Consider the following 71,343-nt stretch of genomic DNA (forward strand, 5'->3'; position numbering starts at 1 on the left):
CAGATGGAACGCACTACCCTGATGAGGGGTAGCCGGCTTGGACAGCTCAATTCAAGTCAATGCCTTTAGAAATGTTCATCTGAGTTAAGAGAACAGAGCTTGCCTAGGAAAGCCGGACCAGAAACCTTGGAAACTTAAGAGGGAGTGGGAGCATGTGAACCCTGACCTCTGGAGGGGAGTACTCACCCGTGCCCATGTAGACAGCCAGGGCTATGACCATGGCAGCTGTCACCACTCCGCCCCAGGTCTTTACTTCAGGCCGTCGCATGCTGTTGAAGACGGGTACACTGCTCACATGGCACTGTTCAGGTGAAGGGTATGGTTATAGTGGGGAAGTGGCCTCATCCCCGGGTCTCAAAGGAGGTACCCTGGGGGCAAAGGTGCCAGGGATAAGGGGCAAGCCAGGGGTCCTTGGTTCATCCATTTCCCCAGGAATTCCCTTCCCAGTGCCGTGTGTGTGTGTGTGTGTGTGTGTGTGTGTGTGTGTGTGTGTGTCTGAGCTAATGGGACAGAAGAGACCCTGGCGCTGGCACCTGGAATCCAAAGCAGATGGTGGGCATGGCGTTGAACACAGCCATCCAGGAAGCTGGTCTGTGGGCAAACATAATGTGAATCCGTTAATCCCACAGAGCTATCAACCGTCCCCACTGCCCTCACTTCATTCACCCACCAACCTCCAACAACCAGCCTTTACACACTGAACACACATGGCCAGAGGACATGTTAGTTTTAAAACTCAGGAGACAGGCTCTGAGAGGCCATCCTAGGACCAGATTCCAGACTTCCTGGCTCCTGAACTGGGACTTTGCTTTTCTCAGTTGTTATAGATAAGTAGATAGATGGATAGGTAGGTAGGTAGATAGACAGACAGACAGACAGACAGACAGACAGACAGATGATAGATAGATAGGTAGGTAGGTTGATAGGTAGGTAGATAGGTAGATAGATGGGTAGGTAGGTAGGTAGGAAGGTAGGTAGGTAGGTAGGTAGGTAGATAGATAGATAGATAGATAGATAGATAGATAGATAGATAGATAGATGGGTAGGTAGGTAGGAAGGTAGGTAGGTAGGTAGGTAGGTAGATAGATAGATGGATAGATAGATAGATAGATAGATGGATGGATGGATGGATGGATGGATGGATGGATGGATAGGTAGGTAGGAAGGTAGGTAGGTAGATAGGTAGGTAGATAGATAGATAGATGGGTAGGTAGGTAGGAAGGTAGGTAGGTAGGAAGGTAGGTAGGTAAGTAGATAGATAAATAGATGGGTAGGTAGGTAGGAAGGTAGGTAGGTAGGTAGGTAGATAAATAGATAGATAGATAAATAGATAGATAGATAAATAGATGGGTAGGTAGGTAGGTAGGTAGGTAGGTAGATAGATAGATAGATGGATAGATAGATAGATGGATGGATGGATGGATGGATGGATGGATGGATGGATGGATAGGTAGGTAGGAAGGTAGGTAGGTAGATAGATAGGTAGGTAGATAGATAGATAGATGGGTAGGTAGGTAGGAAGGTAGGTAGGTAGGAAGGTAGGTAGGTAAGTAGATAGATAAATAGATGGGTAGGTAGGTAGGAAGGTAGGTAGGTAGGTAGGTAGATAAATAGATAGATAGATAAATAGATAGATAGATAAATAGATGGGTAGGTAGGTAGGTAGGTAGGTAGGTAGATAGATAGATAGATGGATAGATAGATAGATAGATGGATGGATGGATGGATGGATGGATGGATGGATGGATAGGTAGGTAGGAAGGTAGGTAGGTAGGTAGACAGATAGATAGACAGACAGACAGACAAATGGACTGGAAAGCTAGGTATGGTGGTGTGTATCTGCTCTTGAGAAGTGGAGTCAGGATGTGGATCAGGAGCTCAAGGCCAGACTAGTGAGTTTAAGCCTAGCCAGGGGTACATAGTACCCAGTCTGATAAACCTGGAAAGAGTAACAGAAGAATGTGCAAAGTTTCCTTGTAGTCTCCCCAAGGGACTTTGCATAGCACCTTGGCATCTGCTAAGTGTTGGTGGGAGAGACTCCTCCTGCCCCAGACTGCCATTCTTCCATCCATGTAAAAACAAACATCCTCCCCTCCCAAAAAAACAAAACAAAACAAAAAAACCCAGAAGGGGCCCTCTCATTTCCTTCCTGGAGAGTTAGTATAAATGAGCAGTGAGTCTCAAGAAGGGCACTTTAGAAGCCAGACCTTTAGCAGTGTCTACCTCATGTATTTCCCAGGGACCCTCACTTACCTGGTCAAGATGTCCCCTGGGCGCATCTCTTTATGTGGCCAGATGTATTTGATGATTATAATGGCGGTGACGTACCAGGTGCCCACGACACTCAGGAAGCTGCCAAGAAGTAGACACACTGAGTCCCCAGTGCCAGCGCAGCTCCGTCCCCAGAAGTGTTCACCCTCGCTCTAGGCACCAAACCACATCAAATAATGATTCAGGAGAAACAAGCTCCAGGGAGATCTGCCACGGGAAGGAGGGAGCTTGTCAGCATTTCTGGCCACAGGCGCATGCGCTGACTCAAAAGGCCACATCCAGGTTCGGGGCTCCAAAGCATAGCTACAAGCTCAGCCTGAGCAGCCAGGTATGGCAGGGGCTCACAGCCAGGTGTGGCAGGGGCTCACAGCCAGGTGTGGCAGGGGCTCACAGCCAGGTGTGGCAGGGGCTCACAGCCAGGTGTGGCAGGGGCTCACAGCCAGGTGTGGCAGGGGCTCACAGCCAGGTGTGGCAGGGGCTCACAGCTGGCCAACCGTGGGCCTGGCCTCTGAGAGCTTAGACTCTAGAGCAAAGAGTGCAGACACTGGGGTATTAACATGAAGAAAACCCTGCAGATGGTCAAGTGTGAAACAGCCCAACCTCCAGAGATGTTCGGCTATGGGGCTAAGAAGCCAGTCTCTTTCCTCCCTCACTCCCCCGCGCCCTCTCTGAGCTCTAGCCTGATATCGTGATAAGCTCACAATATCAAGATCACCAGCTCCCAGCTTCCAGGAAAACCAATGCCCAGGCCAGCATCTGCTGTTACACTGCCAGCCATCACCAGTGCCTTCTGACAAGGACATTAAGGTCACAACCATTCAATGGTGCAAAGGGCCACAATCTTCCTTGATATAAATGGAAAAGGAAAATCCTGGGCCTAGGTTCCTGCCAGCTCTGGTCATCCCTGGCTCACCAATTCTTGCTCCCTAAGCAATATGCCATGGAGGAGAGGGCGGGGGTTCCCCACCAGACATGACTCTCCAGTTGCCTTTGCTCAGAGCCTCTGTCTGGCCCAGGCTGGGTTTGGACCTCCGAACCTGGCATATTTCTGGAAGCCGATCTCCTTGGGGATGGATAAGGGCAGGATGAAGAGGAAGGCAGTGAGGCTGATGGTGAACTTGCGGTCTGTGTACCAGGGGCTGCCGCTGGCCCCCTCAGGATCCTTCGCCATCACAGCTATAACTGCACGGGGAGGAAGGAAGGTCAAGCCAGGCCAGTCAGGGTGTGGCCTCCCAAGTCAAGGGGTCCTAAGACTCCTCTCTAGGAAGCAGGACTTGCAGAGAGGGCAAATCTCATTTGAACCACCCCCTCCCCTCTACCCCAGGACCCTCAGGACAAGGGAAAAAAGAGGAGGTGGGCACTGGGGGTTGGGGAGCGGCTCACTCTTGTCTTGTTGGTCCCCGATGATGATGAGGAAGGCGATGCAGGTTCCGAAGGTGTAGACTGCAATGGCTGTCTCACACAGCACACCAGTCAGCTTGCCACACACAGCCCACACCACCTCCTGGTAGGTCCTCTCGTTGCTGGCTTGGGAGCAATAGGCCAGAATGACCAGCCCACTAATGATGAAAACCAGCATGCCCTGCAGGCAGAACAGAGGAGAGGGTGTGGGAAAGGCACGGTGAGCTCCTTGCTGGCATTTCTTATACCAGCGTCCAAAGCATGTTTGCAATCAGGTCATCTCGCAAGACAATTTTAACAGATTACCAGATGTTGTCAAGTTGAAATTTAAAAAAAAAATAAATTTCAGGTGCTAGAGAATCGGCTCAATGGTTAAGAGCAGTGGCTGCTCTTTCAGAGGACCTGGGGTCAATTTCCAGCATCCACTTGGGGGCTGAACAAACATCTTAATAACAGTTTCTCAGGGGGATCTGACGCCCTCTTCTGGCCTCCACTGGTACTGCATGCATGTGGTGCACAAACGCTTACAGGCAAAACATTCACACATAAAATCATTCTTAAAAAACAACAAAAACAAAGCAAAAAAAAAAAAAAAACGTGTTTCATTAAAATTTTAAACATGCAAACAAGGGGCTGGAGAGATGGTTCAGCGGTTAAGAGCACTGGCTGCTCTTCCAGAGGTCCTGAGTTCAACTCCCAGCAACCACATGGTGGCGTGGCTCACAATCATCTCTAATGGGATCTGATGCCCTCTTCTGCGTATCTGAAGACAGCCACAGTGTACTCATATAAAATAAGTAAATCAATCTTTTTGTTTTGTTTTATTGTTGTTGTCTATTGAGATAAAAGTCTCACTTAGTAGTCCAGGCCAAATAATAATAATAATATATGGTACATGCTAGCCTTGAACTCGTGACGGTCCTTTTGCTTCAACCTCTTTAGTTCTGAGATTCCCCTCCTCCCTCATTTTATTATCTTTCCATTGTATTTTGAAGCCATACAAACATTCTTTTCATTACATCGATAAACATTTCAATAATTCTAAAAGCGGTTATTTAAACATAACTACAGAAATCAATGTAACACCTAAAAACTTAAATATGGGCTGGGGATGTAGCTTAGTTGGTAGAGGGGCTTGCCCGGTGTGCATGAAGTCTTGGGTTTGACTCTGGGATCTGGAGGCTGGAAGATGTAAAAGTTAAAGGTCATCCTTGGCTATACAGAAAGTTCTGAAATAGATTGGTAATGTCTACCACTTATAAGGGAGGGAAGAATGACAACACATGTCCCCCAAGGCTCATCTCTGATTCAAAGCCTCCCGTGCAGATCAAAGGAGGCCCTGTGCACTGCCTACCTCCTCTGCCAGCGCACTCACCATCTGCAGGGCGACGCCAGCCGCCACGCCCCCAGCAGTGCTGAAGGCTGCTGGGAAGTTGAGCAGACCTGCACCAAGGCAGGCATTGACGACGATGAAGACGGCTCCGAGCGTCGAAGTGGAGCCGCTGTCAGGAGCTCCAGGAGACGCCTCCCCCTCACTCTTGGGCAGCACGTCCACACAGGGACTTTGTAGCAAACGGGCGCGCTCCCCGGCATCAGTGCTTGAGCCCCACTCGTTGTAGTCACTGTTGATGCTGACCTGGGCCATGGCCCAAGACTACTTTTCTTCTGAAAGTTGTGGGCTCTGCCTCACGACCTCATTCCTGGGGTAGCTGGGAGGATGCCTGCCCCTTCAGGGCTTCTAATCTCCCGGAACTCCTGTCAACCTAGATAGGACAAAGGCGGATATTATGTTTATCCTGAAACAACTTTTCCAAGGTCACATGGCTAGAGGTACCAGCCCTCATCAAGTGCACCGCAGGAGGGCCACATGGCTAAGATGCAGGGCTGTTCTGTGCAGGCTTCTGCACTGAGGTCACGGTGTGGGTGGCAGACACAGAAACATGTCCGCTGCACATCCAACTTGTTTCACTCTTATAGGCCAGAGAGGCTAATAAGACCCAAACATAAGAGTTTGAAATGCTGAGGGTATGACTCAACGATAGGGCACTTGTCTACTGACGCCAGCACTGCAAAGAGAATAAAGGACACAGAAGAGGGGAACACTAAAATCCCAGCACCTGGAGAGGCCCCAGGGGACAGGTGTGTCACAGACATGTCTTAGATCGGCTGAAGCGGCAGTACTGTGATCAGAAGGTTCAGCGAAATCAAAGCACCAAGCCAGCAAGCCTCAACACAGTCTGGACCTAGATCCGCCAGGCTTCCCAGGTTGTCTGAACACACAGTCCCCACTGCTACCAAGACCTGCGGATGTTTCAATGCATTTCAGGCCAGCATGCCTCCCAGCAACCCAGACGTCAAACTGTGGGGCTTTCAAAGCCTTTCAAAATCCAGGTTAACTTTCTTTTTCCTGTTCCATCAGTCCTCAGGAAGATTTGTTTTAATTTCTATTGTTTTTGTTTTTTTAAAGACAGGGTATCTCTCTCTATGTAGTCCTGGCTGTCTTTGAACTCACAGTGACCCTTTGCCTTTGCCTGAATTCTGAGATTAAAGAAATGTGCCATCAAACCCAGCAGGAAAATAATTTTTAAAAAAGGACTTATTTATTTTATGTATGTGAGTACACTGTCGCTGTCTTCAGACACACTAGAAGAGGGCATCAGATCCCATTACAGATGGTTGTGATCCACCATGTGGTTGCTGGGAATTGAACTCAGGACCTCTGGAAGAGCAGACAGTGCTCTTAACTGCTGAGTCATCTCTCCAGACACAGGAAAATAATTTTTAAAATTATATTTATTTGTTTTATGTCTGCGTGTACGCTTGTGTGCAAGTCAGAAGAAAACTTCTGGTAATCAGCTTGGCAGCATACACCTATACCCACTGAACTATCACACTGGACCAGGAAGTTAATTCTTAATTGTGAGTTTGGAACATTCCCAGCCCCAAGTCCCTTGGCCACTCACGGAGTCCTTTCTGGAGCCATTACAGGACTTGGCACTACTCAGACTCATTTCCTCCCATCATTCGTTTGGGGGCTAGCTCTGTGCTGGTTCTACGCTTGCTTTCCCAAGCTAGACTAGAAGGCTCTGAGGCCAGACATGTGGTGTTTGTTACTATGAGCACAACTGAGTAGGCAGGACCACTACAACCAAAGATACAGATGCCTAGGTACTGTGCACGCCATCCTTGGCCATGCAGCAGTTAACTGGTGGCTGGGACTCAAAACCAGGCTGGCTGAGATGGCTTAGCAGGTAAAGGTGCCTGTCACCAAGCCTGATGACAAGGTTTGACTCTTGGGACCCACATAGTGGAAGGAGAGAAACAATTCTCTCAAGTTTTCTCTGAACCCCACACAGATATACACACACGGACACATACACACACTGAATGAATGAATGAATGAACAGAGACCAAATAACAACATTCCTAGAACATTCGTCTGCTTGCCTTTGTCTCCTACCATGGCCAGCTATACTCGGAGAGAGACCCAACCATTCTCACTCTTAGGGTACATGCAACCTAACTTCAGGCTTTCTGTTAGCTTTGAAAACCAGGAGATTCACCCTTCTCTAAGTCTCCAAGTATTTTCAGGAGCCCAGCTCTGAAAACCGGCCCTCAGTGTTCTCACTGCAGTGCAGAGGAATAATGTTTCTTAAAGAAACCTTAAGCCCATGCCCTAAGGAGGCTCATGCCTATAATCTCAGCACTTGGGAGGCTGAGACAGGAGGACTTCTATGAGTTCAAAGTCAGCTTGGACCACATAGCTATATAGTATAATTCTATCTTAAAAAAAAAAAAACAAACTAAAACACACACAAGCACAGGTACATGCACATACGCACACACACCTGATTTGGGAGGGGTTATTCTTAGACTCAGAGGGCCAAAAGCTAACCTGTTCATATCCTACCTGCATGACCTTGGGTAAGTCACTTTAGCCCCCCTCTAAGCCTTTTCATGGTATAAATTCTCATGAAGAGTATACTGATATTAGTAAGCATTACCAGGTTGGGCATGGTACAGCCTGTATTTACCATAAATGAGGCTTGGGATATGATCCCTAACAACCTCCACTTTGGGGCTGGTAAGATGGCTGAATGGGTAAAAGTGCTTGCAAGATTGATGGATGACTTGCATTCGATCCCTGGGACTCATACAGTAGAGAGAAAGAACGGTCAGGTTGTTCTCTGACCTCTATGTAGGAACCATGGCAACATTCTCATTCTCTGTAGTTAAAAAAAAAAAAATTCACAGGATGGAGATATACTCTTCCAGAGGTCCCGAGTTCAAGTCCCAGTAATGACATGGTGGCTCACAACCATCTGTAATGGGATCTGATGCCCTCTTCTGGTGTGTCTGAAGACGGTGACAGTGTACTCACATACCTAAAACAAATAAATCTTTTTTTTTTTTTTAAGTCTCATTTTCTCCCCCACAAAGGCAATCATTCAGCCACAACCACTCACTGTCCGTCCCTCTTGATAAGGTCAGCCCACTGCAAAGGGCGAGGTCTAGAATAGTTACCGAGCCTAGAATAGTTACCGAGGCCGCTGAGGATGTTTCCAAGATGTGCCTTCTGATGGACAAAGCTGGGGACATCAACCCTGGAAGGAAGGGAAAAGTGCAGGCGCTCTGGGACATCTGCCATCCAGAAATCAAGGGACATAGTCCCAGTGCTGTGGCCAGAATCAGAAACACCAGTCTAGCCATAGACTTCTTCCTCTTATGATGCAATCTCCCTTCCCAGCCAGCAACTCAGCAAAATCTCAGTGGTAAGTAGTGAAGGCAGTCTGAAGGCTCCTCTGGTCCAGGCATAGCTCCAGAGAGGTCTAAGGCCAACCATTCCACATTGCTCACACCACAGAAACAGACATTAAAGTCACATGACCCTAAGTCTGTCTAGGAAGCAGGCTTCCCTCTGGCACCCTTACCCAGTCCTCGGCCATTTGCCCAGCCTTTCCTGCAACCACACAAAAACTCAGGTTGAGTAACCCCATTCCCCGGACCACTCACACAGGTTTAAGAACTTTTACCCTTACCCCAATTATTCAGCCTCGCGGCTCCCGACTTTCCTGCTAGTCTAGAAGAGACCCGTTTCCTCTGCCCAAAGGTATGGGATCAGAGTCTCCTCACTTCCCTTTTTGGCCTCAAGTGTTTTTTCAAGGCTTCACCTATAATCTGTAGTCAGTAGGGAGGAGAGTTAGGCCTTTTGCGGCTGGCTATCACGGTTGGGGGTGGGGGTGGGAGATTACACTAAGTAGTTCCGAATAACCAAGGCTAAGGAGTGGAGTGCCAGACAGATCAGACAGGAAAAAAGATCCCTGAAGGAAAGGGATTACAGTAAGGTCACAGTGAGCAGTTGGCGGGGCCAGAGCTATAAGCACGGTGCACATAATTAGGTCGGAGATGGAACAGACCTCACACGCTTCCCAGTCCAGCCTGGGATGAGCACTGAAACACGAGGTTTGGGTTGCATTAGAAGATGGGAGAGCGAGCACCCGACCAGGTGTGTTGGGGTGAACCCCAAGCCTTGCGTAAAATCAGTGGGTTGCGTGTGTGTAACTCCGGAGCGAACTCAATCCTGGCCTAGGACTGAGTGGAGAGCTGCCCAGGCTAAGGCGTGGCTGGACCGGCGCAACAGTGAGCAACAGGGAAAGGCGGCTATGGAGCCCTGCCGGAATCTGGCCTCAGCAGTGATAGGGGACTCCGAAGGAACCCTACAACCCCACCTTGCACCTCCCGTACCTCCTTTCACAAACCTTGAAGGCGTCGTTCCGGAGCTGACTCTAGAAACACGTGAGCTTGAATCACATGACCGTCCAGCAAGCACAAGCCGCAGGACACTCTGGGAATTGTAGTTTTTAAGCCAGTGTCACCCTCGGACCACACTTCTCAATCCAACACTTCTGAGCCAGCTTGACTCTCTGCCAGCCCGTTTATCCAGTTATTTTTAGAATTGGCCCCTTGGCCAAACTAAACACTGTTCCTTCCTCCTGGAAAGAGCGTTAAGAGGTTTGGCATCTTTGTCCTCAGGAGCCATGGGCCAAAGCTATTTGGCCTCATTATGTTGTTCCTGCATACATTGCCACAGCAAGTGGACCCAGTGTTTCTTTGACTGAGGAGTGTGAGGCACCATTGAACAAGAGACAGAGCCTGTTTGAGCATTCATTAATCCCTGGCTACAACCTCAAGGCTAGATTTCAGAAGTGTTTGAGGTGGCTCAGACTCTCAATTTATTGAATGAAGGTGTGAATGTCTAGAGCGTTGGCTTCTGTACTTGGCTGTAAGCCGTTTATAAACGAAGCCCTTTTCTGATTCTTTATTTGTGGTTCTAGAGCTTGAATCTGGATCTACTATGTGCTGAAATAAACTGGGCAGAGCTGGAGAGATGGCTCTGACTGCTCTTCCAGAGGTTCTGAGTTCAAGTCCCAGCAACCACATGGTGGCTCTCGACCATCTGTGATGGGATCTGGTGCCCTCTTCTGGTGTGTCTGAAGACAGCTAGTGTACTCATATGCATAAAATCCCTATATAAAAATGATACCTTCTCCATTCAGATTGCTATAACTGAATGCTGTGAGCTGGGTGCATTAAACAGCAGAAGTGTTGCTAAGTTGATGTCTTTGTTCTGGAAAAGTGTATGTCATATCTGGGGTCTGGTTCTGGAGAGATAGTTTACAGGCTAAGAGTGCTTACTGCTCTAGGAGCTTGGAAATCTGGGACTGGGTGCCGTTACAGAAGCTTCTGGTGTGGGCTCCTGTCTGCTTCATTCCGGGTCCTGTGTAGGAGGAAGCAAGCTGACTCCCATCTCTTCCAACGAGGGCCCTGACCTCATAACAGGATTCTCCACTTCCTGCAGGACCCCATCCCCACAATGATCACAACATGGATTGATGTTTTCAGAAAGTTCTTGCCCATACCGCTGTCATGAATATTTGCCTATTCTTTCCTCAGGCAGTTTCAGAATTAAAGGTTTTAAAATAATGTTTTGTTTTGTTTTTTTAATGAATTGAGGGTGTATATGTGTGTGAGATGGGGGTCTCACTATCTAGCTCTGGCTGGCCTACACCTTCCTGTGTAGACTATGCTGACCTTGAATTCACAGATATCTCTGACTCTTGAGTTCTGGGATTGAGGCTGTGCCATCATGCCAAGCTTATGAATGGACTTTTGTGCAGTGGAATAGATGTGATTTTTTTCATATTTGTTTTATGTGCATGTGCTGTATGTAGGTTAACTAGGTGTGTGCCTGGTGCCCTTGGAGGTCAGAAGAGTATGCTGGATCCCCTGGAACTGGAGTTACAGACGATTGTGAGCTTGTGGGCTGCCATGTGGCACTGGGAACCAAACCTGGGTTCCTGGTAATAGCAACCAGGTGCTCTGAACCCTGTGCCTTCTCTCCAGCCCCCAATTTCATTCTTCTACAGGTGGATATCTAGTTTTTGTCAGCACTATTTACTGATTACTGATGTCTTTTCCCAGTGTGTGTGCAATACACACACACACACACACACACACACACACACACAATGGAAGATAACTTACAGGAGTCAGTTCTTTGCTTCTATCATGTGGGTCCTGGGGATTGGATTCAAGTTATCAAGCTTAGTAAGGTAGCAGTCACCTTTACCTACTAAGCCATCTTGCCAGACCCAGTGCGTATTTTTGATCTTTGTTAATAAAAACCCTAGGTGGCCCCCAGAAACAACTCACGGACTGTATGAAGTCCAAGAAATAAATAAAACAAAAAATATACATATATTCACAAAACAAGAAGACTTTGACTATTTCCATGTTGCGTTTTGTTTTGCATGTACTTTACGCTTATTGCAACTAGTAGGTTTTCAATGCATACTGTCAAGCCCTTGAAAAAAATCAAGTACTGACTAAAAAACATATTCACATGGTTTTATGTAAAATTTATTTTAATGTCTGAAAAAACATTACTGACAAAAATGTATAATTTTAAGCAAAAAATGTTTAAAATCTGTACATTTATCTTTGTTTTGCAAAATAAAGTCGTTAAAAAAAAAAAAAAAAAAAAAACCCTAGGTGGTAGTGGCTCACAGCTTTAGGATCTCTGGGTTCAAGACCAGCCTGATCTACAGAGTGAGTTCCAGGATAGCCAGGGCTACAGAGAGACCCTGTCTCAAACTGCCCCGGAAGCCCTAAAACACCACTCTCCCCAATCCAGAACATTATAGCTGTGTAGGTTTGTTGGAGCCTATTTGTTCCACTAGCTGTTGTGTTAAAACGGTGCTGCCTTTGTTACTATGACTTTGTAGCATAGTTTGAGATCAGGTATTGTGATACAGCTGGTAGGGTCTTCTCCCCCACCTTTAGGATTCCTTGGACCGTGTTGTCTTTAGTGTTCCCTATGAACTTTCCTGTTTTATCTGTTTTGTATTGTGATGCCCCCTCTCCACCTGTCCCTCAGAACTAAACTGTAGCAGGTGAATAGAAAACACAGAATCGTCTCCCAAGCAGGAGAACCTGAGTTCAGATACCCGGAACTGATGTAAAAAGCTGGGTATAGCAGAGTGCTCCAGGTTAGCCTAGATGGTTAAATTCCAGGCCGATGAGACACCTTGTCTCAAAGGTGTGGAAGGCCTTTCAGGACATTCAACATTGTCCTCAGGCCTTCACAAAGGTGCCATGTATACCACACAGGCACCCCGAATGAATGAACACACACACACACACACACACACACACACACACACACAGGTCACCCAGCAGTGTGCTGGGAATCTCAGAGCAATAACAATTTAAAAGATAGGATGGGTGGGCAAAGGTATCCTCATGTGTTTGGATAAAGCCCTGAAATCATTGCTTACTTCTTCCAAATTAGCATATTAAGACTTTTGGTTACAGCCTAGGGTACTGATGTCACAGAGCCAGCCTCTCCCCTACTAATCATCTTTCACACTGAGGATGGGGTCTGGTAACCCAGGATTGTCCTAGATCTACTTCATGTCACTTATTTAACCATGATCTCAACTTGTTTAGGCAGCTGGAGTCACCTCTACCCCTCTCCAATCCTTCTGCAAGATCCCTTGGGAGACATCTCCTGACTTTGGAGGAATTACACTTTTGGACCAGACTAGCTGAAAGGGAGGATAAAGAACAAGATGCACTTGCCGGTTGGGACTAGAAAGTTGATACATCATTTGGTTTACAGTCAGCTGAACATGACTTCAGATTTTTGGTATATATATCCATTCTTACTCCTTCCTCCCCTTGAGAAGAAAAGCAGACAGCAGCTGGGTCTATAGTAGGTTTATTGTAACAGAGAAACCAGGCGGCAGTTCATCTACATAATGAGAGCAGATGGTGGTTATCTTTCCCAAGGGCCGGCAGCTCACAAACCCCAGGACATCTCCTGATCCTACCCTGCACGTCTGCCTCATGTGAAGACACAGGCTGCGCAGCCAGGATGAAGGAAGAGGTCTAGCTGGGCAGAGACCCCATCCCAGTAGAAGCCAATCAATTACTGAAGAGGACACTGACGTCAAGGGCAGGGTCCCACTCTCCACAGCTCTTTGCTGCGAGAGGAGGCTCTGGCCTGAGCAGGAAACTATGCTCTCCGTTGTTGGATAACTCCCGATAGGGTGAGGTTGACGGCCAGCCAAGCGGTAGATTGGGATGAAACTAGACTATAGAACAGCAATGACAATGACAGGTGGACACGACACTACATCGTCTACTGTCCCTGCTGATGTCTACTGTCCCTGCTGACGCGGCAGCAGACCTATTGGTTTTTGTAAAGCATGATCTCTGTGACGTGGTCTGCTGACACATTTGCTCACACCAGGAGGACAAACTCGAGGACGACTGTTAAAAACAGAACTAGTTATTTTTCTCTTACAGCCTCTGATATGAGACGCTCTACCGGGGTCCACAGGGGAACCCCCTGTTACCATCTGAGGCTTCAGGTAAAGCTTCTGACCTATTCCAATGCCATGGCTGACAGGATTTTGGTGCTGTGATTTTCTTTCGTGTGTGTAAACTTTCAGAAAAGCTGGAGACAAAAGGATGAGGGAGAGTTTGGTTTAGAGCCGACGGAAGTTCCAGATACCAGCCGTGGAATCCTCTGCCCTACCTTTTTTTGTCCCGAGGAACACATTCAATTGCCGAGTGTTATGCACCGTGGTTGAAAACAGGATCTACTCACCACCACCCACCCTCCCTCACCCCGTACGTGACTCTCACAAGAGCAAAGGCTGAAAGTGGCCTCTGTTCCTTTGCACCTGGTAATTACTTGGTGACCTGGTGAATGGCATGGGCAAGGTAACCCACATTGCCGGAGGTGACCCCGGCCACGGAGATTCGGCCATCCTTTGTCATGTAGACCGAGAACTCCTTGGTCAGCCGCTCCACCTGCAGAAGGAAAACAGCTAGACAACCACTTCCAGCAGGGACAGAGCCTTGACAGGGTGGGTACCCAATAGCCAACTTATCAAAAGAATAAAATGCTATTTTAAAATAGGACGCTGGGGCTGTGCGATGGCTCAGCAGGCAAAGGTGCTTGCTACTACACCCAATGACCCGAGTTTATTCCCAGAACTTATATGGTAGAAGGAGAAAACCGACTCCTGAAACTGATCCTCTGACCTACACGTGTGCCACGCACACAGATTAAAAAAAAAAAAAAAAAAAAAACTATGTTAAAAAAGTAGGAGCCAGGCATAGTGGCACATGCCTTTAATTCCGGAAGGCGGTCCCAGGTCTAGGATGAGGTATAGATGCTGGAGCCCGAGTCACCTTACAACATAGCACCGCCCCCCCAACAAAACCAACCAACACCACCCAGGAAATACCTCAGGCCCCCTTTACCTAAAAGGGCTCTAAATTGAGGACACTTGAATTAGTAGGTGACCTGGACCAATTCTGCTTTGCAAAGGGTAGGGGTTGGCTGTAGAGAGCCCGAGCCCACTCACCTGCTCAGGCTTCAGGCCGGTGAAACAGAACATGCCAATCTGGTCGGTGATGTGCTGCCAGTTGTGGGACGAGCCCTCCTTCTTCAGGTTGGACACCAACTGGGTCCTCATGCTGATGATGCGGTCGGCCATGCCTTTCACTTCTTGCAACCTGTTAGGAAAGCAGAGGGGGGAATGTCGTGCCCGGGCCAAGCCCCAACTAAGTGAAAGGCCTGCATACTCTTTCACTCGAGCTCTCCTGAATGCCTCAGTCCTTGAGCCTTAACAGAGTCAGTGCTAGTCGAGAAAGAATTTTTTTTTAAGCTTTTTGTTTTTTATTGTAAGTGTTTTGACTGGCGTAGGTCAGAGCTTGGTGTTCTTGGAGGCCAGAGGAGATTGTTGGGTTTCCTGGTGCTAGAGCTACAGATGGTTGTGAGTCACCATGGAGCTGCTGGGAACTGAGCCCAGGTCCTCTGGCAGAGCAGACAATGCCCGAAACACCTAAGCCACCTCTCCAGCCTCAGACAATTTAACTATCATGGTTAATGTACTCGAGCACGGAGAAAAAGAAACACTCATTTGTTGGTTAAACTGAAAAACATGTCATGACTTTAAACTTGGTGGAATAAACATTCCTGCCTTCATAATGGTGACAATGGTCTATGCCACGTACCAGGTGCTGAGGACTGAGACGTGGTCATAACCCTAAAATGGTTACAACAGAGGACAAAAGCCAGACATGTAGGAGCCATGGTGGCACAAGGCACCAAAAGAGAACAGTGCCGGGCTGCAGGACGGTCAGAGAAGAGAGGGGACCGGAGAGGACAGCTCAACTCGCTTGATTCTCAACAGTCTTCCCTGTTCCCAGAACTGCCAGCTATATATTCCTGTGCCCCTGTGGGGGATGTCTTCTGTTGGCTTTTTTACCAACTGGAGCACTCTGATGACAAGGACAGTTTATCTCCCTGGGGGCTGTGTTCACTTCCATCTATGATCTCTCTATGACAACACCAGGCACGGCCACACTGGAGGCGACAGCTGCCAACTAGAGACGGAATCGTGTTTTTACTTGAGCCAGTGAGCTGGGAATAGTGGTCAGTAAATGCCTGTAATCCCTGTGTAGTGAAAATTCCGAAATGTTGGTTTCTTTAAAGAACACAGAAACATTAGAATGTTTTCATTTTAATCCAAATGTGGGGATGTGGGGCTGCTTCGGACTGAGCACAGCAGCTGACTCTGACTTATTTGCCTCGTGCTCTAACAGAGGCATGGTTTTGCCAGCTGCAGATAGTTTCTCCAGTTGTGTGACATTTGGAATTCTGGGAACTTTTCAGAGGGTATATAAATCCTAGAGCCCCAAAAGGCAGGATGGGCGGTTATTGGTCACTCGGGGAAGGGGGGTTGGTTGCAGGGGGGTTGCTCGTAGTCATGCTCAAAGAAAAAACAAAACCTCTTCTATCTCTCCCCTCTGTCCTTCTTTCTCTCCTATCTAGTGATAGGGGGTGGAATGGGGGAGGGAACTGGGAGGGTAGAGGGTGGGAAAAAGAACCCCCAAAATAGCAAAGGTCAGCTACATCCCAGCACTTAGGAAGCAAAGGCAGGTGAATTTCTGTGTTTGAGAGCAGCTTGCGTTACAGTGTGAAATGTTATTTCAAAAGAAGGAAAACAAACAAACAAGCATAAAGAAGCAGCGGCTGGCAGCAGCTTAGCCACATCATTCGTCCTGGCCAGGGCGGGGTTGCTCCTGTCCTCTGAGTGAGATCAGAATTTTGACGTTTGGTGATGAGAGCCGCCCAAGTTTATTCTTGATGAAGACGTGGGTCCTAAAGGGACTAAGCACGTGACCTGTGTATCTCACATGACTTCTCACAAAAATCAACCAAGTGCTTCCTGACAGGCATCTTCTTTAACTCCCTAAATGCTACTTTGTGTTGTTTTTGAGTCAGGGAAGTCCAGGATAGTCTCAAATTCACTTTGTAGCCAAGGTCAGTCTTCTCTGGGACTGGAGTTATGAATGGTTTTGAACCACTACATGGGTGCTGGGAATCGAACCTAGGTCCCCTGCAAGAGCAGAAAATGCTCTTTCTACTGAGCCATCTTCCTAGTCCAAAATAAATAAAGCTTTAAAAAATTATTAAGAGACAAACAAATATGACAAAATAGGTACTGAGATTGAGTGTAGATAATAAATACCCTAAGTATGCAGAAACATTGATTCAGTGCTAGCCAGTGAGAAAAGATACAGGGGTTGAGGGTATAGCACAACGTGTGCTCGTCTACAAACGAGACCTGGTTCTCATCTCCAGCATCACAATACAAAAACATCTTTTGGAGGAAGTTTCCTGTGCTAGGTACTTCACCTGAACTTGAATTCAAAGGAAGGTGGGTTTTATTTACTAAACGCGGAGATGGCAGAATAAAAGAGTCTGCAGTTTCTGAAGTTATGGGGAAATACCGAACTTATCTGTGCCAACAAAATGTACACCCCCTTCTCTCCCATCTGCTTTTCCACACATGAACTGTAGGCGGCGCAGAACAGCTAGTAATCATTACCACTGCTTTCGTAAGTCTGGAGAAGTCAGGATGGTTGCGGCGATCCGGGCCCCGTTGAGAGGTGGGTTGGAATACAAGGGACGGATGAGGATCTTCAGCTGTGACTCCACCCTTTTGGCTTCTTCAGCATCTTTGCAGACCACGGTGAAGGCTCCCACACGCTCACCTGAAAAGACAGAGGACACTGGCTTCCAGAGGGCTGAAACAAATAGTGATGACATCTGCTACTCGGTATAAGTTTCTGTCAGAAGATGCACAACAGTAGTCTATGTTCAGAGACAGAGTTCATCACTCTGTAGCCCAGACTGACATGGGGACAGGTGATTCTCCTGTCTCAGCTTCCAGAGAGACGGGTTACAGGCATGAGCTACCACACCTGATGTAATAGTTCCTTATTAGAAATAAATAGTGTATTACCAGTCAAAATGGTGGATTTTGAGTTGAGGCACAACACAAAGCACTCAGGGTCTTTTAAAGATAATTTTTCCCCCTAAAGAGGGTTTCTCTGTGTAGCCCTGGCTGTCCAGGATCTCACTCTGTAGACCAGGCTGGCCTCAAACTCATAGAGATCCTCCTGCTTCTGCCTCCTGAGCGCTGGGATCAAAGGCGCACACTGCCATGACTCTGACCATGTGGGCTGAATTTCAGTCATCAGACTTGGTGGCAAGCACTTTCCCTATTAAGCCTTACTGCTGACCCAGGAAGTCGTTGTCTTCTTCTTAAAAAGGTTTATTTATTATATATAAGTATCCTGCAGCTGTCTTCAGACATACCAGAAGAAGGCACTGCACCACCATGTGGTTGCTGGGAATTGAACTCAGAACCTCTGGAAGAGCTGTCAGTGCTTTTTAACAACTGAGCCATCTCTCTATCCACCAGGAAAGTCTTAATGTATTTATCTCCTTGGCTCCTTTATCAATTACTTTGCATGCAGAAATAACCAATTGTCCTTTCTTTTCTTTTCTTTCATTACAGGAATTTAAGGACACTGAAGATATGTCTGAGAAAATCTACAGTAGCCCCTCCCCCCATCTTAGGAATACTGAATATTAGCAACATGCAAATGTGCGCACACATGCATGTAAATTGTCCCTGTAGATTCTCTGCTTCGTGGCATTCTCCCCAAGCTCTCGTTTGAGGACACGACTTACTTTGGGCCCTCTGGCTTACCGTACAGGCCCATGTTCTTGGCATACGATTGGCAGAGGCAGACATTGATGCCCTGCTCGATGAAGTGCCGCACGGCCCACGCATCCTTATCACCGTCACCACTGGCAAAGCCTTGGTAGGCCATGTCAAAGAATGCGAAGAGATTCTTTTTCTGGGAAGGAACAAGAAGACCAGCATTTGAGGCAGGCCCTGCAGATGCCCGGCTATTGTATGTGCTTTCAGCACCGAGCTTGCTCACCTCACGGGAACAGTCAACAGCATCTCCAGCATTAGTAGGGAAGATGTCTGAATTCCAGAGTTAATTTATCAACATACTTTAAACTTTTTAAATAAAAACACTTTTATGGCTATGGCTCCTCGAAAAGACTCTTAATCTCTGGTGCAGGAGGCATCCCTAAGGCCTGCCATGGTCTGGGGTATTACTTCTGGGTAGGACTAGCATCCGTCTTTCTGATGTGACACTGTCATATAACCGGGGCTCACAAGATGACGTCATGGAGCTTTCTCTGCTGGCTGCTTCTGGGCCTCTGTTTGAAGGCCACAGACCAGAACTCACAGGGGAGCCACCAGCAGGCCTCTTGGGCCACTACAGCTGCTGTGTCAAAGACAAATTTTTTTGAGTTTTATCAGAATTCACTACTTCTGGGCCAAAGGAGGAAATATACTTTCAAACTACCCCCATATCATCAATTATGGAACCCGTTCCTGGCAGCTTATCCACATGGGGGCAGGCTCAGGGTTAAGCAACTTCATCCTCCTCACCTTCACCACAGACGCTATTTCCTTCCACTGCTCTGGACGAGGGTCCACACCCGTGGGGTTGTGAGCGCAGGCATGCAGAAGGAGAACACTCTGCTCTGGGATTTTCTAGGGAGAGACAATCGAGATTTTTGCTGTGCAGTTTTAAAAGAAGACAGCCGACACACTACAGATCACCATTAGATGTGAGAACAAGAACTTAGGAACTAGCTGGGAGACACCAAATGTCTGGCCTGCAAAGCCACACTTACTGATATGTCTTCTAGGGCTCCAGAGAAATCAAAGCCGCAGGTCTTGGGATCATAGTATCGGTAACCTTGGAGCTGCATGCCGGCATCCCGGAAGATAGGCGTGTGATTTCCCCAGGACGGTTTGGGCAGAAAGACATCTCGGCTGAACTTAAAAAATCTTTGCTACAAGACAGGATGAAAGGGAATGAGAAAATGAAGAAAGAGAATAAAATGCTCACAATTTCCTGAGAGGAAGTTTTTTTTTTCCCCTACTGGCTGTAGGAAGATGGCCTGGGTTGGGAGCCAGGCTCTGAGTTACTCTGGCTATGAGGTAAGACACCTGTGCAGGCCCCACCGACCGAAAGTCCCTTACAGGGGAATGTGCTGGCTAGTCTTATTTACACTTAAAAGGTGTTTGTTGATTTATTTACTATGTTTTAATATGGGATCTTGTGGGTTGTGAGGGTTTGTATATGCTCTGCTCAGGGAGTGGCACTATTAGAAGGCGTGGCTCTGTTGGAGTGTGTGTGTCACTGTGGGTGTGGGCTTTAAATAAGAACCTCATCCTAGCTGCCTGGAAGCCAGTATTCTGCTAGCAGCCTTCAGACGGAGATGTAGAACTCTCAGCTCCTCCTGTACCACGCCTGCCTGGAGGCCACTTTGCTCCTGCCTTGATGATAATGGACTGAACCTCTGAACCCGTAAGCCAGCCACCAACTAAATGTTTTCATGAGTTGCCTTGGTCATGGTGTCTGTAAAACCCTAACTAAGACAGGTTATTGGTGAAAGTGCAGCCCAACTGAAACAGAAGACCCCAGCAGTTTTGGAGACCAGTACCACGAGACGGCCAAGAACAGCAGCAGTGGAGTGGAGCCAGGCAGAGTCTAGAAGACAAGCTGTGTGTGCTGTAGAGGATGGAGCTGGAGAAGGGACCCAAGCCTTTGGAGGAGCACAGATCATGAGTAAATCCCAGATAATTGGACTTAAAGTTCTTTATACTGTTGGAATTTGGTTTTTCTTGGTTCAGATCATGACTGTGCCCTGGTTCTTCCCCCTTGAAGGCCTTTAATTCTGATTTTTACAGGAGCCCACAGTTGAAAAATGTTGAAGTTTTAAAAGAGATTTGCATTATAGAGGGGATTGAATATTTTTAAAGAGTCTGAAAATTTAATGTGTTTGAATTTGTACAGCCTGTGGAGTTTTTAAAGTAACTTATGTTTTCCTCATAAGATCTAGGGGTTGAATATGGAAAAAAAGTGTGGCTTAAAGGTGACTTGTGTATGAAAGTGTCAGTTGTGGTGGCTACTCTGATGTGAACCTGACACACTAGAGTCATCCGAAAGAGAATCTCTACTGAGAAGATGCCTCCGTAAGATCCCGTTGGAAGGCATTTTCTTGATTAGTGACTGATGGGGGAGGGCCCAGCCCATTGTGGGTGGTGCCATCCCTGGGCTGGTGGCTCTGGGCTCTATAAGAAAGCAGGCTGAGCAAGCTAGGGAAACAAGGACCCCTCCATGACCTCTGCATCAGTCCTGACTCCAGGATTTTGCCATGTTCGAGTTCCTGTACTGATTTCCTTCAACGATGAACAGCAATAAGTGTAAGCCAAATCCTTTTCTCGTCAACTTAGGTTTTCTTTTCTTTTTTAAGATTTATTTGTTTTATGTATGTAAGTACACTGTAGCTGTCTTCAGACGCACCAGAAGAGGGCATGTGATTGCTGGGAATTGAATTCAGGGCCTCTGAGAGAGCAGCCACTGAGCCATCTCTCCAGCCTCCCAACTTAGTTTTTGATGCAGCAACAGAAACCCTAAGACATGAATTGAATAAGTTAAATCACATGCTCCCGACTAATACTGCATGCTGTGCTGAACACAGTGGCCCATACCTTTAATCCCAGCACTTGGGAGGCAGAGGCAGCCGGGTCTCTGAGATTGAGGCCAGCTTGGTCTACAGAATTGACAGGACAGGCAGATACACATATTAAGACTCTGTAAAAACCAAACTTCAAAGCCAAAAACCAACCACCACTACCACCACCAACAAAAAACCCCAAAACCTCACTATATGCTCAACACACTGACTTTACTATTACTTTATTCCTTATAATTTCGCCATAGTGCTTTCTTTCACCAGAAAACAGGAAACTTGCTAGTTCCGTAGAAAGAGGAAGCCTGGTGCTGGGTGAATAGCCACCCACAGGCTAGGAAGTCCTTTAAACCTTCCACTGATATCTTGAAGGAGTTCCACTCACCAGAAAGCTGGCTCCGACCCTTAGGGCTCCAGTCCCAGAAATGGTCTGCACAGTGACAAACTGCAAGGGAAACAGAGTCAGCCTCTCTACCCTTCACACTTCAGAACTTCACTCTCTTAGCTGTTTATTTGATTATTTGTATAGGGATATTTGCTTATGAATACCTTGTCTGCATGTTTGTATGTAAACCATGCTCATGCCTGTTGGCCTAGAGAGTCAGGAGGCATCAGATCCTTTGGAACTTGGAATCTGGAGTCACAGATGGTTATGAGCTGCCTCGTGGGTGCTGGGAATCAAACCCAGGGTCTGCAGAAGAGCGACAAGTGCTCTAAACCACTGAGCCATCTCTCCAGCCCATTAGGTTCTTTATTCTGTGTGTATGCCATGTGTATTTGAGCATGAGGTATACGTGTGTGTGTGTGTGTGTGTGTGTGTGTGTGTGTGTGTGTTTTAGGATATAAAAATTCTTTCTCAGTAGGATAAAGGAGTGATTTCTGCACACCCCAAAATATATAAAGACACTAAAATAGTTACTATATTCAAATGTTATTTTAAAAATACCATGTTTCTTTAAACAGCTAGTCAACAAGTATATTAGAACAATGTTAGTATACTTGGCTTTTATTCTTTGTGCTGCCAATTGAACCTAGGGCTTTTCCACATTCGAGGCTAGTATCCCACCAGTGAGCTGTTAATACACCCCAGCCTTTATTTCTTTAGATCTTGGACAGAAAAAAACCATTTGAAAGGATCTCCATGAAGCCACATTTTTCCTTCTTTTCACAAAGAAAGCCAGTGCGCATGTCTTTATTTTAGGATCCCAGCCTCTCTGCCCGTGCCCTGTGGCAGGGCAGCAGAGGACAGGCATACTAGCCCTGCCCCCATGCTCTCATGGCCGCTTCTCCCGTCCAAGCTGGAAGCTTAACACATGATTGTGGGGACTAATTATAGGCCTCGAACGAGCCCAGAGAGGCATTTCTAACGCATATGCAACATAAAAAGGATGAGACTCATCAACAAACAAAAATGAGCTGGGCAAAAGTTATGAGCAAACTCAGCCCAATGTTCAAGATAACTGATATGGTAAAACTCCCCATCTAGAAAGTAATTGGTAAGCGTGGCCACCTCAGCCATCACACACATGTAAACCGAGTTAACATTTCCCGTTTTTAAAAATCACCGCCTATGCAGACAGAGCCTGCATCCAGCTAAAGCTGCCTGGCTTACCCGGCCACTTTTCAACACTTCGTTGTTCTCGCCCAGGGCCAGTTCTGCAGAAGCCTTGCAAAATTCAGCCAGTCCCCCAATGGGCAGGTATTCTTTGTCCAAATTTTTTGCAGCAATCTGGGCCTCTGCCTAGACAAGAAAACATAAGTCTTGGTTTTTCCTTCTGCCTTCGTCCTATTGAGGCGACAATTAACGGTTTATGAAGTCAAGGTCAGAAGCAACACTGCTATTTGGGCTGGCCATGGACTCCTGGACCTTTATGGTCTTCCTGATCAGTTAGGACTGGCTACTTGGCGAGCCTTATGTTCTATATGAAGTTACTGTTTAAGAAGAAGGATGAGTGGAATATTTGACATTTTGTATCATAGAACAGAAATGCTTTTTAATGTGGTCAACTGTTGAGATAACGGACAATAATGCATAGTTGTGGTCCAGCCTCCAACAATAGCTTATCAATCACTGAATGTATTTTTAGAATTCTTCTTGTGATGGTGGACGGCACATAGGAACGGAAACAGGAGAACCTGCACCCATGCACCCACAGCTGGCTACTCCTTTCCTTAAGAGACAATGTTAAAATTGTTGACCTCTTTGTGCTCCTTCGGGACTAGGCACCATGCCTGACTTACAACTTGCAGGCCTCCGTGGCTCTGATCCACTTCCCCAGCTAAGGAAGATAGATCATGGTCTAGAAAACCCAGGTGATTCACAAAACCTGTGCCAGGACTTGGGGGGGTCTCCAAGTTCAGTCCAACACTCCTTTTGGCTCCTCACATCCTACACTAGTAGGAGAAAAGGGCCAAGCTCACCTTCCGGACACTGGGGAGCACATAAGGTTTTCCGTTATCATCCCGGTAGGCACCAACTCCCAGGTTCATCTTCTTGCTGTTGGTATCTCTCTTGAAGGCTTCAGTAACTCCCAAGATGGGATCTGGAGGTCCCATTTCAACATGGGTCCACCAGGAGCTGAAATGAGAAATATTTTACCTCAGCCACACGAACTAGATTCCTATAGCCAAGTATGTCTCTGCTCTGCCAAAGATCCATTTTGGTACATGTGCGTTACAGAACACGCACCAGTTATCCAACAAAAGCCTTCAGGAGACTGGAGATCAGCATCTTCAACACAGACATGACAAGATGCAGAAAGACAGAACCCAGGTTATTTTGAGTAGGATAGGGTGCAACCACAGGTTTAAAACATTTTTTAAGACTTAATTTATGTATGTGAGTACACTGTAGCTGTCTTCAGATACATCAGAAGAGGGCATCGGACCCCATTACAGATGATTGTGAACCACCATGTGGTTACTGGGAACTAAACTTGGGACCTCTGGAAGAGCAGCGAGTGCTCTTCACCTCTGAGCCATCTCTCCAGCTCCTTAAAACATCTTTTTTTCCTTCAACTTATTAATGAATAATGAAAGCATGGCTCATATACATGGTGACATTTATTTAGCTGTAAAGAAAAGTGAAAATTAAACTTTCAGGTAAGTGAGTAAAACCTATAAGTATTATGAGTGGGGTAACTAGGACCCAGAGACAGAAGCTGCACGTGCTCTCCCTAGCTCAGAATCATTAGATGTAAGAAATCAGGCAGATAAAAGGGACCGAGGAGACAGGTGCTATAAAGGGGGAAGTGGGAAAAACAAGGGTGGGGATTTAACTGGGAAGCAGAAAGGGAAAGGGAGGCCAATAAAGGGGGAGGGGATAAAGAATTCTAAAAAGTTTGAAAAGCGGTACACACACTGCCTGAAGCTATGCCACTTGGATGACAATGCTCCCCAAGGGTATTAGACAAAAGTGCCAGGCCTGGAAAACCTTTCCTTGGGAGTCTAAGAGACTCCCAAACCAATATGGCTGTTGCCTTTGTTCTCCCAGAAACTGACGGTAAGGTAAGTCCCCACTGTTGAAAATAGCACGGGCCAGCCAAAAGACTTGGAGAAACTGATCTGGGAGCCGCCTCCTGAGCACTAGCTTTCATAATCTCCTAAAATGCTCTGCAAGCTGCCAAGGGGGAGGAACAATCAGTAGTTTCTACTTGGCCCTAAAACCTACAAACCACAATGACCAGCAATGGCAAGACAGCTCCCAGCATGCAAGACTGATGGATACTGTGTATCTTGCAGCAACCCACAGCTGAAGTTTTACTAAATAAGAGGAATTCATGCCTTGTAGCTGATGATTGTTACTTTGTGTAGGGTTTTCTTTCTTCTACCTTTCTCCACCCTTTTTCCTTCTACTCTACAACCCCCTCAAGTAGATAAGAGAAAAAAAGGATAGAGGGGGGAGGAAAGAGATCCCTGAATAAAGTCAAGGGTTGAAAAGGGCAACATTATCTGTTTAGATTACTTGCTGATTTGGGGTGACAAGTTCCTTAGGGGCAAGTTTGATCTTTGCTGTCTGGATATCTAATTCCTTGTTTCTTCTTTTTATACAACTACTTAACAAACCTTGACCAACAGCAACCAATAACCCACCTCTTGGGGCCCTAGCATTTATTTATATACCTTCTGAAAAGTCTCCAGAATTCCAAATATCACACAAAGTATCTGCAGCTGGCAAAATCATGCCCTGCCAGAGCCGGAGGTAAATCATAGCTGCTGTGGACAATCTGAAGCAGCCCCATGTCCCACACCTGGGATTAAAATGAAAATACTCTTATATATTTTCTGTTTTTAAGAAACCAAAAATTTAAAATTGTCACGATAATGCTTGCTATCATAAATCTAGTCAACTGCCCGTAACAAGCACCCTAGAGAGCCTGTTACTGTCACCTTCCTATGTTTTTGTTTGTGAGACGCGCCTTTAACAGCTGAGCCATCTCTCCAGCCCAATTGTCACTGTCCTAAATCAGCATATTTGACTGCATTCTAATTATTTATCCTTAACCCACAAATAAAGTGGCCTCTGTTTTCTTCATTAGGCTTCAAGTTAGCAAACTCTAACAGGTCTCCAGCCTCCTGAGAACTATGGTTATAGGTGTATGCAAGATGGCCAGTTGTTAGGCCTTGGGATCAGAACTAGCAATGATTTTAACCCTGGGCTGTCTCTTCAGTCCAGTTTCACCTCATTTTGGAGTCAGGGTTTCTCACTGTGGCTAGAGCTTGTCATTTTGGCTAGACTGGCTGACCAGTGAACCCCAGGTTCCACGTTTCTGCACTCGCCCCTGTAAAAGTAACTTTTCTTTGCCCGATGTAATTGTCACCTCAGAGGCTTACCGCCTCCATCTGCTAACTTAGGCCTAGTCTTGGAAGCTTCTAGCCTCTGAGGCTTACTCCTGAACAAATTCACCTTTGTAGCTCTTTCTGAACTCTGGCAGGCTGGTCAACTCAGCTGTTTCGGCTCTAAATTCCTTTCCAAGCTGATTCAATCTGGCCTCTCTTGGCCTCAGACTCTTTGCTCTGCTTAGCCTCAGACTAAGTTTGGCAATCTGTTCTAATCTTCTGGCTCCTTCTCTGGCTCATTCTGTCTTCCCCTGTCTAGTTTGTTCTCTTTTTAACCTGTCTCCGTAAAACTCTCCCTTTTCTCTCTGCACTGCTCTGTCAAGTCTTCCTCCGAGTCGTCAGTGGTCTGCCCCTCAATTAGACAGCACTTTCAAACATGGCTGCTTTCTTCTACAAACTAATTTTATCTTCCCTGTTTGGAATTAAAGGTGTGTACTAAGGCTGAACAACACAACCAGAAACAGGTTTTCACAGCAAACAACAGAATCTCGGGATTCATGATATGGTCAAATATCCTGCAACACCCCAAAGTTAAAGACATGAACCACTGTCCATGGGTGCTAGTGATCTGAACTCAGGTCCTTGTGCCCGAATAGCAAGGACTTCACCCCCGGGACTATTGCCACTAAAGTCACCTGGGCCAGGTGGTATACTGCCAGAGTGGTGTCCCTCATCTTGCCCTGGCTCTTGGTAAATCCCAAGATGCAACAGGGCATTCAATAGCCATTCTTAGCTTTCTTTGATATTCCCTTCTGCTTTTGTTTTTAGTTCATGCGTGGCCAATAAGCTAGTAGCAGCAACCAACAACAGTTTACTTTTACAGGCTGAATATTCTAGAGGACGGCAGAAGCTCACTATCTATTACACAAGGGTTGCCAACTTCCCCCTCCCCCCATGCACACACACCAAGCTAGAGAAAACAAAGGAACATGCATCACTGCGTCTAGCTTGTGTAGTTGCTGGGGTTCAAACCCAGGGCTTGGTGCCTGTCGGACGAACATGACTAACAGGCGAGCCACATGCCCAGTTCCTGGATTTTAAATCTAGTTCCGGTGCTCTGTCTGCTGGAGCTTGTGCTAGGATTTCTGCAGCTGGAATAACAAATCTACTATGTGCCAATGATGTGGAAAGACTGAGTGCTCAACTGACATGTTTTCCACCTCTGTACAGAGCTGACGGACTAGATTACAAAGTCCTCAGACAGGCTTTTGCTATAGTTCTCAGCACTTTCAGCAATCAATTCGTAAGCTTCCTGGCAAATATAAGTTTAAGAAATCAGGTACTAGATGAATAATTAACCCAGGTGAAAGACATAGCTGTTCTGAGTAAAAACTAAATTGCTTTTACTTACTTTAGTGACATGAACTCAAATTCCTAAAATGTTTCTAAGTTCATTTAAGGAAAACTGTGGTAGGGACATGAGAAGAAGTGGTAGTGAGGGGGGAAAGGCCGGAAGTGGTGTAATTTCAGGGTATCCATGTATGCAACTGTCAAGAATTTCAAAGAGAAACAATATTTAAAATTGGCACAAGTCAAATTTATAATAGGATGAGTTATTTGGAAAAGCCTTAATTTTAATAGCAATTATTTATTCCTACTCTCGTTAATATATATATTATTTAAATTATTTGCTAATAAAGGGTTCTACTGCTGAGCCATACCTCAGTCTAGATTTTTTTTTTTTTTTGCAAAGAGTTATTTTATGTGAGTACAGTCACTCTCTTCAGACACACCAGAAGAGGGCATCAGATCCCATGACAGATGCTCGTGAGCCACCATGTGGTTGCTGGAAATTGAACTCAGGACTTTTGGAAGAGCAGTCAGTGCTCTTAACCTTTGAGCCACCTCTCCGGCTGCCCTTTTACTCTTAAAACTTTGAGGAATCTAAAGAACTTCTGTTATTTTCCTCCCTTACCTGAGATTCAATTCTACAAATGTCTGCAGTGGGGCCTGGGCACCTGGAATCATAGGGGCAGATGTGGCTTCAGCCTCTGGCTGGAGAAGCCCACTTGACGCTGTGGGCTACATGCTCTTTCTTCCTCTCACTATGTAGCCCAAGGTGGCTGGGAACTGTTAAGCCACTTGCCCACAGATCCGGACTGCTGGGATTACTGTCTATTAACACAGTTCCTGAGCTCACAGTGGGTGGTGTAGGCCCAGCTGCAGCTCCTCACAAAGCTTCCACTTGCGTGGGGTTTATTCATATCTACCGTGTTGGGAACTAAACTTGAGAAATCTGTTAGCCATCAATCATCTGAGAACAGGAATCGTGGAAAACCACGTGCATTACCATAAATAACACCTTGTATTGCTATGGAAATAGTTCTGATCTGCCAGGTGTGTGTGGCACGTGCCTGAAACCTCAGCATATGATACTATCAGATATATGCAAGGGGGTGTGAGGACTGATTCAGATGGTGAATCCCGTTCCAATCTCTTTCTCCTTCCTTTGTGGTTTCAAGGTTTCCATCTCCCTGACTATCTTCATGTGTTTGAGAGTAGTAATGGGGGGCCTAGGCAACTAGAGGGGTGAGCCCTTATTGCATCTTCAGAACAGGCACAGAGCTATGTACGGGACCCTCATATGCCCTGGCAGACAGCTTTGCTGAACTCAGCATCTACTTGCATATTGGAGTTCCTGTCTCCTTCATGGCAAATGTCTAGGTCTCCTTGCTGTCATCAGAGCAGCCTTCCTACGACACGCTTGGGCAGGAAGCACCCGGCAGGGCCCAGGATGGAAAGCAAGTATCTGAGAGAATGTGGGAGAAGGTGAGCAATGGTTCCTGGTTTATAACTGATGCATCAACCTGTTGAGGGTTTGTTCAATCTGGGTGGCCTAGTTTCCCTGGTGTATCGAAACCTTTACTTGCTACCATGTAAAACACCATTTTTTTTAGCCTTTTCTAATCAGCTCAGACGGAAGAATGTATGCTTTCCTAGATGATCTCCTTAAACGCTAACTCCATTATGGCCCTGATTAAATGGAAACCTCTCGCCTGGATTTTCTGGCTAAGAATTGTTTTTAGACTTATTTTTGTGTGAGTGTTTTGCCTGCACGTATCTATGTGTACCACGTGCATGCCTGGTGCTAGCAGAGGTCAGAGTATCAGATGGAACCAGGGTTATAGATGGGTGTGAGACTCCATGTGGGTGCTGGGAACCAAACCCAAGTTCTTTGCAAGAGCATCAAGTGTTAACTCCTGAACCATTTCCCAAAGCTAAGATTCTTCACATTTAATTTTAACGTTTTATTGTCTTTTTGGATAAACAGGTAACCGATGTTTCCCAGGGACTCATGATCTTATTTCAATCACATGACCAAATTTCATCTGCTGGCTCTTTATGCTGTGGCCTTCCTAAAACTGGATATGAAATATAGGTAAGTAGAATTCTCTGGCTTTCATTTAAGACCATTTTGGAATTTCCTGAAAGTATTGGCTTTTCTTAATAATAAATGCACCCTCTTGGCAGAATGGGTATACGGACACATCAAACTGAAGGCTTTCACTTCATGCTAGACTACTCCTTGGAGGAAAAGATCATTTTGTAGTTTTTCTCAGGCGAAATATGCAAGAAGCTTTTTACAGTTTCATATTCTATAATCAAAGCTGTTTTGTGTGCGTGTGTGGGTGCTGACTACAGGTTGACCTCAGTCTCAGAGATCTGGTTGCCTCTGAGTGCTGGGCTTTAAGGTGTGGTCCATCCATCCATCATACCTGGCTACATACAAAGTCTTTAAGGCAGTGTTTTTCAACATTTCAACTATATTAAAGGCTGAGAACCTTTACCTTCATGTTGTGGTGACCCCCAACCATAAAATCATTTCACTGCTACTTCAGAACTGTAATTTTGCTACTGCTATGTATCTTGCCCCTTGTAGGCTGAGGCAGTAGGTGAACTAGCCAGGGGCAGTGCTGGAAAGCCAGTCCTTGTGATGCCCACATAGGAGAGCTGGTGGGCTGACCACCAGCTACCACCCAGGCCTAAATCCAGGGCTTTGAGTTGGCCCGCTCACTGCTGGAGAGTGAAAGGCCCATTCCTGCAGACTCCAAGCTGCAGGTTCTCTAGGATAGAAGGCAACACCCAGATATACAAGAGAAGTTCCAGTAAAGACCCAGTATTGATACTGTAGCAGAAGCCAGAACAGACCAATGACTCATTGCGACAAACATTTGCAAATAAAGGTGCGTGGGCAAAAGGGTATACTGTGGGACACACACACTGTGGGATATACTATAGCTTCCATTTATTTTATATCTTTTTTGTGGTGGTGGGGGGCTTGCAGGGGCAGAGGATAAATATGAAGGAAACAGGGTGATGAGTGGGATTGGGGTGCATTATGTGAAATTCATCAAGAATCAACAAAAAGTTAAAGGTAAACAAAAAACAGCTACTTTAAGGTGTCCTAAGGATGATAATAAAAAATTTGCCATGTACTAATGCACTTGGAGTTGGGACTATAAAGAGTAGAATATTAACCACGTCCTATAAGATTAGATGTGGGGTGACCAGCAGGGAGACATTTAACAGTATAGTCTGGCCGTGAGTCACAGTGATAACTCTGGGATAGGGAACTGAGTATGTTTTGGGCAAAGCTCCCAAAAAGACAACCGAAGTACTTGAAGGAGAGAAAGTTATGGGGGGCTTCAGGGAAAAGAGCCCCTATGAGCTGAATGCTAAAGATGAGAGGGGTGGGTGGGAAAATGCGTGTGACACGGGGTTAAGAGTAAAGGTGGAGGGTGCGGAAGCTGCTTGCCGCTGCAGTAGAAACCGGAAGGTATGGAAATCCGGGCTCCAGGCGACTTAGGTTCATCTAGTCTCTGCCAAATGCTTCAGCAGGGCACAGTGAATTATTCACTAGGATCTCCCAGCCAGCCACGAAAGTGCAGTCAGTTAGTACTCCCCAGCCAGCCTTATTCTCCCGCCCAACCTGGTGGGGCTCCCAACAGAACCTGTGCTTGGTAGGCTGTTAATTCTGTTACTTATTTTTTCCCCCAGCCCAGGGGTGACTTGGGATTTCCCAGGATTTTACTTCTTTCAATGGTGTGTTTTAATAGCCTGCCCTGGGCAAAGTGCAGGGATTCAAGCAGCTTACCCCACTTAGGAGCTGTGTGAGTAGAGGCAAGAGAAGTGAGTGGCTCCCAATCTCAGGGTTCCTCATCTGTCAAATGTGGTGTAACAGTATCTATCTCAGAGGGTCAGTATTAAGAACGAAAACACTGGAGGAGCCAGGTCCAGTTTCTGATGTTAACTTGCATTAGTTCCTAAGTCATTAATGACTACAGTTTCTTTTGTTACCATTCAGCCACTAGTTTAGAGCCCTGCAAGACCAGTATGTGCTGCCTTCAAACAGCATATGGCCGTAGGAACTTATGGCCAAATGCATATCTTTCTGGCTTTAAAATTATTGCTATTATTTTACATTCCCAGGTGACATCATCTTTTCCCATTCTTAGTCCTAGGCAAGGAACAAAACATTATTCTTTAGGTAGTGGTGGAGCACACTTAATCCCAGTTACACAGGAGGCAGAGGCAGGCAGATCTCTGTGCGGCCAGTCTAGTCTACAAAGCGAGTTCCAGTTTCTGTTACACAGAGAAACCCTGGCTTGAAAACCAAAGCCATAACCAAACCAAAGAAAGAAAGAAAGAAAGAAAGTCTGACAGTCTTCCCTTTCTTCCTTTTAGTGGTTGCTGTAAGCTGTGAGGGAAGAAATACATACTTTGAAACAACTCACAGGTTTTGGTTGTTTCTCATCCCCAGTTCAGACCCAAGTCATGCAACCACCTGCCCATCACATCACTGTCACGAAGGGTGGAGTGAAATGAATACTTTGTCAAGGACATTAGAGCGTCCAGAAGGCAGCTTTCATTTTTAGAAAAGGTCCTTAAACAATGACAGAAATTCTCTAGAAGCCTCAGCCGTAAATATCCTTGCACACCTCGCAGGCCCCAAACAATCTCAAAACACTGACTTTCACGAATGTTAAGCATAGGAGCAGTAATCCCTCCATCAGCTGTGACATCAAAATTTCAGGCTCTTTCTGTCCCTCATTATCCCACGCCTTAAAACTTCGAAGGTTACAGACACGGGAGAGCTTTGCTATTTGTAAAGAAATGGCATTAGATGAAAACCAGAATGCTCCGGGGGTAAACTGATAACCTGTGGCCTCCACAATGATTCCTATCAATGCCCTTTGGACAGAAAGCTTAGGGCCACAAACATTGAGCAACACTGACCACTCAACCAAAAGATGCTAGGTACAAAATATTCTGATAAGCATTTCAAATGCTTTGTATTTCACAGAGGCTTAAGCAGCTTTTGAAACACTTTCTTACACTCTAGCACAGGTTGGCCTGGGACTTTTTCCCCCCTTTTTGGTAGCTCAGGAGAATGGTCTTAGAACTCAAGGCAATTCCCCTGTCTCACCTCCCCTAACACTTTGCTTTTGATACCTATTTTGCAGCACTATGTGTAGATTTTGATCTTAAAATGAAAAAAAAAAAAAAAACCCACTAAGTGCTGTGTTTCTTTAAAAAAAAAAAAAAAGAGGGCTTAAAATAAAAATATAAAAAGTGAAAGGCATTCCACCGGCCAGGCAGAGATCCCCGGGCACAGTGCTTGTCTGGTGTGCACTGATCCCCAGTGGGGGATGGGAGAAGGAAGCTGGCTGTAACACCAAGGGAGGTACAGGTGCGGTGACTGGCTGGAGGTCCCAGGCAGCCGGGGTGTACAGAGTAAGTTTCAGGCTAGCCAGGGCTACATAGTAACCCCGGCACTGAAGCAAGGGTTTAGATACAACTCAGGACAAAGTTGCCAAGGTCTCTGCCCCCCCCCCCACCTTAAATTCTAACTGGGAAAGGACAGGAAAGGGACAGTAGTCAGGCCCTCAGACTGAAATCGCTAAGCAGTCACTCCCAAGGGGAACCTCGCCAGGCAGTTTAAGTAAAGGTCAGGTCTTTCAGGTACATACATTCAAAACCAGGAGCATTTCAGGGTTAAAATAACGGGAAAACTGATCTTTCTCCGGTCCATAGAAGTACCCCTTTTTGTTTTCCAAATTGCAGCATAAATAAGTTTTCCCTGATTCCCCCCTTCAGGTGGATTAGGCTTAAAAGGGCACCCATTGGCATGGAGCCAAAAACGGACTCTCGGAAGGACAGACTGTTCTACTAGCTTGAAGACGGTTTGAACACATTCAAGGGAAAGAAAGCAAGCATAACAAGTTAAGTAGGCTTTGCTCCCGGCTAGTGTGTGTCCCGGGGAGGTGTCTGCAGTACTCCAGGAGACTGTCTCGAATCTGCTCTCCTGAGGCTCAAGGAAGAATTAGGAGTTACCAGTTCCCGTTTAGGCCTGGAACTTTTTCCCAGTACACCTCAGTTTAAGATGACTCATTTGCCGTTTTTTTTTTTTTTTTTTTTTTTTCTCAAACAAAGTCTGTCCTCTTGTCTTGCTCACAGCTGCATCACCAGCAACTGGTCCAGTGCCTGGCTCCCTGGCTCGGAGAAAATGGGTTACGAAATATTTAAGGGAAGAAAGAGCCGACTGAGATGCAGAGAAAGATTGATGGCACCCAGTCCGCTGACTCTCCCAAGGGTTTAAAACAAAGACAGTGCATTACACTTCAACCCTTTCTCATCAGGCACTAGTGTAGTAACACTGAGGGAAGGATGCACCACCCCCAAGGTCACGGATGTACGCCGGATCTGGGCGTCCCAAGAAACTCCCTCGATATGGTCACATTTCCCTCGGCCACTCACTCTGCCATGGCCTGCTTCTACAGCACCGCCAGATTTAGCTCTTTGGACCCCCACAGGTGGACCCGCCGCCCCACAGGGCAGCTGGTCAAGGGCACGCGCGCCCCCCAGCACTACAGCCAATCAGAGACAGGCATCTCCGGCACCATAGCCAATCGGTGAGAGGATGGCCCAGCGCCACCGCCCACGTGCTCACCCCTCGCCCCGCACCCCACTGCGCTGAGTTTGCATCTTGGACCCCCATCACCCGCTAGAATGAGGGTCTGGATGCAGCCGAGAGCCACAGTTCCCATCCCCGGGGACTGCGCTGGCTCTCTAGCCAGCGATGCAGGGGAGGGATGCGGGGTCCTGGGGTCACCGCGGGGCGCAGACACTGGACTCTTAGACCCGGGACAGGCAGCCTTTGGGGGACAAGGGAGGGTGAGGGTGCGCATGTGTGTCCGATCGCGGGGTGGGGTGCAGGATCCCAGGGTCTACAATTCGGCTAGGCAGGGACAGGCCTGAGGTCCCGTTGCATCTCCGTATCCCTTGGCTCACCTGGCTCTGGCAGAGGCTGCAGCAGCAAAGCCTGGGTGAAAGGCAGTAGCCATCCCGGAGAGGACGCGGCCGGAGTGCAGGAGGGCCATGGTGGACGGTAAGACGGCAGTGGATGGTGGTAGAGCCGAGATCAGGGGAAGCGTCCGCTGGAACCGAGGCGCGGGCTCCTAAAAGGTGAGGACAGTGACTTCCCTGGGCGTTGGCTAGAGCGGCCCCACGCCGGGAACGAATCATGTCGCAGCGGCCCCTTGCGGTCGGGGGTAGAAAGACGTCTCCAAGGAGGTTATGGAAACTCACAAGGACACTGGTGATCATCGCCTGTGAAACCCTGAAGCTTGTGTGTGAGGTGCTCAGCGCTCGGCGTCCAGTTAATCATCCGGTATGCCAGCTGCAGCTGCTCGTGTGCCAGTTTGAAAGAAGGGAAGACGTAGGCCGAGCCCCAGGAAGTATTTTTTCCCAACGCTCCACAGCCTTTAAAACTCAATTGTGGCTTTTCTTTCAACCCACCAGCTGGAGTTTCCCTAAATGCTGGTCTCTCAAGGTCCATATTGCTTCCATGTCCCTATTAGAGGACAGCAGGCATATTTTGCGGGGCAGTTGTGAGGATTAACTGAGATTAGCAGATTATGCCTGAAAAAGCAGGGTCTGATTAGTAAATACAATATAACCCATGACCAATGACAAACCTTTGCACATCAAATCTTCATAATTATGTTTGGAAGAAATGAATACAACTTGAAAGGGTGCGGGGAATGAATTTGAGACAAGCCTGCGAGTTGACCAAGTCCACTCTGAGTATGAGCTATTTCCCAGCCACACTTCTCAGAAATCTGTATAGGACGGAACCATTTGCCAATCTTAATTTATGCTTGGTCACTCTAGTATGTCTGTATGATTGTTATCGAATCTGGGGGCCACAGCATGTGCTCCGAACTAGTCCCAGCCACTGAACCTCAAAGTAAGGTTATTAGTGGAAAGCAGAAAAAGATTTACTCAATGTGGCCACATTGGGAAGTTGGACAGAAAGATCCGGTTTTCCTTCGGGGTTCTGATGAGAGATGCCAATGTAAACAGATTCCCAGTCAACATGTGGTCCTGCCTGTCACTGACCGCCACTGTCTAGGTCCTGCCCGCCATTGACGAATTATGAAAGGTTGCTAGATCTGTATACAGTCTCTTTCTGGGAGAAAAGTTGCCTCTCTGGCTGGGGCCTTTTTCTTCTTTCAGCATGAAATTGAGAGACACAGGGTCTCTTTAGGGTGTCTTCATTTCTGACAAGGCTGTTGCACAGAATCCAGATTCCTACACGGATGCATTCTGGACTCCCCTAACTTACTGTCTCAGTCAAATGGTGTCTCACTGACCTTGGGCTATATTCCTACAGTCAGTGATTTTGGATTCCTGCACTGTTGTAGTGTGTTTTTGTGTTTTGAATATGCTTGGCCCAGGGAGAGGTACTATTAGGAGATTCAGCTTTGTTGGAGGAAGTGTGTCACTGTGGGGGTGGGTTTTAGGACCCTCCTAGCTGCCTGGACAACAGTCTTTTCCTGTCTGCCTTCGGAACACGATGTAGAACTCTCAGTTCCTCCAGCACCATGCCTACACTGACCCTGCCATGTTCCTACCATGCTGATAATGGACTGAACCTCAGAACTTGTAAACCAGCTACCAGGATTACTTCTTGCAGCTGATTTGCCTTTCCAGTCGCTGTTGCATAGCCTAAGGATTCCTGGGCATCACTCCTCCCTATTGAGCAGGTTTCCTGCAGATCAACGTAAAGATGAACTTTCATGAGTTAATGCTGTTTAGATGACTTAATGATTTCATAGAATTCTTGACTAAAGTAAATAGAGGAAGAAAGTTATAAGATGGTTTTAGTCATTTTGCTAGAAAGATGTAATGTTAGAATCAAGAATAGAATGTGCTCACTCAAGGAGCTGGAGGGGTTTGCAATCCTACAAGAAGAACAATATCAACCAGCCACCCCCCCCCAGAGATCCCAGAGACTAAACCACCAACCAAAGAGTACACATGGAGGGACCCATGGCTCCAGCAACATATGTAGCAGAGGATGGTCTTATCAGGTATCAACGAGAGGAGAGGTCCTTGGCCCTCTGAAGGCTCAATACCCCAGTGTAGGGGAATGTCAGGGCAGGGAAATGGGAGGGAGGGAGGGATGGAAGGGGTGGGTGGGGAAACATTCTCGTGGAGGCAGGGGGTGGGGGAGAATGGGATAGGGGGATTCCAGAGGGGAAACCGGGAAAGGGGATAACATTTGAAATGTAAGTAAAGAAAATATCAAATAGAAAAGTCTGGATGTAAAAAAAAAAAAGTGCCCACTCATAAATACTAAGTAAAGTCTTCATAATAAAAAATACAATGAGCTTTCATACACTAAAAAGAGATATAGGCTTGGAACAAATCTATATTCAAGGAAAATCATTCTGCTCCAAGGATGAAGTCACAGGTCTGCGCTATAAGGCAAGGCCCTGTAAAAACTGTTGCTTTGAATTTTAATCCTTTTTTTCTTTTATTGAACACAGATTCTATTCTCATATAATATATGCTGGTTATAGTTTTTTCTCCCTCTGCTCCTCCCATTTCTCCCTACCTCCCTGCCACTCAGAAACCACTTGCTTTTAGTTTCATTATAAAAGAACAGGTTTCTAAGAGATAACATGACAAAATGGAATCTAATAAGAGGAAGCAGAAACTATATCAAAGTTGGACAAAGCAACCCCAGGAGCAGGCACAAGAGCCAGGACCCACTGATTCTCAGGAGTTCCATGAAGATGCAGAGGATCTGGTACAGGACCATGTAGGCCTTCAGTCTCTGGGTTCGTATGAATGTCCTGAGTTGCTTCAGAAGGCCTTGTTCTTTTGTCATCCTCCATCCACTCTGACTTTTATAATCTCCCCACCTCTTTCACAGGATTCTCTGACCCTCTGAGAGGGGGAATTTGATGGGGACCTCCAATGTAGACTCTCCACATAATGTCTGGCTGTAAGGTCTCCACATAAGGTCTCTGCAAATGTTCCCACCTGATGCCAGAGGAAGCCTCTTGGATAATGACTCAGACACTGGTCATGAGCGGTGGTGAATTGTTAATCTGCTCAGAGCTCTCAGCTCTGCACCTGCCCAAGAGTTCTGTGACTATTTAAAGCCACAAGGAATCTGGATCGTCTTTCTCTTCCTCCATCTTCCTTCCTTCCCTCTTACTTTGATTTTTATAATGAAACTGCTTTGAACTTGTTATGGATACCTTTCTGTAGCTCTCCTTTTATATAACATTTTATTTGGGAGGTATTTATTTCTTACATATAGAATTTTTTTTGTCTAAAAAGCTATAAAAAGAATGCTAGTAATAAAGGTAGTGAAACTTTTCTGCTTCACCCTGTGTGTGTGTGTGTGTGTGTGTGTGTGAGAGAGAGAGAGAGAGAGAGAGAGAGAGAGAGAGAGAGAGAGAAAGAGAGAGAGAGAGAGAGACTTCTTTCCTTTCCTCTTTTTTCCTCTGGTTCAAAAAGAGTTAATCTCAGAGCCTCTCACTTGGCCAGAGAGGAACTCCTGGCTGACTACCCAGAGAAAGGAGCTCTAACAAATTCTTTTACCTGATTCCCCCCCAAATGGCCAGAAATTTGCACTTATCTAAGCATGAATAATAGAGTTAAAGAGTTAAGTTCTCAGTGTTTAATATTAAAGCACAGAACAGTAACAAAGAGGTAAGTTTCCCCAGCACTTACTCAAACACAGAGCTGAAGAGAAAAGAAGCCAGTGGTTTTCAGCCACAGAATAAGCAAGAGAGTGTTACATTTCCAGAAACCATTAGCTTCTAGCTCCCAGTACAGTGGTGTTACAAGGCCTGAGCTCACCAGTCTTTTGGCTTTAGTCCAACTCTGTGTTCCACCTCAGAGTCTCTCTTCCTGCTGCCTGCTGATTCAATTATAGAAATCTCAGCTACCTCTCCAGCACTGTCTGTGTGCTCCCATGCTTCCGGCCATGATGTAAGCGACCCCAGTGAAACATTTTCCTTTATAAGGGTTGCCACGCTCCTGGTGTCTCTTCACAGTGATAGGAACCCTAGCAAAGACAGCTTACCAATCACTTGTAGGGGTCAGGCAGTGCCCAGGGAGAGGAAACTACGTTCCAAACTCCACACTTCACCCTTGTGCCTGAAGACAAAAAGGGAAATGCTGCTTAAGGACACGGGGCAGGCTGTGGTTTGAGGCAGAGACAATAAGCACAGATGGAAAAGCCCGTGTGGCGGCTCATGCCTGTAATCAGAAGGCTGAAGCAAGAGGATTGGTAGGAGTCCAGGTCAGTCTGGACTACAGAGACCCTGTCAGAACAAAACGAAACAGCAAAATAACAACCTAAAAACACTGCAACCTAAAAGCAACAAAAGGGGTTAGGGGTGTAGTTCAGTGGTAGAGGCCTAGCCTGTCATGCATGAGAACTGGGGATCAGTTCCCAGCACCAAAAATAAAGGAATTCAATTGTTCACAACAACAAAGAGGTCTAGCGAGATGGCTCAATGGATAAAGATGCTTGCTTTGAGAGCCTGGCACGTGAAATGCACACATTTGTGCACATACACACAATGATAGTAAAGTTAAAAATGAAACAAAGGAAAGGTAGATTAACCAATTTAGTATCGTTAAGGCCTAGGTAGAATGTTAAGGCCTCGGTAATTGTCTAGCCTGCCATTTTGTGCTGTTACTAATATTATAAGGAAACTTTCTCATGCCCAAGTTGATTACATATTCTGTTAGGTTCTATGTTTCCAAAAACCAATCACGGTAGAAGTCAGTAAATTGCTTTGTATAGTTCTCCACAATAAGCTTGGACCCGAACCAAGCACCCAGCAACACTTTCTGTACCTGTATATAAGCTTTTATGGTATTTGCTTTTATAAGCTGCCCCTAGGATGAACCTACACCAATATAAGAAACTATTTGAAATAAGACTTCCATTTTGAGCAGGAAGTTGAGTAGAGTTTAAATTCCCAAGACTTTCCCAGGAACTGGCATCCTACCTGGCAGAAAGAAACATGTACTGGGACAGCTGACATCCTGGTTGGTAAGTTAAGACATGAATGTTATGACACAAGTCCCATGCTGGTTAACAAGTTAAGACATGAATGTTAGACAAAGCAAGTGCCCTGCCACAGTTGAAGATGGCAACCAGTGGGAACAAGATAAATGAACAACAAAGGCATGTTCCTAAGGAAATCCCCGTCTCTAAATCTTGATTGGTGAAATAACATGGCACAGATGTTTATGGATTTCAGGCTTAAAAACCCTGTAGGATCTTAATATCACAGTTCAGCTTCTGAGTCAGAACCATGGCCCTGATGGGTCAGCCCCGGGGTTTATGCTCAATGAACTATCTCTGTCTGACTGAGACCAGTAGTTTGTGAAGTGACTGCAGGACCCCAACAAGTATTATACACAGACATCCACAAGAAGCTTCTGCTCTGTGCCCAGTCCCAAGCTTGGGTGCTTTAGCTGGGAACTGGCTGGGGAATTTTACTCCAGCGCAGGAAACAGGATCAGTTCTTTAGGTCAGCTAGCCCTCAGGTTGCAGGGAGAGAGACCAGTCAAGGGGAACTGAGTGGATGTGTTCTGCAGACTCACACTGTTGAGTGCTCTTGAGAGTCACATCTGTAGGGAGGAAAGCAGTGTGTCCTGCCCCATCTTTCTGGATGACCACCAGGGCAACCCGGCATTTCAGTGGAAAGAAGTGGGTGGAACAATCTTAATGGCCTGAATCTGGACTGTCTCCCAAAAGCTCATTTGTGCTGGGGGATGTTTTTGTGCGCTGTGCATTCACATGCTGATCTCTATACCCAGCGATCTGTTGGCAGTCTGGACCTTGGTGTGACTCAGTATTATATACAGCACTGTTCTCCATCACCTCCTGATTGGTTAAAGAGATGACTAGTCTACAGCTGCGCAGGAAAGGAGAAGGCGGGACTTCTGTGCCCTGAGGATGGGAGGGGTCTCAGGACAGGAAAGAATGAAGTGTCAGGGCAAGATCAACATGGCAGGTAAAGGGCCAGGCCAGCATTGTCAGGTTAGAATAGTTCAGAACCTGCTCAGCTTATTTACTTGAAGCTTTTAATGAATATACCAGCTCTCTGAGTCATTATTTTAGAGCAAGGGCAGACATAGAGAACCACATACTTTTACACATATGTTGAAGGCTTGGTCTACATGCAGCAATAGCAATGATCAGGGATGAGGCATGTGGAAAATCTTTGGATTGCAAGAGTTCTGATGTCATGCTTGGATGAACCCACTGATGAACTCATAATTTGATAGTGTTATATGGGAGGGTATATCCATGAGTCTCTGGGCTCAGTCCCCAGTGGTAACAAAAGCAATGCAGACATTCTTGGTCTGATTTTATCTCCTGCTATAGCTTACCAGAGACAGATGTCCATGGCCCAACTTGGGCTGTACCCAAGTCAACTGCCTTTCATTTAAGTTAGTTCAAGGGAAACTAAATGTTGTTCTTCAGCTGGCTGAGAACACAGCGATTGCCTAGCTCAGTTGCTTTACTTTCTAAGTGGAAAAATACAGAGTTGGATTTGGATGGTGACTTGCTTTATGCATTGGTACATCAGAATTGGAATCTATTCTTCCTTCTTCCAGATTTCAGAGCATCTCTTTTTAAAAACTTAGCCAACTGAAAGCAGTAAAGCAACAACAGCAATAACAACCTGTTTAAGATGGTTAAGAGCATCTGTTGCTTCTGAAGAGAACCTGGGTTTGGTCCCCAGCATGATAGCCCATAAACATGTCTCTCCAGTTCTAGGACATCTGATGCCCTCTTCTGACCTCTGAGAGTCCTAGGTATGTGTGCAGTGCACATACACAAATGTGGGTTAAAAACTCATCTACATAAAATAAATATTAAAGAAAACACCTCAACAAGCTGGGTGGTGGTGGCACAGGCCTTTAACCCCAGCTCTTGGGAGGCAGAGGCAGGCAGGTCTCTTAGTTCAAGGTCAGCCTGATCTACAGAATGAGAGTTCCATGACAGCCAGGGCTGCACAGAGAAACTTTGTCTCAAAAAACTAAACCAACCAACCAACCAACCAACCAACCAACCAACCAATCAAAAAAAAAAAAAAAAAAAAAAAAAAAAAAAAAAAAAAAAAAAAAAAACCATAAAAAAACCATAAACACAAAACAAAACCCAAAAGCCTCTCAAATCAAACCAAACCAAACAACAACAAAACCAACACTCTAACCCCCCAAAATTCCAAGAAAACAACAAAAAAATTGTGTTTTAAGTTTGGCTTTCTGCGTAGATGAATAGAATAGAATAGGATTACCAAAGGAAAAGCTTCTAAAACAAAGGAGGCTGGTGGCAACAGAAATAAATATTATGAGAACTGTTTAAGAGCCTTTCTATCATTGTCCTCTTTAGCCACTCAATAACAAGTGCATATTTTACTAGAATTACTTAAGTTTAATCGGTTCTTAACCTGTGGGTTGCAACCATCAAAATCCACATTATTTCCGATGGTCTTAGGAGCTGGGACACTGCTCGGTAGCAAAATTCCAGTTAGGAAGTAGCAGTGAAAATACATTTGTGGTTAAAGGAGTCCTAAAGCCATTAGAAGTTTGTGTTCTCTGATGCTCGAGACCCACAGGTTGAGAACCACTGGCCTAGTTGCCCACACCTTGTGATTTACAAGCGTAAGGCATAATTCATGTCCATAAAAAGACTATCCCGATTCATTCCTGAACCTCACACTCTAGAAGGAAATTAATGTGTGTGGCTACTGATAGGGAAAAAGGTGCTAGATAACATAGTCCAGCATTTTTTACAGGATAGCTCATGAGATAATAATTTGCTGTCTTGAAGTAAAAAGGATCCCACAGGCAAAGGGGCTTTGGAAACTTAAGATTCAATTTAAGAGCTGAAGAGATGGCTCAGCAGTTAAGACCACTGATTGATCTTCCACAGGTCCTGAGTTCAAATCCCAGCAACCACATGGTGACTCACAGCCAACAGTAATGAGATCCGATGCCCTCTTCTGGTGTGTCTGACAGCTACAGTGTACTCATATAGATAAAATAAATAAATAAATAAATAAATAAACTCAATTCAAGTGAAACAGCTGTCTTTTCCACTGTCAGAGTCTTTACTAAATTCCTTACTTAGTATGTGGGTGTGTTTGAGCACATGTATAAACACTCATGTAGAAGCTTCCAGTACCATTCCTTGGGAGCTTCCTGTGGTCTGCAGTCTGTCCACTTCCTTCTGGGGCACCAGGTGTCTCCAGATGCCAGACCAAGGAGCGTGAAACAGAGCTTGGGATGAATAGGTCCCATAGGACTCCAGTCCAGCTGGGATTGCTGGGAGTGTTACAGCTCTTAAAAAGGAATAAAGAGGTTTGGGCGGCTTGCACAGGGAGGTAGCCAGGGTTCTGGGTCCCTTGACAGCTGAGGTGGGGACAGCAGCAGTGGAAGCAGCAGAGACAGTGTTGGTGTGAGCAGCCATGGTTGTTGTAAGCCTCTTCAGGCAGTCAGAGTCTGGCCAGCCAGGGGGTTCAAGATCCAATGATTGCTTCAGGAGATAGAACTCTTCCCCAAGTGTTGCAGCTCAGTAAAGACTGAGCTCTCAGACAGTCCTTGGTGAAATAACTTGTGCGTTTTACTTCATGTGGGCAGGGACTGGATGGACCTTGGGGAATGGAATGGGAACTGGAGAGTAGATGTTTTCTATTGGCTGAGTTGGGGATATTGGCGATGCTGTCTTTGCATGCTACATTATGTGACTGCCCCCGGTCCTTTCAGTTGTGTGTCACTGCTCTGTGTTTCAGAGCAGGTACATAGACAGGTAGGGAGCACCTCTGCTCTTGCTCGTCTCAAATCTCGGAGATTCCCTGGGTTTGAGCTCACTCAACCTTACCAGTTCTTATGCCCATCTGGTGGCACAGCCCACTTGCTCTACAGCTGCTCACCTTGTTTATTGAGACAGGATCTCTCGCTGGCCAGGAGTTCACCTTTAGGCTAGGTTAACTGGCCAGTGATCCCCCAGGGATCTGCTCCTGCACCGCGATTACATGTCGGACAACCAAGCCTGTGCTTTCTCCCCTTATTTATTCTTTTCTCATATATCACACCAGGAGTGCAGTTTCTCCACCCCCCCCCCGCCCCCAGATCTCCCACTCTACCTCTCCTCAGAATAGATCAGGCCTCCCAGGGCCACCAACCAAATGTGGCATAATAAGCTACAATAAGACTGGGGCCTTATTCTCACATCAAGGCTGGATAAGGCAACCTAGTAGGAGGAAAGGGGCCTAAAGGCAGACAAACGAGTCAGAGACAGTCCCTATTCCCATAGGGATAGGAATCCTGCAAGAATACCAAGCTACAGAACCACAACGTATATGCAAAGTACCTATACCAAACCCATACAGGCTCCCTGACTTGTGAGCCCACTTGAGTCCTGGTCAGTTGATTCTGTGGGCTTTGTTCTCAAATTGTCCCTGACCCCCTGGTTCCTCCAATCCTTCTCCTCCTCCACAGAATTCTGAGCTTTGCCTATTATTTGGTTGTGAGATTCTGAATCTGGCCTCATTACTTGCTGGATGAAGTATCTTTGGTCTCTCTGATGACGCTAGGCTCCAGTTCCAGCCCATTCTGCAGGCACGACAAACTGTAGGCTGGATGTTTTGTGCCTGAGCTGGTGCTCCAGTCCTCCTCTGGAGGCTTTGCCTGGTTACAGAGGACAGCCAGTTCAGGCTCCATTTCCCCATTACTAAGAGTCTTCGCTAGTGTTGCCCTCAGAGATTCCACGGAGTTTTTGTTTTACTGAGTTTCTACTTCGATCTGGAAATGCTTCCCAATTTCAGTAGTCTCTACCAGCATTCTCTCCCTACACCCACAACCCAGTTCCTCCTGATTCCACCTACCCCAGTCTTTTGTCCTATTAATGGTGTCCTTTGCCTTACAGAAGCTTTCCAGTTTCATGAGGTCCCATTTAGTGCCCCCCATTTGTTTCTGAGTTTTGTTAATTTATATATTCTCTTCCAGGGAACCATGAAGTTGGCTTGGCCCAGCTGCCGTGAGAGTCCTCCTGCATCATAAGTTTTTCAGTTTAGAGTCCATGGCCCCTGGGGGAACAATGTACCTTCCAGTTCCTGAGAGATTGGTGCACTCCCTCGGGCAGTAATGTGTTCAAGACACTGTGTTTTCTCTGAATGTCCCCATGGAAGTCAAGGAAGCATGGAAGCTTTACAGGACAGTTGGTCTTAGACATTAATCTTATGTGCCCTGTAAAACTTGCAAATGCCATTCTGTCCTGGAAATTGCCATTATATTGTTATACCTTACAAAGGTATAAGAAGCCTGATTGCTCTTGGCCAGGTAGTGGCACATGCCTTTAATCCTGTGAGACCCGGAGGCTATGAAAGTCATGGCCTAGAGCAAGAGTGGGGTTGAGGTATGTCCAAAACCCAGAAATCTGACCCTGAGATAGGTAGGAATAGGGTCGCTCCTCCCCACCCTGCCCCAGGCCTGCACATCCTGGCCCTATATAGTCTTGTATCCCTCACCTTTTCCTCCTCAGAGGAGGTCACACAGCCTGGTAACCAGATGGGCTCCTTCTCCTTATTAGGTTATGCCCAGAAATATCTCAAGTTTCTCCCTATGCATATGAGGCATTCTTAGCATCTTGGCCATGGCCTATGATGTATTCTCTTCCCCACGACTCCTACCTACTCCCCAAAGGTTTATACAATTTCTGTTCTCTCAATTAGACGAACTGCCCTGCTGGAGCTTGCTTTATCATGCTCACTTGCTGCCTCAGGACTCCATCCCTAAGACCACCTCCCTCCCTCCTTCCTCTTCTCAGGATCTACCAGCTGTGACAGTGGGCGGTTCTGCCACGAAGGGTTGGGAAACAGGGACAGGAATGATGTAACCCCAGCACTTGGAAGGCAGAGGCAGGCAGATCTCTGTGAATTCAAAAAAGTCTGATTGCTCTTTATAAAATTGTCACAGTCTCAATTGTGCTGTGGCTCCTCAGTCAGCTTGCTTTAATTCCTCGTGGTCATATCAGGTGGCCTTGGCCCAGTAAGTAAGTATGGACACTTTTATTCCCTCTCTGTATTTTAGTTTGAATAAGAGTTTATCTACCTTATTGATTTTCTCAAAGAACCAACTATTTAGTTGATTCTTTGTACTGTTCTGTTTCTATTTTATTGATTTCAGCCCTCAGCTGGATTATTTCCTGATGTCTATTCCTATCAGGTGTGTTGGTGTGTTTGCATCTTTTGGCCCTAGAGCTTCCAGGTGTGCTGTTAATTTGCTAGTATGAGATTTTTCCAATTTATTTATGAAGGCACTTAGTGCTATGAACTTTCCTCCTAGCACTGCTTTCATTGTGTCTTATAAGTTTGGGTATGCTATACATTTATCTTCCCTAAATTCTAGGAAGTCCTTAATTTCCTTCTTTATTTGTATCTTGTCCTGGTTATTATTCAATATGGATTTGTTCAGTTTTCATGAGTTTGTAGGCTTTCTATTGCTTTTGTTGTTGTTGAAATCCAGCTTTGATTTGTGGAGGTCTGATTGGATGCAGGGGCTTTGTTTTAGGTAGGGTTTCTGTTGCTGTGAACAGGCACCATGACCAAGGCAACTCTTATAAAGCACAACATTTAACTGGGGCTGGCTTACAGTTCAGAGGCTCAGTCCATTATTATTATGTGGGAATCATGGCAGTGTCCAAGAAGGCATGTCACTGGAGAAAGAGCTGAGAGTTCTACATCTTGTTCCAAAAGGCAAACAGAAGACTGTTTATCAGGCAGCTAGGAGGAGGGTCTCAAAGCGTACCCTCACAGTGACACACTTCCTCCAACAAGGCCACACTTCCTCCAATAAGGCCACACTTACCAATAGTGTCATTCCCTGGGTTAAACATATTCAAACCACCACAATGGCAATTGAAAGTTTTGCTGGGTATAATAGTCTGGGCCGGCATCTGTAGTCTCACAGGGTCTGCAGCATATCTGACTAGTCCCTTCTGGTTTTTAGAGTCTCCACTGAGAAGTCCAGTGTAATTCTAATAGGTTGCCTTTCTATGTTACTTACTCTTTTTCCCTTGTAGATTTTAATATTCTTTCTTTGTTCTGTGTTTTTTAGTGTTTTGATTACTATGTGGCAAGGGGAATTACTTTTCTGGCCCAATCTATTTGGTGTTCAGTAAGCTTCTTGTACCTTTATAGGCATGTCCTTCTGTAGGTTAGGGAAAATTTCTTCTATGATTGTTAAAATTACTTTCTGGGCCTTTGAGTTGTGAATCTTCTATTCCTATTATTCTTAGATTTTGTCTTCATAAAGTCCCAGATTTCCTAGATGTTTTATGTCAGAAATTTTTTAGACTTAACATTTTTTAAATGTTTTTGACTGATGTATCTATTTCTTCTAGTTTGTCTTCAATGCCTGAGATTCTCTCTTTCATCTCTTCTATTCTGTTGGTGATGCTAGCCTCTGTAGTTTCTGTTCTCTTACCTACATTTTTCATTTCCAGAATTCTCTTAGTTTGTGTTTTCTGTATTGTTTCTATTTATATTTTCAGATCTTAAACATTTTTATTTATTTCCTTCAACTTCTTGTCCCCCCCCCCTTGGGTTTCTTATTCTTTAGGGGATTTATTGATTTCCTCCAAAAATTTTTTTGATAGTCTTTTCCTTGATTTCTTTAAGGAATTTCCTCTTTAAGGACCTCCATTATCTTCATAAAGTTGGTTTTAGGGTTTGTTTTTTGTGCTGGAATACTCAGGGGTTGCTGTAGTAGGATGGCTGGGATGTTTCCCTGGCTGTTGTTGATTGTGTTTATTCTCTGGGATCTAGGCATGACTATAGGATTATAGGTCTTGGTGCCAATTTCAGGGCTTGTCTTTGTTGAGTGGGTGTTTTCTTCCATGGTTTCTGTTTCCTCTCTGGTCTTCTGACTGAAGTGGCCTGTGGGTGAGTAGGCAGTTTCCACCTGAGTTGGGGACTGAACTTCTAATGACCTCTGCTCAAGTTCTCTCCTAAGCTGGGAGCTGGAGTTCTGGTGATGTGTGTGGCCTCTGATCTGCTGTGGGTCATCTGGGGTTCAGAATGATGGCCTGGCCTCTGGTGGGGTAGAAGGCTGAATGTGGGCCAGGGTATGGGGAAAGGAGAGGAGGGACAATTGGGGTATGCTGGGCATACACAGGAGGTACCAGGCAGGGATGGTGGTGGTGGCTTACCTGGTTTTAGGAAGTTGGCATAGCTCCAGAGGTGTAGACCCAAATATGGTCCTATGCCAGTCTTTTTAATGTCAGATCTGGGAACTGAAATTGGGTCCTCATGCTTGTGTAGGAAGCATTTTACCAACTGATTCATCTCCCCGTCCCTGCATTATCTTTTTCTGCGGTGAACTCTGAGGTGTAAATGTCTTGGAACTTAGACTCTGGTGTCCAAGAAATGCATTTGCTCCAAGAATAATCTCATGGGTCTCATGTTGGAATGGACACTGCCCCCACCCCGCTGTCTGTGTGTCTTCCTTCCTTTTATTGTTGTCGTTGTTTTTTTGTTTTTTTGTTTTTTTTTTTTTTTTTTTCCCAAATCAACTTGCCGCTGTCTTCTGAGTACTGGTATTAGGGGCATAAACTTCTTTTCTCTTAATAAATCTCACCCAATATTCTAATATTACAGATAAGATAACAGAGGTTCTGGATGAGATTTCATGTGCTTTAGGTCACATGTCTGATTTAAGCTCAGATTCTTGATAGAAACCCAAGTGCTAAATCCCCTTCTTGCTCTAATAGACTCCTGCTGTGTCTCCAGTAGATTTCTCAGCTGCCAGGGCACAGTGAGGGAGTTTTGGTGAGGACGCTAAGGAGTCAGCTCTTATTATACACTTCATAAAACAGAAAACCAGAGGTTGTCAATGGGCTAAGATGCAATTGCTCAGAAACTTACCAGTAATCATATTTCAACTTTATATCCACATAGTTTGGGAAGACACAGGATCCCTGGGGCAACAACGGAGATGGATGACTCATAGGTAGACAGCAGCCAGGACAGTGTATGGGTTGGCTGATGGTACCTGGATATGCCATGGGATGCCCATGCATGACTTTCTCTGAATGACTTTGGTCTCGCTTCAGCCCAATATTTCCTTGCTCTGTTGCCATTCATCCCCATCTGAACAGCAAACAGCCTTGGCAGTCGAATGGCTGTCTCTAGTATTGCTATTGTGTGCCGGAAATATGTAATTTGTATTTGCTTGTCCGGGGACTCACTTGAGAAGTTGTCCAAGTCTCAGAAGAGACCCTATACTTTGGAACAGTGTGGGAACTATTAGGACTTTTGAAGTTGGGCTGAGCACATTTTGCACTATGAGGTAGCCATGAACCTATGGAGGTAGGAATCGAAGATTATGGCTTAAAAGAGGTTACATTTTGTGTCAAGTTGAAATTGTGAAAGTGCTGATCTGTATGTTTCCTCTCATACCCTGGAGAGATTAATCATTACCCCAAAATATTAACCAATATCCTCCAAGGGGGTGGAGAGGAGAAAGTTTATTTTTACACTGCTGAGACAACTCTGGAGAAGGATATCTCCAACTCTCTCAGGCAAAACTCACCACCTTTGGTTAGCAAGGGAGTTTGCTATTCAGGCATGTCCATGTCTTCTGTTGAGAAGGCACAAACTGTGCAGTGATATAAGACTTATCTCCAAATAATAGTACAGAAACAGAAGCTTAACATATGAGTGACTTGATCTTAGGCACATGGACATACGGAAGAAGGAAATCAACCATAGACTGGGTGGTGGGAGCAAAGGCACTTTCTACTATGGATGTAATATGTCTGTTAGAAAAGTGAGAGATGAATTTGCATTGCAGCAAAGCTGACCTCAGACGTGTAGGAGTCAACTGGTTTCTTTGCTTTTTAAAATGTGTGTGTGTGTTTGTGTGTGTGTATATGTGTGTGTGTATGCATGAGTGGTCTGTGTGGAGGCCAGAAGACAAATTTAGGTGTCATCTTCATCATCATGGGCTAGCTACCTTCCTTGAGCTCCCATTGGACCGGATCTTACCAATTTGGCCATACTAGCTTGCCATTGAGCCCCAGGGATTCTCCTGTCTTTTCCTCCCCAGTACTAGGATTACAGGAATGTGCCATTATTGCAATTGGTCCACCAGAGATGACTACTCAGACACAGTTTATAGCCACTGTTCCAGCCATCTAGGACCATACTAGCTAGGGACCAAGCTGTGGTCCCAAGTGTCTAGAACATGGGGCTATTAATGGCAGAAACCACATCCTGGCAGCTCATCGGCAGCTGCAGGGAGCTTCACAGAAGTAAGCAGTTCGAAGCAAGCAGGTTGTATGGTTTTGAGAAGGGCTTCTCTGTGTAGCCCGGGTTGTCCGGGAACTTGCTCTATAAACCAGGCTGGCTCAGAACTCAGAGATCCACTTGCCTCTTGCTGGGATTAAAAACATGCAGCACTACCACCAGCTTTAACAGAGGCTATGATAACCAATTATCTGAAGGGAGTTTCTAACAATAGGTAGTTTTAACAAAGGCTAAGATAAGTTAGCTAGGGCATCCTGACCTTTGGGTTCCTAGAATAGAGTTGGGTAATTTTCCATTGGAGTTTTCATCAAGGAGATCAAACTCTAGTTAAACCTGAAGTGACCTCAGCAAGAATACATGACGGAGGAGCCTCTGTACGGTCTTGCCCTGTCAGGCTAACACCTGGCATTTCCCCCTCTATTTCTTTGATCCAGTTGAATCTTGTGACCGATTTTGACTAGTATAATGTGAGGCAGGCATGATGTGTTAGTGTTAGGCCTGGGCCCTGGGTGACTGGCAATGCCCTCCTTCCCTTTCTTTCACTTCCCTGAACCAAGCCCACTGTGGTAGGAATGGACTCTGCCTGGCTTTCCAGACACTGTGGTAACAGGAGGATAACTGGTGTGTCCCAGAGACACAGAACCAACTGTCAGACCTGCAAGGCCATTTGGCTCAGCCCACCTCAGGGGTCCCTCCTTCCTCCCCTTCCCCCCCTGGTGTTTATGAATGTCATGTATCTGAAGGTGGTCCTGGGATGCTTGCTTGGGAAGGAACACCGGTCCCTGGGGATATTATTCGCTTTCTCCTGTTTTGTTTATTTAATTAAATAAAACCCAGTTTGCCACTGAGGTTTCACATTGGGAACCCTTTTCCAGGAATCCTCTGACTACCTAGAGATGAGTTCTTCAAGGGCTCCTTCACTAACCCTTAGACAGGATGAGCCCCACAGAGGCTTATGAAGACAGGTTTGGCCATTAATCCTGTGTTCAGAGGCCAAGGAAAGTGGTGCGTATGGCTCTTATTGATAATGAGTGCGCTGACCACCGTGGGTTCGTAGCCTGATAGCATTACTTGGAGGTGGTGGGAAAAAGGATGTGCTTCTAATTGAAGATCACTGGGGATATGACTTCAAAGGATGCATCTTGTTCTACCTTCTCCCTCTCTGTCTCTGCCTGTTAACGGACACCTGACTCCATTTATTTTTAATTTTAGTTAAACAATGTTAGACTTTGTGTCTTTAGCTAGAAGTCAACTTGGTTTGTTTTGTTCTTCCTCAGTCATCTTGTAAACCATCCTTTCTTCCAGTTCTGGGTGATCGGATGCTCTCCTCTAACCTCTGTGGGCTCCAGGCATGAATGTGGCGCATAAACATACATGCAGGCAAAACACTCATACACATAAAATGCATTAAAAACATTTCCAGCACAACTTGAAGTGGAAACTTAAGGGTTCTTTGGAAAGTTGGTTGGATGGTGTTTTGTTGTAGTAAACATGTGAAGGAACATTTCGCTGAAGCAGACACAGGTGAAAGCATGTTTTGCTAAAGCAAGCACATGAAAATACATGTGATGAAGGATTCTTCACTAAGGACACACATGTATCGGCCCAACTTACATTGTGTAGTTGAGCTGCATTCGTCGGGACTCCAGAGAGAGAAACACATCAAAAAAAACTTCTGGTGATGTGCTGTGCTTTCTCACTGTTTCTTTGGATACATGCTAATTGGCAGAGTGATGTCAGTGAGACAGATGATGCATGAGGCAAGACCCGCGGAGGACACGTGATGTCTGGAGGGTATAAATAGGATTCCGTGGACAGTGATGGAGGCAGAGCTTAGCTTGCTGGTGTAGCTAGTTGTGCAATGGTTGTGGGTCTCAGGTCTTTGATCTTTGCTTCACCTGAGAGAGACATGGCTGTCACCTGGTGTCCCTCTGGGTCCCTCCTGCTGACTTGTGTTGAGGCTGAGTCTTGGCTGTCTTTGCAGGATTCCACCACCACTGCTGATTCATGTTTACTATCCCAACTCTAGGGAACTGGACTGTTGGTGTATCCGTGAAGTGTTTGCAAGTGGATGGAGCTGCCGCTGCTGACCTGTGAACTGGACTGTGAATAGACAACACAGATGGGAGTTGCTCCAAAGAATTTCTAAACAGGTCCACTTTCCCAGCATCCTTTCTTTTCCAGTATCTCTGGTGGGCTAAAAGGGAGGTTAAAGCGTCTAAGAACCATCATTAAAGATGGGTTTTGAAAAGAAAATAAAATTACAACAACTAATGTTTGCTGTGCAAGCTGCTATTTAGACACAGCATTTCTTTTATTTGCGAATATCTAATGTTAAAATAGCAGAAACCCATGCCTATGATCTTCAGTTGTGGCCCTGCTCCTTTCCCAGGTTTTCATGAGAACCAGCTTTAGACAGGCTGGGCAGTTTAGAGGCAGAGACCTCAGGTTCTTGTCCTTTACCAGAAGTTGGTCGTGTTCTAGTCAGAGGCCAGAAATCCCAAAAGTATTCAGGGCTCCTGTTTCAGTTCCAGTTTCTTGTTATCTTTCTTTCTGCGTCTTTCACAGCTGCCTGGAAGCTATTCCGGAGAAAGCAACAGAAACTGCTACCCACATACTTGGGCTGGAGAGGCCTATGGACATCTGTGGGTGAGCCAGACTGACCAGCTTGGCTCCCACACCTCAACCTGATTCCAGCTTTTGGACCTATAAAAGCCCCCAGACCAGCAGTTTGATGGTGCCCACTTTCTGAGACTTGCTTCTACTGTATGGGGCAGCTCTACTTCCTTTCTCTTGAGCTCTGATCTGTGAGCCTGGAATAAACTCCTTTCTGAAAACTCATTCTTCCTGTAGTCAGTGAAATTTGTTCCTACAGTTCACAACGTAAGAGCCCTAAGACCCTGATTCAATGATTTTTTTTTTTTTTTTTTTTTTGTGTGCTGTGAACTTCTGGAACCCCGACTCCTGAGTTAGACCCCATCTCTTCTTCATCCTCCTCCCTTTCTTTTCCTCTTCTCTCCCTCTTTCCTCTCTCCTCCCCCTCCCTTCTTCCTCCTCCCCCTCCCTTCTTCCTCCTCCCCCTCCCTTCTCCCTCCTCCCCCTTCTATCTTCTCTTTGTAGTATGTGTATTCATGCACATGTGTGGGAGGCCAGAGGAAAATGTTTGCTAGCCTTTTCTATTTATCTCCACCTGATATTTTGAGACAGGATTTCTCACTGAATCTGAAGCTAGACTGGCTGCCAAGGACGTCCAGAGGATCGATCTGTCTCTGCCCTTCCAGCACTAGGTTATAGGTGAGCCACTGTACTTATACAAGGGTTCACACTTCCACATGTGTGTTGGGGATCTGAACTCATGGCCTCAAGCTTGACAGCAGGTACGTTACCTACTAAGATATTTCCCCAGTTCTCCCTGAAAACCTTTCTTTTTCCTTTTAGTAAACTCCAAATATGCTTTGCCCTGGCTATCCTGAAGTCCTTTTCTGTGATGCAGCCAAAGATGTAGTTTTATCTGAGTTGAAGTCTCTGAAATACTAAGTGAATTTCTAAGACCACTGAATGCAGTGGCACGGAAACTACCCTCCTCGCTACTGCTGCTGCAAGGGAGTCAGTCAAGTGACCATGCCCTGAAACCCATAAACCATGAGCCACAATAAATGCTGCTGCTGAGAGTTGTTTTAAGTGCACCTTTTTAATGCTAGTGCATTTTATACTGTATTATGTAACTTTCCATATTTCTGGTCTGTTTTCTCTATGAAGGCTTATGGAGGTAGAGACTGAGCCCATGCCAACAGTTTCACAATACATTCAGAATCTGGTATCATGCACCATATCTATGCAAATATTTTCCTTCTTATGCATCTCATTGGGCCATTAAAAATCTCAGCCATATTGCTAGATGGTGATGGGCTACGCCTTTAAGTTTCAGCACTCAGGAGGCAGAGGCAGATAGATCTCTGAGCTCGAGGTCAGCCTGGTCTACAGAGTGAGTTCCAGGACAGCCAGGGTTATATAGAAAAATCCTGTCTCAAAAACTTAAAAAAAAAATCTTAACTATGTCCTCAGCAGAGATTGCAATGTGAAACAGAACTAGGTTTGATGATACTCTTCCCTTTGGTTGGATTAATCTGTTTCTGTGAATCTTCTATTCATTGGCTTACATTAGATGACTAAGCCGGAAGGAAAAAGTATCCTGTGTACTGGGGACCAGGTACTGTGCTGTCTGGAACTCATCTCTTCTTAAGTTTATGACCCAGGAAATAGCTGAGAGCCCTGACTATGTTTGGCCCTGATCACCTAACCTTTTCTCTTTCATTGATAAAACCCATCTTAAATATCATAATAAAGCTGGGCATGGTGATGCATGCCTTTAATCCTGACATTAAGACGTAGAAGCAGGTGGATCTTTATGAGTTTGAGGCTAGCCTCCTCTACAAAGCACCTGAGCCAGCTACCACTAAATAGTAAGGCCCTATCCAAAAAAAAAAAAAAAAAAAAAAAAAAAAAAAAAAAAAAAAAAGTGTGGTGGTTTATGCTTCTGTAATTCCAGCTACTCATGAGACCCTGTTTGATCATTAGTGAAAGTTAAGTACATATTAATTTGCTAATTATAATGGCCCTATGGCCAGGAGCACTAGGTCAAGAAAGAATTTTCCATCGGAGCTTGCTGTGTGTGAGAGAATTTTCCTGGAGAGATGCAACCCTCACTCCATTCTTCCCAGAAGGGTCCAAACCTGGTGACTCAGTGCCTTAGTCTGGGTTTCTATTCCTGCAGAAAACATCATGACCAAGAAGCAAGTTGGGGAGGAAAGGGCTTATTCAGCTCACACTTCCACATTGCTGTTCATCACCAAAGTAAGTCAGGACTGGAACTCAAGCAGGTCAGGAAGCAGGAGCTGATGCAGAGGTCATGGAGGGATGTTACTGGCTTGCTTTCCCTGGTTTGCTCAGCTTGCTTTCTTATAGAACCCAGGTCTGCCAGCCCAGGGACGGCACCACCCACAGTGGGCTGGGCCCTCCTCCCCCTTGATCACTAGTTGAGAAAATGCCTTACAGCTGGATCTCATGGAGGCATTTCCTCAAGGGAGGCTCCTTTCTCTGTGATAACTCCAGCTCATGTCAAGTTGACACAAAACCAGCTGGTACACTCAGTGAGTTTTTCTTGGGAATGTGGGCGAGAGGCTGATTACAGGAGCAGGAATGACTGCAGCAGATGAACAGTTGACACACACGAGGTACTCATAGAGAACTTCAACCCTGAAGCGTTCTCCACAACTCCCGGACAGCTCTGTGGGCCTGGGGGGATCTCACGTGGAGCAGACTGGTTGGACCCTGGTCATCTGCTCCCAACACACACGGTGGGAGGGGGCCCTCCGAGCCGAGGGTCACCTTTCCTCAACGTTCCTTCAGACTAAGAACACACAGTCCATTTTAGAAGAACTTTATTTTTTTTTATTAACAGAGTGTAAGCGCAAACCCTGGTTTGCTGGTACAACAGTCATGCTTATATTAAAAACAAAACTAAACCAAAAACGGAATCTAGGTCAGAATTTCCTTTGCTCTTATTTTATTCTCTGTGTATGAATGGATACTTGTACACCATGCAGCGCCTGCAGGAACCCAGAATAGGGTATCAGATTCCTTGGAGCTGGTTGTGAACTATCATGTGAGCTCTGGAAACCAAACTTAGGACGCCTTTGAGAGCAGCCAGTGCTTTTAACCACAGAGCCATCTCTCTAGCTCTGGGTCTGGGTGCCCGTAAACTAAGAACACATGATTCATTTTACTGAGTAAAACTTAAGCTAGAGCAGGCTTTATTTAACCTGAGATGTAGTGTGTCAAGATCAGCCTGCATGCAGTGCCATCAGGGTTCAGGACCAAGCAACAGGGCCACCGGAGCTGGAGCACAGGTTACTGGCTTTAAGCTGGGTATGTTTGGAGCCGAGGATAGGAACTCTCTCAGTTTCCTTAGGATCAGAATCAAGTTGGCTGTTTGTTTCCCTGAGATAAGCTGTTTTGAGACGCAGGGTCTATATGGCAGTGTCTGGGGTGGGATGGGGGTAGCTGCTCTTCCGCAGTCTCCGTTTAACTCCTCCTGGGAGTGATTGGCTTAGTTAGGGCCTTAGCTTGTGTGGTGGGTGTGGAGATGTTGCTCCTTTAATCTCAACTGCACAGTCCTTAGGTGAAGAGCTAGTTGGCACAAAGGAAAAGGGGTGGGGCTCAAAGAGAGAAGGTTCAGGAAAAAACTGGGCCCTTGTCAGGCTGACTGTCTTGGGGAGGAACAGTTTTCACATCTGTAAGCCACATCACCTAGGGTTTCATTCCATCTTCTGTTTCATTTTAAGTAGATTTTTCTCTCGTGAAAAACGTCTATTTGGCATTTGGCGAACGTGTTTGTTCAGTGCAACTGTGGTAGATCACAGACTGTCCATCTGCTCTTCTCATCGTCAGAAACCAGTGTCACGTCCTCCCATCCCTTACCCCCACCCGAGTTTAAAAAGCTGTTAGTGGCGACTCTTGCTTCAAGTGCCAAGATTCATGTATGGCCTACCTAGAACATGACTCCTTGTTACACAGGGTAAGCCAGACTAAGTTACATGGTGTGGAACTCATCAGTAACCCTCTAAAACCACAATATTGGAAGACACCCCTCCTTTTTCAGGGGATCCGAAGACCTTTTCTTCAGAATCCCTATCACTGTACATGGTGACCTCTCTCCTATTTTCCTGCTTGAAGCTCTTTCTCCTAGTTAAGCTCCTCACATGCCTCTCCTGTGATGATTTTATCTCTCATGACGGTCTTAAGATGATTTTACTCCTAGGTTTGTTTGCCGCCCTTCTCTGGTCCCAGGGCTATCTCTCTCCCAGCATGCTTCATCCCCCCCACCCCCCACAGCTGTTTCCCCAAACTGCTCTTCTCTGATTTGTGACACACTCATCCTATTTTGCAGGAGGAAGAAACTCTTAGAAGTAAGAGAGTGGTGGTGGTTGGATCAGGAGAGTGGGGCTGACATAAAATGGCCCTTCTGGAATAAGCTTTATCAGGAGAGAAGACATCAGGACTATGGGAATCCTTATTGAACTTTAAGGTGTGAGAGGGGGAGGGGACAGGGCATCATACCAGAGGCAATGTGCTGGGCTTTAAAGGGAAAGGGAGGGTTTTCCTTTAAAACTTGGAGAGGAACAGAATTAAGAGAAATAGCTTAAAGTAAGAGTGAGAGAGAGAGAAAAAGAGAGAGAGAAACAGACAAACAGACAGACATAGGCAGAGACACAATCACAGAGAGACAGACACATACAGAGAGACAGAGAGAGCATGCTGTCACCGACAGGATGATGGGGAGAGCCCCAGAGGAGGAGCATGGAGAGAAAGCTCCCAAATCAAGGAAGATATCGGACTTTGAAATCTGTCTATGGGGTGGTGAGAAGACCCCACCATGTGATTCAGCTTAGATCACCTGATGTGAAGAGAGGTATGGAAGAGGCCGGTAAGGAGAAAGACCAGAAATGATGCAAAACCACAGCCTGTGTGGCTTCTTAACTCTTTTTTCTTTTTTTTAAAGATTTATTTATTTATTACATATTAGTACACTGTAGCTGTCTTCAGACACACCAGAAGAGGGCATCGGATCCCATTATAGATGGTTGTGAGCCACCATGTGGTTGCTGGGATTTGAACTCAGGACCTCTGGAAGAACAGTCGGTGCTCTTAACCACTGAGCCATCTCTCCAGCCCCTTAACTCTTTATAGAGAGAGAGACGGGGGTCGTGGGGGGAGGTAGGGAGAAAAGAAAAAGAGAGAGGGGCGTGGAGAAGGAGGAAGAGGAAAAGGAAGAAAATGAGGAGAGAAAGAGTAAGCCTCCGGGAATCATGACTAGGTTACCTCTGGCTACTTAGAGTGACCAGCATTTCAGTCTCCAAGCTCTTCACAGAGAACTGGCTATTCTTGTTTTTCCAGTCCCGTAGAAATATTGGGACAGGCCAAGATGGCGACATGTGCTTGTGATCTCAGCGCTTGGGAGGTAGCAGCAGAAGGGTTAGTAGTTCAGGATTATCTTTGGATACATTGTGAATTTAAGGCCAGCCTGGGCTACATGACACCCCGTGGGTGGTTGGGGAGAGAATGTAGATATGAATATGTCAGGATGGTAGAAAGGGCTGAGGCTTGGGTGAACTTGGGCTCAGCTGCTTTCACTTTCCTGGAAGGACAATGGGATGTGAGTTCCAGGGGTCAGTTCCTGAAGAAATAAGACTAACCTCAAGGTTACAAGTGCCATGGCTGAGAATGTATACCAACTCCGCACTCACCAACTGCTCCTTGCCACTTTGGTTGAAACAGGAAAGGGCTGCCTAATGTACAACACTTCCCATCCCACCCCCCATGGCCTTTTCTTTATGTAACGGCTGGGGTTGAACCAAGACCTCGAACATGGTTGGCTAGACCCTACTACTGAACTACATTTCTATGCTCAATCACAAATGTTATTTTGAAGGCAGGGTCTCACTGGCCAGGCTGGTTTTGAACTTGGGATCTTCCTGTCTCAGCCTCCTAGTGTAGGTGGAACGACGGGTGTGTGACATCATATCTGGTTACTCCTATGTTTAGAATATGAGGTAAGGAAGAGGCAGAGCCAGTGTGAGCCTTAGCCCTTTCTCAGTGAGGACAGCTTGGGTGCAGTGTGCGCATGTGCTTGAGGTAGCTACTCTTGAAACTGAGGTTGTAGCTCAGTGTTGGAGCAGCTGCTAAGAATGTGTGAAACTCTGGGTTGCATCCTCAGCACCAAAACAGGGAGAGCCACACTGTATACCTGTGCAGCGTTGTTATAGGGGCTGGAAAGAGCTCGAAGCTTGCTGCTCTTGCAGAGGACAGGAATTCTGCTCTCTGTACCCACATTAGTACAGTCACAACCTTCTATAACCCTAGTCCTAGGGAATCTGATGCCCTTCTCTGGCCGCCGAAGGTACGTTGCATTGTGTGTGTGTGTGTGTGTGTGTGTGTGTGTGTGTATGTGTGTGTGTGTGTGTGTGTGTGTGTGTGTATGTGTGTGTGTGTGTGTATAATATATATAATGTTAATATATATTAATTGTAAGTGAATGGGAATAGGAATGTGTGCAACTTTGTAGGTAAAGAAGAAGCTAGGGATTTGCTCCATTAGGAGCTAAGAGTCTTTTATTTTTCCTTAAACTCACCAAATGCTCAGTTTGTAGCATCTGTAGTCAGAGCCTGCCATCTTGTGGTCATGTTTCTGATTGCACCCTGTAGGACTACCGACAAGGCTGGGTTTTCTATGGGCTTTGTCAGCAGTGATGTCAGGGAGGTTCTAGGTTAGCTTCCAACACTGTATGTCTTACATTGATTGTGATGATAGTTACATACATTTGTGAATAACCTAAACATTTACATCGTATGTAGTTATTACTCTCGTTATTATTATTTGTGGCACTGGTGACTGGCAAAGTGCGTTTCCACTGGGCTCTTTCCAGCTTGAACTGGGAACTATATTTTTTCCTAACATATTTTTTTATTAATCATTTTGGAATTTCATACAATGCATCCTGATCACTCACTTCCTATTCCTCCCAAGTCTACCCAACCTTGTGTCTACCCCTTCCCATGCCCCACCCGCACCCCAAATATACAAAGTCCAATTTGTGTTGCCCATATACTTAGTGGAGAGCAGAAATCCTAGAATTGGCTTAGAATGCTTTGAGAGACAAGAAGAAGATCCAGTATCCCCCAGAAACATCCTGCTGGCTATTTCCAGTGATGAGGAGCTCAATCAGCTGCTGAAAGGAGTGACCATCGCTAGTGGAGGTGGGGAGGGAGGGTGTCCTGCCTAGAATTCACACTGAATGGCTGGCCAAAAAGTGAGGGACCAAAGGCAAGTCAGAAATGATCCTCTCCCCAGTTCCCAGGGGAAAAGAAGGGGAGTAAGAGATCCAAGGCCACCAAGCTACAGATGTCTAAGGTGTCCAAGCCAACTTACAGTGATAAAGAAAGAACTTCAAGGAGCTGGAGAGATGACTCAGTGGTTAAGAGCACTGACTGTTCTTCCAGACCCGAGTTCAATTCCCAGCAAACCACATGTTGGCTCACTCTGTAATGGGATCTGATGCCCTCTTTTGTTGTGTCTGAAGACAGCTACAGTGTACTTATGTATAATAAATTAGCAAATTGTTTTAAAAAAAGAAAGAACATCAAATTCCACCTCAGAAGATGGGGCCAGGAGATAGCTTTACCTGTCTTCAAAGAGCCTCATTTTGGGGCAGAAGCTATTTCTGACCCAAAGTGACGTCAGCCATATTGGCTCCATGAGGGTGGAGGGCATTGTCCACCCAACCACAGCTGAAATCAGCCTCAAAGAAGAGATAGTAAAAGGCTGGAGGTAGAGAGTTCTTGGAAACAGCGAAGGAATCTCGCAAATCCCAAGGCCCTTTTGAACACTGTGGATGTGGCCACCGGCCAGATCCCACAGATGTGAAGAACAGCGGCAGGAGACCATCAGCCACTGCCTGTTCACAGCCGAGGACAAGAGGCTTAAGTCTTCCTACCTTTCCCCGGTAGCAGCCCAGGTGGCCCTCAAGGCCACCAGCCCACTTCAGCAACCTAAGCATGTCCTTGTTGAAGAACATGGTATTTGACAGCGAGGACATCGGCATCTGTGTCCAATGGCCAAACTGGACACCAGTGAGCTCTCTCCAGAGGGACTGGAGAAGGATCAACGGTGTTGACATCAGAGCAGGGCGATCGAGGAAGGGTGACACAGCAGGGAGGCAGAGGGAACACATCCTGCCTGGAGAAGTGGCTTGGGGCCTTTTATGTCCTCTTTACAAAGGGTCTCTTTTGCATTAGCTGGGTCTCCACCAGGGGTTACTTTCTTCATATTTCCTTCCTTTCATGTAGAACTTAAAAAAATTTTAAAACATAAAAATAGAACTCACTTAAGTGCTGCTGGGTTGGGGCTGGGGCAGCCCTGACAGCGTCAGGTACTGAGGTGGGACACAGCTTCAGGGGAAGGCCAAAGGCTGATGACTTATTTAACCCTCTCTTACTGCTCTGGCAATTTAACTCTCACTGTTCTGGGGCCAAAAGCTGATGGCTTCTGGAAATTTAACTGTCTCTTGCTATTCTAGGGCAAAAAGCTGATGACGTTTTGGCAGTTTCACAGAAAAAGGAAAAGAAAGGAAGAAAGAAGGAAAGACAGAAATTCAGAGTGTGAGTACACACACACACACACACACACACACACACACACACACACACATACTCTGGCTGGGTCCCGACCACCAGTTTCATAAGTATAGATACATTTATACTTATATACATACATATATGTATGTATGTACATACAAATAGACAGACAGACATATACATACATACATTTGGTTGATGGAGCAGAGCCCCAAGAGCCACACTTTAGTTTTTCTCTTGGCCTTTTTATACCTTCTAAACATAAAACTACCTCATACATAAAGCATTACAGAAAAGGGGAGCTATAGAAGGATGCTGATAGTAAGTTCAAAGCAGGGCTTCATTCTATAAGCTCATTATAAGTTCAAAGCAACAGTTGCACATGGCCTTGCTTTATCACAGTACATGCCTGTAGCTTCATTTTTGGACCTGACCTAGAATGAATGTTTTTTCTTGATCACGGATTTCTCTTCTTAGAGCACTTGTGAAAGACCCTTGAATTCCTTATTATGCAGCCTTTACTTACTGTTCCATGGGAAGGGGGTAACATTCTATTCTTGATTCTAACTTTATCACATCTTTCCGGCAAAACAAAACAACAAAACTAAACTTTCTCCCTAAAAGTTATTTGAATCAAACCAGGAATTCTATAAAGTCATTAATTTACCTAAACAGCCTTAATCCATGGAAGTTCATCTTCCCGTCGATCTTCAGGAAATTTGTCCAGTAGGGTGGGCTATTACCCAGGAGGTAATCCCACCAGGCTATAGGCAGTGGAGGGTCTCCCAGTGTCCACTCACACCACACCAAATCAATGAGTACAGCAATGGCAAACATGGGAAAGCACGTCAGAAGCAAGAAGCAATCCTGGGATGAAGTCTCTGGGGCCATGCCTCATCAGAATGCACCCACTGCGGCTGGGCAAGATGGTGGGCCGTCTCCAGGGAGCTCACTTGACCACTGCAGCTCTTCCTGCAGTGTCTGACAGTTTCAGTTTATAGCGCTGACTTTCACACACATTCTGCCTCACACACAAACCCTTTCAAAGTTGTTAAGTCTTTAGCTCTTCCTTTTTTCAAGTGAAGAGGTTGTGACTTCCACTTGGGTGTACTGGCTGTCTTCTTCTGTAAAGTGGAAATAAGAAAGTTGTCCTGGGGTGCTTCTCTCTTCTGCTACAGGGTCCCCTCCTTGACCCCTATACAATACTTGTAATTTTATTGTTGTTTCTTCAGTTTTTTAAAGAAAAAGAAAAATAAAGGTGAGTAGTAGAGGGAGAAAAGCATCATTTATGTCCCCGTCAACCTTTGGTTATCACTGACCTGTTATTTACTAGTGAATTTTACTATTTTATATTTCACATTTAAGTGAGATCTTGCAATATTTCTTTTTCCTATAATATTCTTAAAATTTTTTAAACTTATTTTTTATGTATGTGAGTGTTATTTTCCATGGGCATATCTGTGGAACACATGCATGCCTAGCACCCTTGGAGGCCAAAAGAGAAGGTATCAGATCTACTGGGTCTGGAGTCACAAACAGTTGTGAACCTCCATGTGGTTGCTGGGAATTGAACCCAGGTCCTCTGGTAGAGTAGGCAGTGCTCTAACCACTAAGCAATCCCTCCAGCCCTATGATATTTTCTTTTTTTAAATGCTAGGATTCGGTGGCTGGATCAATATGAGTGGGTAAGAAAGCAGAGAAGTGAGTGGTACCTTTAACAATATCTCAGATGTGTGCAGACCCAAGGAAGAACAGGAAACCGTGGAAGCAGTGCCCATGTATAGGGTGAGAGAGAGAAGATGGCTCAAGCACTCTGAGTAGTGAGACTTCCCAGTCACTTAGGGAGAGATCCTCATGTAATGTGATGCATGACTCTGAAGACAGGAGACATCCGCTTTCATTCCACACTTAGAAAGTCTGAGTCAGCTTCCAGAGTCAGAAGAGAAGTCACTCACTCGCCCAGGGCTCACAGATCTTGTCTGGTTGCTGTTTGCTTGTTCTTCACACATTCTCTTTGCCTGGTAAAGAAATGAATAAAAAATTCATCAGTGAGGTACAGCCATCCTTCAGACCACACTCAGTGTGCAGCTCCATTCCTGTTCTGGTCACCCTTGACTTGTAAGAGAGAATAAAAGCTATAGTCAAGAGACTGTTGACATTTTGCCATTAATTTTTATGATGCTGGGAATCAAGCTAATGGCCTGCCTGGCATGTACCCTGTAAGCATTCTTACATTTCTAGCCCTAAACCAATATTACTAAAAAAAAATTAAATTACTGGCTGGGTGTGGTGGTGCATGCCTTTAATCCCAGCACTTAAAGAGGCAGAGACTCAAGAATGTGAGTTCGAGGCCAGCTTAGTCTACACAGAGAGTTCTAGGGGAGCCAGGGCTACCCAGAGAGATCCTGTCTCAAATTCCTTTCAAGATACATACATATTAATATAGAGTGTGTGTTTGTATACATGCCACGGTGCATGTGTGGCAGAGGAAAACTTACAGGAGTTGATTCTCTCCTTCACTATGTGGGTCTCAGGAATACATATTGTCTTCCTGGGTTGACAATATGATTTTAGACTTATTTAGTTTATGTGTATGTATATTTTGCCCGCATGAGCGTATATGTACCATGTGTGTATTGTAGCACATTCTCATCTGTTAGATTTCTAAGTTTGATTTTTATTGTTGGGGAGTGAACCAAATGCTCTAACCACTGGCCTATACCCTTAGCCCCACATTAGGTTTTTCGACTGATATCTTACAGGGAAAGGAAAATTTACTTTCTCTACTTTGCCTGTGTACCTAAAACAGTCTTTTTACAACATGAATTGTGCTTTCCTCTCTTTCCCTCTTTCTGACTGAGTCTTCCATATCACAGACTGGTCAGAATTCACTATGTACCTGAGGATGACCTTGAATTTTTTCCTCCACCTTCCAAGTGCTGATATTACAGGCATGTGCCTCTACACTAAGTTTTATGTAGTGTCTTAGTTACTGTTCTGTTGTTAGGATAAGATACCACATCCTAGGTAACTTATAGAAGAAAGGGTATATTGGGACTTGAGTTTCAGAAAGCAAGTCCACACCCATCATGGTGGGGAGCATGGCAGGAGGCAGCAGGGCATGGTGCTGGGGCAGTAGCTGAGAGCTTACATTCTGACCTGAGAGCACAAGGCAGAGAGCTAATTGGGGATGGTGTAGGTTTTTGAAACCTCAAATCCCACTCCTATGATATGCCTCCTTCAACAAGGCCACACCTCCGAATCCTTCCTAAACTGTTCAACCAACTGGGGACCAAAGTAGTTCAATATATGAGTCTATGGGCCATTTTTATTTCTTCTTATGTGCTGTTGGGGATCTAACCCAGGGCTTTTCGCATGCTGAGAAAACACTCTATCAACCGAGCCAGCCCTAAGAATTTGATATATTCTTTAAAAATATATATCATTTTAGGTGATACTAGAGAGTGAACCCAGAGCCACTTGCTCACTAGGGCAGGGCCCTACCATTGAGCTACACCCTGTAGGTTGATGTCAAGGCGATGCATGATTGGACAGTTGAGAGTGGGGCAGGGACAGAGTTTTGGTAAGGTGGAGGAGAAGGAGAAAATAGGAGATTCAAGATGGAGGTAGCAGAGGAGGATGGTTTAGGTCAAGGTGAACTATATCAGTTTTATCTAGGTGGGCAGTTTATATCTTTATTATTTGCCAGTGAGTGAATTGTTTGGATGTATTATGGATTGAGAATTTAACATCTAAACCTGTTTGATAAGTTATTGGTTATTGAGTCATGTTTTTACCAGGCTGTGGAGGACAGTGTGTGATAGCAATGGCTGAGAGGCAGCTGGAGCGTGCAGATCCAGCTCTGTTGCCCATGAGGTGAGAGCGTGCAGGGTCTGTGGAACGAAGTGTGTGTGTACCAGGCTTGGTAACTAATGGCCTAGAGAACCGTGTGGGACTGGGTGCCCAGCTCCATACTGGAGCTGCTCCCACAGAGTGAGACTGCAGGACATTTTTAATATTTACTGCAACAACACCCCAGCTCTTCTATGACTTTAGACATTTCTTTGGGTTTGTTAATATGTGATTTAATGTTTAAAAATGATTTGTTTATTTATTTTATTGGGCGGATATTTTGCGATGTGTACAGGTGCACTATCTGCATGCAGTTCCTAAGGTGACCAGAAGAGGGAGTCAGATCTTCCAGGGTTGGTGTTACAGATGGCTGTGAGTTGCCTTGGGGGTCCCTTGGTTCTTTTTTTTTTTTCTCTCTAAGGTTTTAATGCTCAGTTTTCACAAACACAAATTTCTACCCAATTTTACAACATACAATAAAATGTTCTGGTCTTTAAAATGTGCATTATCCAACGATTCCTCATAGTCTTTTCCAATCTTTCAAAATCACCCGGAGTTTCTACCTAAGTAATACTCTACTGTATTTACACTTGAATTGCATGTCTTAAGAACAAACGAAGTCCATGATATTTTGGTTAACTCAGTGTATTTATAAAATGAAAAGCTCTATCAAAATACTTTTCACTGGAAAAATAAATAGAACAGACAATGGATCTACCAAAGTTCACATTCCCTTTGGCAGATGTCAGTGTGGGACAGTTCATGACAAGTACAATTTGCCCTTATTTCCCCAGAGCTGATCAGCTTCCAAGCTAACTGTTAAATTATTTTACTGAGATTCATCATGTCGGTGTCTGGCTCATTCCACATCATCTTCAGCCAAGCTCTGAGCACTTACAATTCTCTGACTAATGGTTGGAAGCTTGGTCAGAAGCATCTGGAACACTGGTGGTGGAAGAGTCTGCTGTCACACTTGCAGGAGCTGCTGAGGCTGTCCACACACAGCAATTGCATTTGTCAGGTGGTCCACACCCTTCTCGTAGTCACCTTGTGCTAATAACTCTTCACCAAGCTGTATCTCTTCAAGAATTTCTGAACAGCATCAGCATCTTTTAAATCAGGTAGCTTGGAAAGACCCGCTCTCTCCTTAGCAAGCTTCTGTTTCCTTCTTCGTTCTCGAAGCCTGTTCTTGAAGTTGGGGTCACTCCGCCTTTTGCGGTCGAAGTAGATGCAGTACCCGATGAAGAGGGCACCGCACACGCCCGCGGCGATGGCGCTGTTCCGGCCCACCATTTTCGCTCCACTGGGGCGTGTGCCGGGCCGCGGCAGCCCGCCTGGCAGCGGTTAGCTCCGACCGATCGGAGCACACCGGCCGCTCGCTGCCGTCAGTCTGCAGTCCAGTCGGAAAAGGCCGAGTCCCTTGGTTCTTGATTATAAAATAATACATGTGGCCAGCCAGATGTCTCGGGAGGCAAAGGTGCTTGCAGTCAAGTCTGATGATATAAGTTTTATTCCTGGAACCTGCATGCATGAAAGAGAGAAGCAGGTACTACAAGTGGTTCTCTGATCTCTGCTTGTGAGTGTTGGCATGTGTACATGCATATGCACACCCTCCAAGCCACACAGACAGTAAATAAACAGGTAAGGGCAACAAATACCCAATTTTTTTGTTGTTGAGGCATAATTCCTGTAAAGTACCTAATTTAAGAAACTTATGGGTCATTTTTAAATAAGCAGTTATCATATATAATGTTTAAAATTCTTTCTTGTAGATGCATACTGCCACCTAACAACATATTCTTTTTGTCTGGAGGAATGCTGGTAATTATTTGTAGCTTTTGTATCTCTGAGTATGTTTTTATTTCTTTAAAAATGTTGGTGTGTTTATTTATTTGTATGTGTATATATGTGTGTGGATATGCATGTCGCACCGTGTGCACATGGAGGTCGGAGGATAACTCTCTGCTGTCGGTTTTCTTCTACCACGTGGGTCCTGGGCATCAAACTCAGGCTTGGCAGCAAGTGCCTTTTTCTGCTAAGCCATCCTGCAGGGCCTTTACTTCTTTAATTAGGAAAAAAAACATATTGAGATGTAATTCACATATATAATTTCACTTCTTTGAAGTGTACAGTTAACTCAGTTTTAGTTTATTAAGTAAACCATCGTTCTAGCGAATTGTAGAATATTACAATTGTATTTATTATTATTTATTTATTTATTTCTGTGTGTGCACGAACATGTATAATGTGTGGGTGGGTGCACATGCCATGGCTTGTATGGAGACTAGAGCATTACCTCATTGAGTTGGTTCTTTCCTTCCACTTTTACTTGGGCTCTGGGAATTGAACTCAGGTCTTCAGGCTTGCACAGTGAACATTTTTACCGGCTGAACCGTCTTATTTTCATCACCCCCCAAAAAACCCTTAGATTGCCTTTCAGTTAACAGCTCCATCTCCTTAAGCCCCTCTAAGAGACCCCTGTCCCCTTGCCACATGTGCTTTGTCTTTCTTGGACGCTTCCGTCCTTACCAGCTTCTTACACTTAGAAGCATTCAAGGCTTATCTTCTCTGGCAACCGATTATTTTAGCATGATGGTTTTCCTTAGTCTAGGATTCTATGTGGATGGTTTTCTCTCTGTGCTGGAGCTATTCTGATTCACTGTTTTCCTCTTGCATTATTACCAGTGAGGAATGTGCTGTCTCGGTTATCTTTGTTTCTTTCAATGCAGCATGCATTTTTTCCCCCTTCAATTGAACTTAGAACAATCCTCTTTTTACCGCTTGATTGCAGTGTGACTTGATATCAGTTTAAAACATTTCAGATAAAAATTAATGATGAATGTGCAGCATGCTTGTACAGACACACACACAGCCCAGAGAACAACTTCTGAAAATTGGCTTTCACCTTTCACCCCCGTAGAGGCAGGGCTTCTTTCATTTCTGCTGCTGCCATGCTCCTACTCTGAGCTAATTGGCTTTCAAGCTTTCTGTCCTTCTATAGGATGCTGGGATTAAGATGCACCAACACATCTGCTCTCCATGTGGGTTCTGGGATGGAAGGTGGCTAGTCAGTCAGGCTTGATGGCCACACTTCTTTCTGCTTGCTAAACTAGCTGCCTCTCTCTTAAAGTTCATGTTTTGTGTGTGTGTGTGTTTGGGGTTCATTTGAATCACTTAATATATGGGCTTATGGTTTTCACCAATTTATAGACAGTTTGACTATGATTTCTTCAATATATATTTTTCTTATTATTATTCTCTTTTGACTATTCCAACTTCATATACACACACATATATAACACACACATGTATATATATACATATATAAACATATATGTATATATCCATATACAGATACATCCATATTTATATACATACATGCATATTAATATACATATATACAAATATATACATACATAACTACATACTGCATCTGAGTATAATACATATTTATTCATATATACACATATGCTCACACATATACATATATGCATATATATATAAATGCACATAGTACATATAAAACTCATTTAACTCTCTAAAGTTGTCCTTCATTTCCATAATATTCTTAATTTTCTGGATTCTATCTTTTCTTTCACTGTGTTGTTCAGAATTACTTTCTGTTGCTCCTCCTTAAACTCCGATCTTCACTCTGCAATGTTTAATTTGGTATTCCTCTCATCTGATATTGTTCTTACTATATTCTGTCTTGCCATTCTAAGAGTTTGATATGGATTTAAAAAAAGTCTTTCATGCATCCACTTTGATTTGGGAGGACATGGAATGTAGACATACTAACCATTTCATGTCTGTTTATTCTCTTTTCTTTGTTGAGATAAGGTCTTGTCTTAGGATTTTGTGAAGAGACAGCATGACCAAGGCAACTCTTATGAAGGAAAACATTAATTGGGGCAGGTTCACAGTTTCAGAGGTTTAGTCCATTGTCTTCATGGCGGTACATGGTGGTGTGCAGGCAGACATGTGATGGAGAAGCTGAGCATTCTACATCTTGATCTGCAGGCAGCAGGGAAACTACATTGGGAGTAGCTTGAACATGTGATACCTCAAAGCCCACCCCTACAGTAACACTTCCTCCAACAAGATCACACCCACTCTAGCAAGGCCATACCTCCTAAGAGTGTCACTCCCCATGGGCTAAGCATTCAAACTCTATGAAGGCCATTTCTATTCAAACCACCACAGGTCTCAATATGTAGCCTAAGCTGGCTTGGAATTTATTGTGTAGCTCAGGCTGGCTTCAAACTCATGATGATCCTCCTGTCTCAGTATCTCACAGACACTTGGCCTTGTCTGATAACTGTAGCACACGGGTTGGTTTTTCCTTTCTCTAGTGGTGTAGGTTTTATTTTTAAAATCTATTCATTTATTTGTGTGAGTGTGTGTGTGTGTGTGTGTGTGTGTGTGCGCGCACGTGTGCATGCAACTGTATGTGTATGTGCATGATGTGTTTGTGTGCAAGGTGTATGTGTAGTACATGGTGTGTATATGTACATAGCATGTGTATATGGACTTCATGTGTGTATGTATATGGTGTGCATGTGTGTCTCTCTGTGCATGTGCACTGTGTGTGTATGCTATGTGTATGTGTGTGTGGTGCACGGTGTGAGGATGTACATGGTGCATATGTGTATGTACAAGGTATGTGTCTCTGTGTGGGCAGACATGTGTGCAGTGGTGCACATGTGTGTATCAGAGAACAATTCAGTGGCATCTGTTCTCTTCTTCTACCTTTATGTGTGTTCTGGGGACCAAATTCGGGTTATCAGACTTGAGCAGCAAGCACATCTACTCACTGAACTCCAGATTTTAATTTCAAATTAGTCTTTTCTGTGTGCTTCTATTAATTTATAATCAGATGCCAGACATGAAATTTACCCTGTTGAACATCTTAGTCTGTTTGGGCTGCTATAGTAAAATTCCCTACTCTGGGTAATTTATAAGCAGAAGAATTTCATTCCTCATGGTTCTGGATGCTGAAAAATCCAAGGGACCAGCAGATTGTTTACTGAGCCCTCACTTCTCAAAGAAGCATCCCCTTGCTTTGTGTTCACATGAAGAAAGGGGAAGGGGCTTCCTTAAATCCATTTGAACTTACAGATTCTCACAAGATTTCCCTGCTTTTCTTCAGTGTCCCATCTTTTTATTGATATGTGGAGACAAAGTTGTGGTGTGGTTTGGACGAATACAAACATCACATTGTATGCTGGATACACGTTTGTTTCATTTTGTGTCCCTAAACATATTTTTATTCTTCCTGTGGGGGTTGCAAACCCCTTCAGGTCCTTCAGTACTTTCTCTAACTCCTCCACTGGGGTCCCCATGCTCAGTCCAGTGGTTAGCTGCAAGCATCCTCATCTATATCAGTAAGCCTCTGGCAGAGCCTCTCAGGAGACTCCATATCAGGCTTCTGTCGGCAAGCAGTTCTTGGCATCAGCAATAGTGACTGGGTTTGGTGTCTGTATATGGGATGGATCCCCAGGTGGGGAAGTCTCTGGATGGCCTTTCCTTCAGTCTCTGTTTCACTCTTTGTTCCTGTATTTCTTTTAGACAGGAGTAATTCTGGGTTAAACATTTAAGAAGAGTAGGTGACTCCATCTCCAACCAGGGGCCTTGCCTAACCTCTGCATATGGTCTCCATGGGCTCTTTCTCCCCTTTGTTGGGTATTTCAGTTAATCTCATCCCTGTTGGGTCCTGGGAGCCTCTTGCTTTCCTGGCATCTGGGACTTTCTGGTGGCTACCCCCAGTTCCCCATCCCCCATTGCCACACAGCCCTGTTTCAATTTCTAACTCTCTGGGTATCATCCCCTCTCCTCTCATACCTGATCCTGTTCCCCTTCTCCCCTCCCCTCTTCCTCCCAAGTCCCTCCCACCCCCTACTTCCAGTGAGTATTTTGTTCCCCCTTCTAAGAAGGACTGAAGCATCTACATTTTGGTCTACTTTCTTCTTGAGCTTCATATGAATTGTATCTAGGGTATTCTGATCTTTTGGGTTAATATCCACTTATCAGTGAGTGCATACCATGGGTGTTCTTTTGTGACTGGGTTACCTCAGGATGATATTTTCTTGTTCTATCCATTTGCCTAAGAATATCATGAAATCATTGCTTTTAATAGCTGAGTAGTATGCCCTTGTGTGAATGTACCACATCTTTTGTAACCAACCAGACCTCTCAGAGATCCCAGGGAGTAAACTCCAACCAAAGAGTACACATGGCGGGACACACAGTTCCAGCTGCATATGTAGCAGAGGATGGCATTGTCTGACATCAATAGGAGGAGAAGCTCTTGGTTCTGTAAAGACTTGTTTCCCCCAGTGTAGAGGAATGCCAATGTGGTGAGGTGGGAGTGGGAGGGAGGAGGAGCATCTTCATAGAAGTAGGGGGATGAGAGAGGGAGGAACCGGGAAAAAGAATAACATTTGAAAAATAAATACATAAATATCCACCCCTCAAAACCCCCCAAAACTGTTTTTGAAGTTTCTTCTGGGACACATGTAAATTATTTGTAATTAGTAAGGTCCTTTTAGATATTGATTTTAAGGATTACTAAGTGGATTGGATCAGAGCTCGGCTTGAGGATAATTATTTTCAGTTCATGAGACAAGACCATGCCATGGACTAG

The 71,343-nt window shown here is 45.3% G+C and overlaps 2 protein-coding genes and 1 pseudogene across 3 annotated transcripts in view; all 3 read right to left on the reverse strand.

The window, feature by feature from the left end:
* SLC38A7 (solute carrier family 38 member 7) overlaps positions 1-8,276 on the reverse strand; it is a 14,861-nt gene extending 6,585 nt beyond the window's left edge. Inside the window, exons 1-7 of the mRNA XM_080936863.1 lie at positions 8,215-8,276; positions 5,048-5,435; positions 3,655-3,853; positions 3,309-3,453; positions 2,254-2,352; positions 534-591; positions 187-301 (exon numbers count right to left, since the gene is read on the reverse strand). Coding sequence (XP_080792989.1) covers positions 187-301; positions 534-591; positions 2,254-2,352; positions 3,309-3,453; positions 3,655-3,853; positions 5,048-5,317 — 886 coding nt within the window. The 5' untranslated portion in view covers positions 5,318-5,435; positions 8,215-8,276. The remainder of the gene's footprint in view (positions 1-186; positions 302-533; positions 592-2,253; positions 2,353-3,308; positions 3,454-3,654; positions 3,854-5,047; positions 5,436-8,214) is intronic.
* Positions 8,277-12,942: 4,666 nt separating this feature from the next.
* Positions 12,943-34,470, reverse strand: GOT2 (glutamic-oxaloacetic transaminase 2). Its single transcript, XM_080937485.1, has 10 exons — positions 34,304-34,470; positions 23,594-23,750; positions 22,785-22,913; positions 21,558-21,617; positions 19,325-19,486; positions 19,077-19,181; positions 18,315-18,465; positions 17,145-17,310; positions 14,613-14,763; positions 12,943-14,052 (listed from the first exon to the last, which is right to left on the reverse strand). Exons 1-10 carry the CDS (start codon positions 34,390-34,392, stop codon positions 13,930-13,932), a joined length of 1,293 nt encoding a protein of 430 aa, XP_080793611.1. The 5' UTR covers positions 34,393-34,470; the 3' UTR covers positions 12,943-13,929.
* Positions 34,471-65,258: 30,788 nt separating this feature from the next.
* Positions 65,259-66,100, reverse strand: LOC308436419 (mitochondrial import receptor subunit TOM20 homolog; annotated as a pseudogene). Its single transcript has one exon. The product of its transcript is annotated as a mitochondrial import receptor subunit TOM20 homolog (transcript).
* Between the last annotated feature and the right edge of the window lie 5,243 nt (positions 66,101-71,343).

This window comes from Micromys minutus (assembly GCF_963924665.1).
Source record: "Micromys minutus genome assembly, chromosome: 24".
NCBI lineage: Eukaryota > Metazoa > Chordata > Mammalia > Rodentia > Muridae > Micromys > Micromys minutus.

Excerpts from the sequence above, each read along its gene's own strand:
- GOT2 (XM_080937485.1), bottom strand. The coding sequence starts at position 34,392 with ATGGCCCTCCTGCACTCCGGCCGCGTCCTCTCCGGGATGGCTACTGCC. Across the intron at positions 19,487-21,557 it reads GGGTCGGAGCCAGCTTTCTG|CAAAGATTTTTTAAGTTCAG; the intron begins GTGAGTGGAACT and ends CCTGTCTTGTAG. Across the intron at positions 14,764-17,144 it reads CCAGACTTACGAAAGCAGTG|GTTGCAAGAAGTGAAAGGCA; the intron begins GTAATGATTACT and ends CTTTCCTAACAG.